The sequence below is a fragment of the Peromyscus leucopus genome, chromosome 8b (genome assembly GCF_004664715.2).
Source record: "Peromyscus leucopus breed LL Stock chromosome 8b, UCI_PerLeu_2.1, whole genome shotgun sequence".
NCBI classification, from domain to species: Eukaryota; Metazoa; Chordata; class Mammalia; order Rodentia; family Cricetidae; genus Peromyscus; species Peromyscus leucopus.
Window position 1 is genome coordinate 25,321,384 of NC_051086.1, and position 72,089 is coordinate 25,393,472.

At 47.9% G+C, this 72,089-nt stretch overlaps 1 protein-coding gene across 1 annotated transcript; it reads right to left on the reverse strand.

The window, feature by feature from the left end:
- Positions 1 to 242: 242 nt before the first annotated feature.
- Positions 243 to 44,394, reverse strand: Emp2 (epithelial membrane protein 2). The gene is made up of 5 exons (XM_028872881.2): positions 44,275 to 44,394; positions 12,819 to 12,984; positions 6,404 to 6,506; positions 3,793 to 3,939; positions 243 to 2,956 (listed from the first exon to the last, which is right to left on the reverse strand). Exons 2-5 carry the CDS (start codon positions 12,894 to 12,896, stop codon positions 2,769 to 2,771), a joined length of 516 nt encoding a protein of 171 aa, XP_028728714.1. The 5' UTR covers positions 12,897 to 12,984; positions 44,275 to 44,394; the 3' UTR covers positions 243 to 2,768.
- Positions 44,395 to 72,089: the final 27,695 nt, after the last annotated feature.

Consider the following 72,089-nt stretch of genomic DNA (forward strand, 5'->3'; position numbering starts at 1 on the left):
GGGAGAAAGGGGGTGGGGGCTGGGTGTAGTGAGTCTACATTTGAGTAGAGTGGGTCAACATTCGGGCTGTCCACATCTAGCTTGAGTTCACAGGGTACGTTCTAGAATGTTAGCCTGTTTACTTGGGTATACGCAGGCCCACAGCCCTTGGCAGAGGGTAGAAAGGAGCAGGAGGCATCTTGCTTTCTTCTGCATGCAGGACTGTGAACACACAACACAAAGAACAACACACAAACATGATCTGAATTCTTTAAACAGAGACCCAAAATAATTTTAATGCAAACGCCAAACATGGGTTAGTCTGTCTCTGTCACATGCCCCACCCCATGAATTACAGTACTTTATAAAAATGTTGTAAGATGCGCAAACTAAAGTTCCTTTAAACACAGTGACGGGTTTGGTCCGAATACATGCTTCTTGGATATCCCAGCTGGCTTTGTCATTGTTCTTTGGTAACTAGTGATAAGCACCAATAGAGAGCTGATCCTACATAAGAGAAAGGTGGATCTGTTTTCCCTCACATCCTCATCTCTTTCTAGCATCCCCAATGCAGGGCCCAGAGCAAGAGAGAGGCACCTCTCATGTCACAGGTGAATGTGGGCACTGAATGTTGGCAGCCAAACAACTCAGGGGACCATTCCCACCCCATCAGATGGTTCACTTCTACAGCCCTGGGTTTTCTGGGGTGGGAGCTCATGCTGGCTTGGGCCCTGCTTTCATGCCTGTGGTTCGGTCTGTTGGTTTCCATCATAACTAGCAGAATGTTATGACAGAAAAGTCGCCAAGGGGAAGGTGCAGAGGACACTTTAGACAGGCCTCCCTCTGTGAGCCTCACAAGACATTGAGCCAACTCTACAATCTAGCCAACAGTGAGCCGAGGGGAGTTCTCCATCAAGGCAAGAGGTGGTCATTTGCCATCTCTGCCCCAGGCCACCTTGGCAGTCTCTCCAAGGGAAGGAAGGAAAGGAGGACAGGAGATGTGGAGGGAGGGAAGCTGGTCTTGTACTGAGGAGGTGTCTGTGGTGGCCCTAAAGCCACTCAGACCCAATACCTCCCTTCCCCGCTTCGCTGGGCCTGAGCTAGTGGTAAATGACCCCTTACAGAAGCATACATGCAAACGTGTTTAAGCAACACAGACTGACACGCCCTGTCCCAGAGTCACCTCTCCAACTTGATGCTCAAAAATGGAAAAGGATACCAAGGGAGAAGGTCGCCATCTTGAATCTTTGGTATGGCACATCACTCCTCCGGTGCTACTGACAACCTTCCCATGGCCACATTTACCAGGACATCTTCAGGACTGACTGGAGTGCGGCTGGATTCTCCTTCGATACCCATCTTGAGAGCCAAGGCTCTGGGAATCCTTTCCTGCTGTCTCACTGGGAAGTGTAGAATCCTCTACACTGTGTGTAGAGAAACCCAGAGGGCACTACCCAACAAATGGCATCTGTTGGAGCTGAATGATACTCTGCTTGGAGCAGTGCAGACACCCCAAGGCACTTAAAGGCAGGCATGCAGAACGTGGGCTTCCTCTCACCCTGGGAGGGTTTGAACCTCTGGTGGCAGTGCTGCTGCTACTCCATCCCAGTTGGTAGTTTTTCTAACTGGTTTCTGGTGTGTGTTCTTCACTAGACTGAGTCTCACAAGGAATTGTTTGGAAAGGTATCTCTTGCACCTGACATGAGGCAAGACCCATCCATATTGAATGATGGGTAGATGAGTCAATGGACGATGGATCTTCTGAGGCTCCAGAAATAGAGCCCCATTGGAAGCACCCACCTCAGAAAGAAGGCAGGAAGAAAAGGGGAGACCTTCCAAGACAGGGCAGGGAGGGGGCTGCCCAGGCCGCCTCCCAGGGATAGGCCTATGGCTTGGGTGTGGGGCACGGGAGTCCAGATAAAAGCAGCTATGGGAGAAGCAGCAGGAGCTGGCGGAGGCCAAGATGTGGCTGGCGGTGGGGCCATCTCGGTGTGATGACTGCTAACACTCACAAGTGTCTGCTCCCTGTTCTAGGACTCTGAACCCCAGCTTTACTGCAGCTAAGCATATTTCAGGGAGCTCATCGGAAGTCAGACATGCAGACCCACCCCTTTGATGAGGGATTCTGAGGGTCTGCGAAGTGGACTTGAGAGCCCGCATAGGACAGATGTGCTGAGGAATTACCTAGGGAGACTCAACGCCTGAACACGACACGTAGGTTGAGGGTCACTGTCCTTAAGGCCAACAGGAGATGGTCAGGAAGTTTGTACGATGACCTAACTCACTGAAGGGGACTGGGACTCTGGATCCCACACAGACAGAAACCAGGCCTCTTCTTACACGACCTAGGGACTAATATCTGAGGACAGAGATCCTTCACTGGGGCCCCTCATCATCCCACCTGTGGTTGTCAGAGTGGAGTAGGCAGGGGAGGGGGCAGGGCAGGAATCTACAGAAAGCCTCTCCCCAAGACAGGCTTTTCCCGCCTTTGTCCACACCCCACCCCAGGTCCATGGGTGAGAAGCATCCTGTGGATTTCCACATTGCTGGATCTTGCTGGGCCTTGCTGAGACTTTCGGTGGGCTTGCATTCTGAATGCCAGCCTTTGTGGTATGGTCTCTGATCCCAAGAATGCCGAAACTTTCTCTCTCTCTTCTCTTCTTTTTTTATAAAAGCTTTTAAAGGAAACAATATGTTTGCTAGAAAAACCACAAAAAAATGATTATATACAAAATGGTTACATGAACGTGTATGCCATACTGTGGGGAGAGTGGCTGGGCTCCTGAAACCTATTTGCGCTTCCTCAGGATCATGTACATGAGGCCGCTGATGAAGGTGAAGGAGAAGGACACCCAGGCTAGAATGAAAGAATAGCCATAGCTGCCTTCCTGCATCAGGTAATAGACCTCGTAGTTCTGTCGGTGAAGGTCTTGGCGCCGGTCTGTATAAATGGAAGCCCCGATCATGACACACAGACCTGTCAGGAACCAAGCCAGGGGTCAGATATATTGCAGACCATGGTGTATCCTGAAACTAGCCTAACACTTGTTAATTGATTGCAGCAGTTTAGGATACAGACCTCAAGTCCCTCCCACAGCTTATGAGACCCCATTTAGCCTGGCTCCTCCTCATTCCGGTTCTCACAGCTCTGGGTTCTTCATCCCAGGACTTCTACCTGGCACACTGTCCCTTCCACTGTGTACCCAGACAACACACTGTAGACTGCATTGTTATTCTCATAAAACCCAAACTTCATGCTTTGAGGATACCTTCCCTTTCTCCCCAACTAAATCCAAACTCGTCCATATTAAGTGTGTGGCCAGCTTCTCCCTTCCGGGTATCCCCTGACTTCCCTCCTGCAGCCATTTTGATGGGAGCACAATGCAGGGCCACAGCATAAGCTCCATAAGAAGAGCATGTCTGAGCTTCCTTCTGTAGGAAGGAATCTGTGTGGACATGCTGCTAATGGGCTGCTTGTTCCGAGTTAACCTTCAATCTAGATGTCATCCAAATTGGTGACTGAGAAGGAATGCAAGACTCTGTGGCCTTGGTGTCTGCAAGAGAGATGACAGGGGAAGGGGGACCCCAGAAACAAGAGCTACCTGGCCAGAGGATATGCCTGACTTTGGAATTGACTTTTTGTCTGCTCCGGCTCTCCACAAGAAGGAGCCCGGGAAAAAGGTCAGGAGACAGGCTTTGCTCTGGCTACCAAGACTGCCAGTTACCCAAATAATGTACGATTTAAAGATTCAGTTCTTTTCTGAGACATTTTGTTTCTGTGGCAGGCAGCAGATGGCTTCCGGTTTCACTTACATGACATGAGCTGAATGATGGCAGTCAGGATGAACCTCTCTCCCTGCTTGAGGCGGAAGAGCTGGAGCAGAAAGATGAGGAAGGAGACGCAGCAGAGGATGGTGGAGAGGATCATGGTGGCCTGCACTGCCTGCATGATGGAGTAATCTGTGGATAGAAGGCGAAGGCATGGCTGAGGACCGAGGAGGCATCACAGAGAGGTCACAGGACTGACTGCCTACAGTCAGGCATGTCCATCCAACCTTTGGACCTGGCAACACAACACTGTCACCTGTAAACTTCACACTGAGATCCTCACAGTCAAGGGAAAACTCACGTCCTAAGCAAATTTACAGCATTGGCCGGGCCCCCTGGACACTAGTTGTGGGCCGCAGGCCACAGATTGGTACACCTGGCCAGCTGACTGCTCGTGCTGCTGTGGATTTTCCAGACCACCTCCCTCTAGTAGCCAGCTAGGCATGTGACCAAAATACCAACGTGGCCAGAAGATATAGCCAGAACTCTGACTTCTTCCTGCTCTGGGCCACAGCTCCAACCTGTTTGGCTCAGGAAGAGGAGACTTTGAAAAGTACAACACCCCAGAGCTCAAGCTGCAGCTCCCAGTCTGCCTGAAACAGGCTGGAGGGAGCGGAGCTCGTAAAGGCTCCTGAGACATTTACAGCGATGGATCCTAATGCACCCCAGCGGCCCATCAGGGGCCCAGCGCCTGGCCCTGCTGCCTTGTTCTTTATGGTGAACAAGCATATTCTCCAACACAGATACATCACCTGACTCCATTCCTCAGAGGCCAGGATCAGGTGGAGAAGATACTGGGGAGAAGTGAGAAATAGTTCTGCCAGGCAAGGTTCCCTGGGGACGAAGGGCCAAAGGACCTTGTGGGGTGTTAGGAATGTTCTCTCTTAGTTTTCAACGGTGGTTTGCCAGGAGTGTATTCAATTGTCAAAACTCATTGAGCCAAGGAGCCCTTGAGAAGTGTGTATTTCCATGTGTGTAAATGACAGCTCTATTCTAAGAAATACTACCAGACTTGACTGAGACAAAACGAACCAGCACACCAGATGCTGAGAACACTCATTTGGGGGCTTCTAGAGTCCCCTGGGGAATTTCAAAGTGGGCCAAGGTTGTGACCCTGTGGCTCTGAACATTACTTATTAAATTTTCCAAGGAGCCATCTAGGATAGCTTTTTTAAGCTGCCATTACTCTGGGGTGGGGACCAAGAATCTGTATTTTTAGCAAGTATCCCAGGTGATTCATGGCTTGTGATGAGGCCAACGTAGAACTGGCTTTGTGAGGGAAATGACTCTGTGCTTTTAGAACAGGGTTTCTTGGCATTGAGTTGCAGAGCGTGCCACCAGCGGCCCATGCTGTCAGCGGTGTGCGTGTGCGTGTGCGTGTGTGTGTGTGTGTGTGTGTGTGTCTGTGTGTCTCTGTGTGTGTGTCTGTGTGTGTGTGTTGGGGTGTTGAGGGGTGGTAGTGGGGGGGGGGAGCCCGGCAAGACACTGAGAGCAGAAACTCAAGAGTGGTGGGAGCCTGTGACTTTGCTGTGTTTCAGCATTCCTGGAGGCCTCATAACACCTGCTAAGATAGTCCTCCATACCCACAGCTTCTGCATTCTTGGACTATTTTTGATGTATGTAGATTGGAGGAGAGCCCAGAAAGCTCCAGAAAGCAAAATTTGAATTTGCTAGGTACCAGACCAGATCCACGCAGATGAAATGACTGTATTTGATGTCATAAGTCATCTAGAACTAAAGCATAGAGGAGGGTGTGCCTAAGTTCCATGTAAATTTGCGCCACTTTACATCCTCGTGGGGTCTCAGAAGCAGTCCCATGCAGCTCCAGAGGAGCGGCTACCACTGCATTTGGGTTGCTTATATTTTGTTTTAACACAAAAAGAATCGGGGAGGGGGCGGGCTGGAGAGACAGCTCCACCACTGCGCTGGACAAGCTGAGGTGGAGAGAGCTCACTCCCACGGGTGGTCCTTTGATGCACAGGGCCAGAGGGAGCCAGTGTGGTCGGACCCCAAAGAGGGTCTCTGGCTTTTCGTCTAGCATTTTCTCCTGCTTTCATGGCACACGATACCAGTTTACCACTGATGGCAGGACTCGAATAAATTAACATAAGGAAATAAATTCACATGTGGAAAAAGTCTGAGCTGTCAGGATTTTTTTTTTTTTTCAGGAAAGAGTCGGACAAATAATTCAGGCTTCTGGTCACATTTCTTCTTTGTTTCTTGCTTTGTTTTGAGAATTTTGTTCCTTTCACAACTCTTACAATGTCAAAACCATTCTTAGTTCATGGGCCATCCCAAACAGGCCTTGGGCTGAGTTTAGCTGGTAGCACACAGCTCCCTGATTTAAAGAGCAATAAGACCGAAATAATCCCACATGGAGAGCAGGGACACAAACAGCAGAGACCCCAAACCACTGCCTCTGGGCACAGCCACTGTCCTGGCTGACCCTGGTTACCGCCACAGCCGACTCTTCCCGGAGCTCACGTCAGCATGACATACAGGGAGCAGGCGGAGCGACCTAGACTTGCTGAGGGGCTCCTGCCTGGGTCTGCTCTGGGGGACACAGGGGCGTGAAGCTCCGCTCACCCACACTCACCTGTATACTCACTGTCGCTCAGGTCACTGATCTCTGTACAGTTTGTGCTGTTGGTGCACACTCTCCAGATGTCCGCTGAGAAGTCTTCTCCTACCCACCAGGCCTGCAAAGGGAACAGGAAGCTGCTGGTTAAGGGCGCAGAGCCTGAGTCCTGCTAGGTTGAGGAATAAATGGGGGCCTACTCGGGACTCACTGCTTCTCAGAGGGCAGACCACAGGTCTGGGGACTTGGTTCAAATGCACACTCAGTTGAGAGGCCTCAGGTCTGTTCTGGGTCTTTACTGAGTCCCATGGGATTCCAGGCTGCAAACCTTTGGAAGGATCTGAGGTGGCCCATGCTCTCATGACCCATGGGGGAAACATACTGAGTTCAGCCATCAGAGTTCTACCAGAACGGCAGGGACAATGTGTAAAAGAAATGATGGCACCAAAGGGACAGCCTGCCACAGTAGCTGGGGAATGAAACCAGCCCAGACGCCGGGACACTAACAATGTGCTACATGCACACAATGGAACTAAGATAAAACGTAACATTTGCAGGAAAATGGGTGACCACACCAGGCTCAGGAAGACAAACGATCATGGTTTCTCTTATATGAAGAACTAGATTCGCAATTGTGTATTTGTGTGTATATTTATGTGTGTGTGCTTATGGGCCATGGGACCAGGCCTGGGATCAGAGCCAGGGAGCAGACTTAAGAGAGGTGGGAAATAGAAGGTAATGGACTTCACGTGGTAAGAGAGCAGGAGACTAACTGGGAAAGGAGCCAGAACCAGCTGGAGGGCAGGGGCTGGGGTGGGGGACCAAGAAGAACGAAGTATGATATCACATGTGTATGACCATTACTCTGCATGTTAACCTAGAAATTAATTTCAGAAAAGTATCCATGGGCTGGCGAGATGACTGGTGAACGAAGAGAGCCTGATGACCTGAATTAGGTCCCAAGACCCACATGGTGGAAGGAGGGAACCAAGTCTAGAAAGTCGTCCTCTGACCTCCACACATGTATCACAGCACCCCACAAAAGGAATGAAAAATACGAATGTTTACGTTTTAAAGTACTCAAACATTAAAAAAAAAATGAAAATGAAAACTAGCAGGGGCGTCCTGTGATGAGCAGAGAGGAGGCTGTCTGCCTTAGTCCAGTGCCTTCATTTTCCTTGAGTTTCTGTCCCTGCCCCTTCCCTTGGTGGCCTACCTTCTGCTTTCCATCTCTCAAACGGCTCCTTCCCACCCACTGGGCCCACAAACACCCTGGTGTTCCCACCTCACATCCAGCCTCAGGCGCAAACTCAATTTCAAGTGCATACAGAACATGGCTGACTCACCGGCTGGCACACCTCCGCCCGCCCGCCCAGTTAGTGCTGTGCTAATACAACACCTGAGTGTGGGAGCGCGGTCCAGCCCCCTAGTCCATCCGCCTAGTTAGTGCTGTGCTAATATAACACGTGAGTGTGGGAGCGCGGTCCAGCCCTGTGTCTGCCCGCCTAGTTAGTGCTGTGCTAATATCCTGAGTGTGGGAGCGCGGTCCAGCCCCCTAGTCCATCTGCCTAGTTAGTGCTGTGCTAATATCCTGAGTGTGGGAGCGCGGTCCAGCCCCCTAGTCCATCCAACCCTTTCAATAAACCTCGGACCTCTCTGGGATCCTAAAGGACCAGATGCAGGAAACACACACACACACACACACACACACACACACACACACACACACACACACCAACTCTAGAAGAACCTTCAGTCCCTTTTTTCCACACTGTGGGCCCTTTCCTTGGAGTCTCCAAATACTTCAATGCAACACTTCTATGTGACCACAGCCTGGGCCACTCAGCAACTCGGCAAGACCCTCTAGAAGGCTAACTGTGCTCATCTCCTCTGGCAAGAGTCTAACCAGGAGCCTCAGGGATGGTTCAAGTCCTGACTCTGCCTCTTACTACAGTGTAGACTCCGGCAAGGGCCAGAACTGACTGGAGGTTCAGTCCCTTCTCCTGGGAACCATCAGAGGCCAGGCCCTGCCTCCCAGATAACCCAAGATGATGCATCCAAGAGGGCTGAATACTGCCAAGGGGATCCCTGGAGTGACAGGTGTAATAATTAATGTTACCACTGTTATGATTAATCAGGAGGTGAAGAAGCAGGCGACACACGGTGGCACCGGGGGCCGTGCGCACAGTGCTCTTGGGCTTCGTGAGTGTGGCTGTCCACCTGGTTAGACTAAGAGATGACCAGGAGAAGCTAAACACACCTCTGTGTGTCCAGGAGGGTGTTTCCAGTGGGGGTGATGTGGGAGAGTGATGGGAGAGGATAACACTCCTCTGAATATGGCAGTACTGTCTACCCAATGAGCTGCTGGCCTGGATGGGAGGACGTTGGAGGAAGGCAGTGTAGTTTGTGTATGCGTCTGTCTGGTGTGTGTGTGTGTGTGTGTGTGTGTGTGTGTGTGTGTCTGTGTGTGTGTGTCTGTGTCTGTCTGTCTGTGTCTGGTGTTTGTGGTGTGTGTGTGTATGTGTGTGTGTCTATCTGTCTGTGTCTGGTGTGTGTGGTGTGCATGTATGTGTGTGATGTGTGTATCTGATGTGTGTGGCGTCACAATGTGTGTGTGTCTGGTGTGTGTGTGATATGTGTGTGTGATGTGTGTATGTGTGTGTGATGTGTGTGTGTGATGTGTGTATGTGTGTGTGATGTGTGTATGTGTGTGTGATGTGTGTGTATGTGTGTGTGATGTGTGTGTATGTATATATGTGTATGTGTGTATGTGTGTGATGTGTGGTGTGTGTATGTGTGTATGTGTGTGATGTGTGTATGTATGTGTGATGTGTGTATGTGTGTGTGATGTGTGGGGGGGTATGTGTGTGATGTGTGTATGTGTGTGTGATGTGTGTATGTGTGTGATATGTGTATGTGTGTGTGATGTGTGTGTGATGTGTGTGTGTGGGGTATGTGTGTGATGTCTGTATGTGTGTGTGATGTGTGTGTATGTGTATATATGTGATGTGTGTGTATGTGTGTGTGATGTGTGTGTATGTGTATATGTGTGATGTGTGTGATGTGTGGTGTGTGTGTGTATGTGTGTGTGTATGTGTGTGATGTGTGTATGTGTGTGTGAGATGTGTGATGTGTGTATGTGTGTGTGTGTGGTGTGTGTGTGTGTATGTGTGTGTGTGTGTGTGCAAGTGCTTTTCTTCCTGGGTGATGCTGTCTATCACTGACACCATCCTTCACTGCCATGGGAACGCAGTGTCTCTGGCCATCCACCATGGACCGAACAGCAGCAGCTCTCCAGGAGTCCTCCAAACTCCAGGGCCAGGCTGGGCCTGCTGAGGCGTTGGGCATCATCTGTGCACTGAACAGCTACGGGTTCTTCACCTCTCTAGTGTGAGAGCTGCTGCTGGACTACTCGGCTCATGTCAGCCATCTAAACCTCACATGCACCACACACACACACACGCACACACACACACAGCAGACAGAGATACAACACACACACCAGACAGACAGATATATACACCACACATATACACACCAGATAGACACACATACACCATACACACCCACACCCACACCCACCGGACAGAGATACAACACACACACACACACACACACACACACACACAGCAGACAGAGATACAACACACACACACACACACACACACAGCAGACAGAGATACAACACACACACCAGACAGACAGATATATACACCACACATATACACACCAGATAGACACACATACACCATACACACCCACACCCACACCCACCGGACAGAGATACAACACACACACACACACACACACACACACACACACACACACACCGGACAGAGATACAACACACACACACACACACAACACACACACACACACAGCAGACAGAGATACACCACACACATCAGACAGATATATACACCACACATATACACACCAGATAGATGCACATACACCATACACACCCACACCCACACACACCGGACAGAGATACAACACACACACACACACACACACACACACACACACACACACAGCAGACAGAGATACAACACACACACCATACAGACAGATATATACACCACACATATACATACCAGATAGACACACATACACCATACACACCCACACACGTGCGTGCACACACCCCCACACACCGGACAGAGATACAACACACACACACACACACACACACACACACACACACACACACACACACACTCCTAGAGATCCCCAACCGATTTGGCCTTCTAAGCAGTTTTCTTCTCCTTAGCGGTCTCTAGTTTGAAATGACCAGAAGAAGCCAGGCCTAGGGGACAGACCAGGTCTCCGTTAGAAGCATCACCTCCTGCCCGGGCCAAGCAGGTATCAAATGCTCTCTTGCTAATGCAGCTCCAGCTGGACCCTGAAGGAGCAAGTTACATGTCAGGTGCCTGTGGAGAGTTTAGACCTCTCCGCTGGTGAGATCTGATGGGTAGTCTGTGAGTGAGCTAGTAACTCGGTGCCTGGCCAGTGACTCGGTGCCTGGCCAGTGAGAAGATGCAGGGCCAGGGAGGAGGTGGCCTCGATGGGTCATTTTGCCCTCTCTAGGACAACTATCAACATCTGGAGAAAACGCCCCTTCAACTTTGGAAGCAAGACTGACACCTAGTGACAAAGGCCAGGGATGAGGCTGGCCCACTGCAAGGTACAAGATGGCCTTTGACACATACGAACTATGTCGTCAGCACCGTGAAGAGAGCAGCAATATCCACGGGGTGCAAGCAGACCTGTGGTCGGATGCAGGGCCTTTGGGACACACCCTCCGGGGTGTATAGTCCAGTCAGACATGCAGCAGCTCCATCTTCAGTTCATGTTTACCTCATTTTAAACGTGAATCAGGACATGTGGATCAGGCCCCACTACGCCACTGTCCAAGCAAATTTGTTCTCGCTGCTTCTCCTCCTCATTTTCCTCCCTCCTCCTGACCTGCCCTTCACCACACCACAGCCTCCTTCTCCTCCCACCTCCCACATATCCCGTCATGGTCCTCCTGACCTCCTTGGAAACTTGGGGGGGGGTTGTTTGTTTTTAAAAATTCCTTGACTATTTCATACATGTATACAATGTATTTGGGGTGCTTAGCCCCCATCTCCCTCCCCTATCACTGTCTCATCCTCTTCCATGCCCACAGAACTCGCCTTCTTTCCAGCAAGTCCCTTCCTACTTTAGTGTCTTTCCCACCGAGTGTAATTGGTGGTGTCTGTGAGCGTGGGTCAGGGTTATTTTCTGGAACACAGGCAACTTGCCAGCGGCTACACCACGGAAGAGGATGTTGTCATTTGTTTTCTTGATGGCAGTCATTCTGATGGAATCTCACAGCACTTTTGATTTGCACTACCCTGACGGCTAAAGATGTTGACACTTTAAAAAATATTTACTGGCTGCCTACATGTATTTCTTTATTTTGAGAACTATCTGTTCAGTTTGTCAGCCATTTATTAATTGGTTTTGTGTGTGTGTGTGTGTGTGTGTGTGTGTGAGTGTGTGAGTGTATGTGTGTGTGTGTGTGTGTGTGTGTGTGTGTGTGTGTGTGTGTAAGTTTTGTAGCTCTCTCTCTCCCTCTTTTGGTTTTTTGAGACAGGGTTTCTTTGTGTAGCCCTAGTTGTTCTGGAACTCACTCTGTAGACCAGGCTGGCCTCTAACTCACAGAGATCACCTGTCTCGGCCTCCTGAGTGTTGGGATTAAAGGCGTGCACCACTGCCTGGCAGGTTTTGCAGGGTTTTTTTTTTTTTTTTTTAATGTATTTAAGATATTAACTCCTTGTCTAAAGCATAAGAGGCAAAACCTTGGAAAACATATTTTGTATTCTTATTTTAAAAATAAAATAGGAGCTGGAGACATGGTTCAGAGGTTAAAAGCATTTGCTGCTCTTGCAGAGGACTCAGGTCTGATTCCCAGCACCCACACTGTGGCTCACAACCACCTGTAACTCTAGTCCCAGGGGTTCAAGGTCCTTTTCTGATCTCTTTGGGCAGCAGGCACTCACAGGTGGTTCACAGACAAGCATGTAGGCAGAACACCCATACACACAAAATAAAGGAAATAAATTTAAAGAATAAAATAAAAACATTCAATAGAAAAAAGAATTATCTAGCTCTGAATGACCATGGTCCTGAGGCTGAGCGCAGAGAGCTGGACTTACCCTCAGGGGCTTCTGGCAGGCAAGCATGGTATCACCTAACCGTGTCTTACCAGACCTCATCCAAACCTGAGCACAGGGTGCTCCCAAAGTTCCAATCCCAGGATGAGAGCACCCAGGCCTGGGCTGGGGAGATGCCTTAGCAAAGAGGACACCCCTGGATCACAATCACACCCTCCCTGTTCTCCACCCTGATCTGAGGTCTCCACTGCCCCATGACTCCCAGGTGGTTGATGAGAACAGGAACGTACATTGTTGATGGCTGAAATGAACAACAGCACCAGAGCGACGATGTGGAAGACAATGATGAAGGCAAGAACGGCCAACATGTTCACAGGGCAGTGAGGGCCGACGGGGCAGCTGGACAGTCCAGAGAGGGATGAGGAGCCAAAGAGGATGGGAGAGACAGATCCAAACCTGTCAACGACAAGACAAAACTCAAATCAACAACTGTGAACAGGATCTCAGAAAATTTAGGACAGCTCTTCCCATCCCCCTGCCTCACAGTCCAGACGCTCTGCCCTGCTGGGTCTAGGTGGAACAGGAGGGTGAAGATCAATTAAAACCTCTAATTCAGAGCTGGGACAGTAGCTTGACTTGTAGAGTGCTCACTTAGCATGCATGAAGTCCTGGGTTCGATTCCCCACCACTGTGTAAGCATGGGGCACATGCTTGTAATCCCAGCACTTGGGAAGTGGATAATTCCATGTACTTAGCAACACAGTGACTTAGAGAGAACCTGCCTTGAATGCAACGAGGGCCAGACACATGGGTCTACAAGTACTTGTCCCGTCGACAATGTCAGCCTGATGACCTGAGTTCAAGCCCTGGAACCCACTTACAGGTGGAAGGAGAGAACAATTCCACAACGTTGTCCCCGACCAACACATGTGTGCTGTGCCATGCACGCCCCCACAGGTCACACATCGTATCGTACACATGTACATTTTGTTTTGTTTTTTTTTTTTGAGTCAGGGTCTCATTATGTAGACCAGGCTAGCCTGAAACTCACAGAGCCCCACTTGCCTCTGCCTCCCAAGTCCTCTGATTTCAGTTTACTTACACATTTGAACAATGTTGGCTCCTGAAAGATGCATACAATGTATGGCAGACAGGTATGATTTCATTTCCTCTCTGATCCCACAGGATGACTACACTCTCAGAATCCCTTGCACTTAAGGTAGGCCAGTGCAGCTAGATGATAAAGCCTCACACCTTGGACTGAGATTATGACTGATAAGACTTTGGATGTTCCACTCCTGAGATTTCTGGGTAATTTTTTAAAACTCTAGTAGGACAATCTGAATAACATAGAACAGGAAGCAACTGCAAAGTGAAATCAAAGCGCTGTGCCACACTCAGGAAAGGCAGGCTTGCTCAAGGGTGAGGAAGACACTCTGGGTGTGAAAACCTGTCCGAGCCGGGCGAGAGAGTAGACACAGGTGCTGTGTGAAGTGGAAAGAAAAAGGTATTCAAAGGGATGATTTGAGTATTTCGGGGTTAAAGGTCGCATGTGGGAAAGCCGATAAAACCTTTGAAGAGTTTTACAAACACGATCATTGTGTTGGTCAACAAAACTCAAATGTCACATGAACATGTCACATTAATGGGGTTGGAAAAGTTCACCCTCCAAATCAATACATGGCTCCTTCTTTCACGTCAATAATTTGCTACCTGATTCTATTACTAAAATCTGTAGGAAATAAAATTAAGTTCTAATCTCATTGTTTAAATACAATGCAGACCAGGCCTTGTTTATGCTGAGATGAAATCTTAGTTTTTAGTGAACTAATACACACGTGTGTATACACATAAGTGTGTGTGCATGTACACTTGCATACACACACTTTCTCTGAAATACTTGAGAGTAAGTTGCTTAAACCCAACCTTTTTATCTAAATACTTCACTGTGTATTTTTGAAAAATGAAGGTATTTCCTTACATAGCCAAAGTGTGATAGTCATAATTAAGAATTTAATACAGGCGCTGAAGAGCTGGTTCTGTGTAAATGTGCTCGCCAGGCAAGTGTGAAGACCTGAGTTCAAATCTCCAGATCCTAATTAGAAGCTGGACGAAGTCACACAGCATCTGTGCTCTTCCCAGGGGATATGAGGCAGAGACAAGGAATTTCTGGAAGCTCAGGAACTAGTTAGCCTGGCAGAAAATCAACCAAGAGACCCAGTCACAAACAAGATGGGAATTGAGGACTGACAGCTGAGGTGGTCCTCTGACCTCAGCATGCATACTGTGGCACACATGAACTCACTTTCACATATACAAAGCCTGCACATGCATGGACTCATCAGCAAATCTACTGTGACACAATGACATCATCGCATTTATCATCCATGTCATACATCTCCAGATAGCCCAGGCACATCTCTGTAAGTTTTTTCTACTCCCAGATGATGGTCTCCATTTTGCTAGTCAATCTCTTCAATCTAGAGTGGCTCCTCATTCTTTTTCATGACAGTGACAGGATTTAAGAGCATTGGCCATTTCTGTAGGACGTCTGCCATGCTGGTTGCTACAGTTTGAATATGAAGTACTTGGCTGCCAGCTGGGAGGCATTTGGGAAGTGACTGGGTTTTAAAAGCTCTGGCCAAAGGAATAGATTCATTCCCCAATGGACTCATAGTAGATGGCATTGGGATATGGAAACTTTAGGAGGCAGGGCCTAGCTGGAGGAGATCTCAGGGGGTGTGTCTTTGGAAGGTTTACCTGTCCCTAGTCCTCTCTCCTCTGTTTCCTGTTTCTGGAAGATCCTCTTCCTCCAGACAATGTTCTGTCTCACCATGGACCCAGAATCAATAGAGCCAGACAGAGGACTACATCCTCTGAAACCGAGCGCTCAAATGAAACCTTCCTCCTTCAAGCTGTTGTCTGGGCATTTGGTTACATGCCTGACAGACACTCCTGATGCTTCTCCAGTTCTTAGTTCCTTTCCCTGTTGCTGTGGTAAAACAACAAAAGCAGGTGACATGGCTCACAGTCACGGTTGTAACCCGTCACACAGGTAAGCCAGAGGCAGGGGCCCCGCGGCAGGGAAGGAGCAGAGAGGGATGGATACCGTCCTTAGCTCACTTTCTTCTTTTCGTGCAGTGGAAGATGCATCCCAGGGAATGGTGCCACCCCAAGTGGACACCTCTTCCCACCCCAATTAACGTAGTCAAGATAAGCCCCACAGGCACTGCCAGAGGCCTGTCTCCCCAGTGATTCTAGATGTCATCAGGGTGATAGAGAAGACTGCTATCACATTCAGGATTCAACCAGGCTGTTTTCTTAGCAGGGATGCTCCGTAGGGGATGTGGCTTCGGTACACTCAACCCGCAGACTCAGAGTGTCAGTTTGTCCTGTGGTTGATGGGGCAGCTGGTGAGCTGGTTATGGCCTGTCACATTCTCTTACTTTTCCTTTGTAACCATAAAGTCCTCTGGGGCTGGAGGTCTAGCTCTGTGGCAGAGTGCTGACCCAGATGTGCCAGACTGAGCGTTAACACTGTGTGTGTATGTGTGTGTGTGTGTGTGTATGTGTGTGTGTGTGTGTGTGTGTGAGAGAGAGAGAGAGAGAGACAGACAGACAGACAGACAGACAGACACAGAGAAACAGTGAGAAAGAGACAGTTATAGAAAGACACAGCAAACAGAAAAGGTGGGTGTGGGGAAGTGCACCTGCTAACTCCCCACCCCCACCCCAGACAATGGGAAGGAGAGGGCCAGATCCTGAGGGCTTCCTGGCCAGCCAGCCTAGCCAAAATGGTGAACTCAAGTGTGGGAAATCCTGTCTTGGAAAATAAGGGGGAGGAAGACAACTGATCCTGACCTCCGGCCAATACATGCGTGCACATACACAGGTGAGTGGGTTCACACACACATGCATAACACACACAGTTATTTTCAGGGAAAGATGCTTTATTGTGTAAACTATGAACAAAATATAATCTGCCCCCGGTGGCATTATGTCTAAACACTGTGTCTTCATTACCACTACTCAGTTCTAGCACGGCCCTTCACTCTAACAGGAAACATGCAGCCATCCCTCCGACTCAACCCCAAGTCTCCTGTGGACACGAGATGATGGAATGGAACAGTCTGTGAGCTTCTGTGTCTGGCTTCTCCCCTTGGCTTTGTATTTTCCACATTATAACGTGGATACAGAGGTATTCAGAGATAAAGTAAGGACCCAACTTTCATGAAGCTTCCACCTCAATAATCCGAGTGCCCACGAGTGGTTATGAAACGGAATTGTTCAAGACTGCACTTTTCTGGCACCAACGTCCTTCTGCCTCCTCGGGGGGGAGGGGGGGGGAGACACGCCTTGGACAAGGCCTCCACCCAGCTCTGCCAGCTCTCCTCTCCTCCATCAGTCCCTCGGGGACTGACCGGGGTCGTGGGCTAACACAGGGGCTTGTCTTTGAGAGCAGAACTCAACACATGAGTCAGGAGTTGTGTGGCCACAGACACATTTGGGGAGGCCCAGGCAGCCATTCTTGAAGCAGCTGGCTCACCAACTCAGAGATTCCTCCGATTCTTTACTAAGGGACAAATTCCTCTTTGTTGAGATCTGCATCATGGCCAGTGCCACCACACACTGCCTCCAGATAACTGCACTTCTGACCTTCCAATAAAAGCTCACTAGCCAGGCTGAATGCCACAGAACTGTAATGCGCCCAAAGGCCCGTTCACCAGGACAAAAACTTGAGACTGTAATGATGTTCTTCAGTGTTCTGCTCACAAACATACATACATACCAAGCTGAAAACTCCTAAAACAGAACGAAAGCTTTAACCTGTATCCTTTCAAACAAACCCATTCAGGTTTTAAAACAACGAATTGAAGAAAATGACGGGTGTTAAGCTTTTCATTCAGGTGAAGGTAGGGGGACCAGGAGTTCAAAACCAGCTCTGGCTGCATAGATAGTGAGTTCAAAGCCAGCCTGGACTACAGGAAAGCCGGTTCAAAAAACAGAAGTGAGGGGGAGGGGGGAGGAGAGAGGGGAGAGAGAAGGGACTGAAGGGGGAGGGGAGGGAGGGAAGGGAAGGGAAGAGAGGGGGAGTGGAGGGGAGGGAGGTGGAGGAGAGGGGAGTAGAATGGAAGGGAGGGGAGGGGAGAGGAGGGAAGGGGAATAGAGGGCAGGAGAGGGGAGGGGAGGGGACTGGAGAGAGGAGGGCAGGGAAGGGGAGTGGAGGAGAGGGAAGGAGAGAGGAGTGGAGGGGAGTGGAGAGCAGGGGAGTGGAGTGGAGGGGAGCGGGAGGGGAGGAGAAGGGAAACTGCTGAACTCTGGGATTACAGCTCCTGACTGGTTTTCCCGTGGATTCTGGGGATTTGAACTCAGGTCCTCATGCTCACAAGGCAAGCTCTTTACCCACCGAGCGGTCTCCTCAGCCCCTTATTAAATCAACTTCCTTTTTAAATGCTTGTTACATTTATTTATTTACTGTAAGTGTGCAAGGCCCCGCCCCCTACACACACCCTTATTAACTTCAAGGCCCCGCCCTCTACACATGATTAACTTCTTGCTTAAAGAAGTGCTCCCCTCTCATCAATTGTCCCCCTCCTCCTGCCACCTAAGTGTCTCTATGTAGGTGACAGTCATCGTTGTCTGGTCATCATGCAAACATTCTGCCCTCTTTCTACCCGAGAATGCTGCCCCCATCTCTCTGTCTCTGTTCCCCATCTCTGTCTCTGTTCCCCATCTCTCTGTCTCTGTACCCCATCTCTCTGTCTCTGTACCCCATCTCTCTGTCTCTGTATCCTCATCTGTCTCTGTACCCCATCTCTGTTCCCCATCTCTGTCTCTGTACCCTATCTCTCTGTCTCTGTACCCTCATCTCTCTGTCTCTGTACCCTCATCTCTCTGTCTCTGTATCCTCATCTGTCTCTGTACCCCATCTCTCTGTCTCTGTATCCTCATCTGTCTCTGTACCCCATCTCTGTTCCCCATCTCTGTCTCTGTACCCTATCTCTCTGTCTCTGTACCCTCATCTCTCTGTCTCTGTACCCTATCTCTCTGTCTCTGTACCCTCATCTCTCTGTCTCTGTACCCTCATCTCTCTGTCTCTGTTCCTCATCTCTCTGTCTCTGTACCCCATCTCTGTCTCTGTACCCTCATCTCTCTGTCTCTGTTCCTCATCTCTCTGTCTCTGTACCCCATCTCTGTCTCTGTACCCCATCTCTGTCTCTGTACCCTCATCTCTCTGTCTCTGTACCCTCATCTCTCTGTCTCTGTTCCCCATCTCTGTCTCTGTACCCTCATCTCTCTGTCTCTGTACCCTCATCTCTCTGTCTCTGTACCCTCATCTCTCTGTCTCTGTACCCTCATCTCTGTCTCTGTACCCCATCTCTCTGTCTCTGTACCCTCATCTCTCTGTCTCTGTACCCCATCTCTCTGTCTCTGTACCCTCATCTCTCTGTCTCTGTACCCCATCTCTCTGTCTCTGTACCCTCATCTCTCTGTCTCTGTACCCTCATCTCTCTGTCTCTGTACCCTTATCTCTCTGTCTCTGTACCCCATCTCTGTCTCTGTTCCTCATCTCTCTGTCTCTGTACCCCATCTCTCTGTCTCTGTACCCTCATCTCTCTGTCTCTGTACCCCATCTCTCTGTCTCTGTACCCTCATCTCTCTGTCTCTGTTCCTCATCTCTCTGTCTCTGTACCCCATCTCTCTGTCTCTGTACCCCATCTCTCTGTCTCTGTTCCCCATCTCTCTGTCTCTGTACCTCATCTCTCTGTCTCTGTACCCCATCTCTCTGTCTCTGTTCCCCATCTCTCTCTGTTCCTTCTATTTTCCATGTCTCTTTCTATGTTCTTCCTACATTTTTTAAAATCACCCCAGGGCCTTGGTTGCAGAGCCCCAGATACAAGTTCCCCCTCGCACAGTGCACTCCCACTCTCCCTGTTCCTCCCCTGGCTCCGCCCTCCCAGGCTCCTGCCGTTTGCAGCCTCAGCAGCTGCCGCCTCAGGCTGAGCCATCCACACATGGCATTCTTCAGGGAAGACCAGCAAACCCCACTGTAGGCGGCTAGAACTCTAAGATCTGTAGGAGGTGGAGCAGATTCCAGGAGATGGGTGCCCAGAGGGCCCACCCCCATGAAAAGCAGACGCTCTGTGATGAAGGGAGATGTGTTTACACAGCGTGTCTTGGTGTCAAGCCTCATGAAGCTAGCTGAGCAAGGGCTCATTATCCCTATTTCACAGATGACAAACTGAGGCTTCTGAAGGCTTCAGAGCAGGACCCAACTCTTGGTTTTCCAATTCTAGGTCCAGGGCATTTTTCTGCCCTTCTGCCTCCTGCTCTTTCACATATTCAGGGACTGGGAAGCATAAAAGGGCTGCTGACTCAGTGGCCCTCCCATGCGCAGACACCACACTCATCTTGCCAAGAATTGTGGGATACTGCTAGCAGGGCTCTGAGGAGGAGGGTTCAGGACTGGCCTATGGGCAGCCTGGGGACCCTCCTGTCCTTCCTTCACATAATCCCCAGGGCAGGAACCCAGGACCTCGGCTTTCGCCAAGAGGAAGTGGCTTTGGCACAGGCCGCATCCGCGCAGAGGAGCCAAAAGTGCAGGGAGATCCTGCTGTTTGGATGGCTGCTCTGTCCATCCAGCTCCATTCTGCCACACCTTCCTATAACTGACCCTGAGGCCTGGGCTAGGACCAGTCCCAGAAGGACAGACACAAGGACAAGCCAGTGGTGTGGGGCCTTCCAGCAGACCTGAGTTACTCAGTCAGGACCCTTCCACCCACAGTCCTGGGCTCTGGCCTAGCTGGGGAGATGCTGGGCCACACTGATTGAGGAAATCTGATACCTGGAGCTGGTGCCTCCACCCATGTCTGCCTAGAACCCAGGCCTCTGCCATTCTCTCAGTACCCAGCCGAAAGTAGCTTTGGCCTCTGTTTTCAGGAAGACCGAGATGAACTCAGCCTCCTGTCTTGGTATTTGGATGCCCGCCAGAAGGGAATACTGAGGCTTCCGGGATGCACTGGGGACAGTGGAAACCCATGCATCCTGGGCAGCCCAGCTTCATGCTCAGGCTTCACTCTGGGGCTCTGGGCTAAAGGCCAGCACTTGGCTGTGTCCGGAAATGGCCACAGGCGGGACACTGGAATTTGGCAGAGCCCCAGAGCAGAGGACATAGAGAATGAATGACTTGTCTGCACCCCTGCAGGTCTTCCAACCCAGGGGCATAATAACCACGACCTCAATGATAAAGGCAGCCAATGTGTATTGCCTAGAGTGTACCAGACTCCCTCAAAGGAGCCATTACCCACTTAGTGAGCACTGATGGAGTACCTGCTGTGTACCAGGCCACTGGGACACATGGATACCTGAGTACAGTGCATCCTAGGAGCATTTGGGTCCAGGAAGTTCAAGGGTGTATAAATACACAGATGTGGCTTGGCAGTGTGTGTAGTGGTATGGCGGGCCTGGATGAAATAAATAACACTCCAGCATGGTCTCCGAGGGGAGCAGCATTCCAGGCAGAAGCAGAGAATGCCCACGATGCCAAGATGTACCCATGCAAGAGGAGCATGTGCCCAACAGGAGCTGAACCTTCTGCTGGCAGAAGCTGAACAGGCCTGAAGAGCTGTGGGGCAGCCACAGGGAGAAAGCTCCAGCCCCAGACAACCTCAGTAGTGAATTCAGCCAAACATTTAAAGGAGAATAACCATAATTCCAGGAACCTGAAGAAGGGTCAACAACCCTCACTACCCACTAGTCAGTCTGTGAGGCCAACGCGACCCTGATCACTAACCAGATAAAAACATTACAAGAACGATCAGCCCTTAAAACATACATATACAAGTAAAACTATATGGGCTGAACAGGTTATATTCAGGAATATATGTATATACATATACAAATACAATAACAATTAGTGAATAAAGAAGCTATGAATTTGAAGGACAGCAGGGAGGGTTTAGAGAAAGTAAATGAAAGAAAGAAATGTTGGAATTAAATTATAATCTCAAAAAAAGGTAACAGGCCAGAATCCCTTACTTGCATGAAGGAAAATGTGAACATTTCTGTTGTGTGATGTGTTGATTTTATTCTGACACTCCAAAGACTGACAAATGAAGCTTCTTTTGAATCAGAGGGCAGAACTAGCTATTAGCTGACCAAAATTAACCATAGAGGTTTTGGAGGACTGAGGACAGACAGAGACTGGAAGTGGTAGGGCGGGACTTAGAGAGGGTCTCAGCCCTTTTGGATGGAAGAATGAGGCGGGGGCGGGGGGGGGGGGAGGTCATGGGTCACTTTCCTGCCACTTTTCTGATATCTGACTCCTGAGTTTTTATTGATAAACACATCATCTGGTGTCCAACTCAGGGCACAAAATCACGAGGTGGCAGTTCACCCCTGACTTGGCAGCCACCAGAGCTGCCACTGTGGCTGGCTTTTTCTCCCTGGCCCCAAGCCCTCTGAGCAAGCCTGGGACTTTCCTGTTGCAGCCTCTCTACAACAGCCCCAGCTGCCACCCAGCCCCAGCCCCAGTCTCCACAGGCCCTCTCCATAGTGCCTGGGCTCCAAATGCTGCTGGAGTTAGCCACCCACCACTGGCTGGCTCTGCCTTCAGGCGGCCCTGTGCTCTCACACATGCTTCTTCCTCGTGTTCCCGTGGCCACTTTTCAGGCGGCTGACTCCCTCTCCCCATGGGTTGAGGGCTTCCCCTGGACCTCCTTGGGCCTCTGCCACACAAGGTTGTCCACCGCAACACCCACTCGGGCTTCTATTGTTACTGTGACGGCCACACACTCTCACCCCCTTGCTGCGTGTGAGCCGCTGCAGCTGTCAGTCAGGCTGTGCACCTCTGTGTTCTCCACCCAGCCATGCTACATAGCCAAACTCACACTTTGCTGTCATCATCAGCATATCCTGTGGGACACCTGGGAATTCTTAAAGGGGGAAATTAGTTTAAAAAAAGAAAAGAAAAAAATTTCCCCAAATTAAGAATGAGAAATAATATGATGCAGGGAGTTAGGTCTCTCTATAGTTCTACAGTGGATGGTTTGAAAATGTAACAATTAAATGAAGGGATAATCAATCTAGCTGAGATTGTCATAGTATCAATTATAATAATTAGCAGTTTTGTAACTCATGTTTTATTTCTAAAAAAGTTGTTTGATATTGGTGCCAAATATGAAAATTGACTGATAAGATACAATCTTTAGAAAGACATACTAATGAAACTAGGAAAAATATTCACACAAGGGCAGAAGAGTTTAGAGCAGAAGCTACCACACCATCACATTATGAAACTGAAAAAGGGAGGCCCAAGGTTATTAGAAAACAACCTTAATTTATCCAGTTACCATTCAAGAATGACCATCAGATGACAGGCACCCAAAAGGCTATTTAGAAGCTAGCTGGAATCCTACAGAAATGTTAGATTTGAAGAGATTTAAGGAAGCAATAGTTTCATATGGTATGCATTCACCTTTTGTAAAGCAGATGTTAAATTCATGGGCCCCCTCAGAACAGAATTATTTCACAAGACTGGAAAGATTAAATTATAGAGGTGTTGGAAGCTGGTCCTCAGTTACAAGGGAAAACATGGTGAAGAGAGGAAGCTAGGATCATAGAACAATGAAGTAGGGCTAGAGGTATAGAAAGTTCCCAAGAACAGCTTCTCAATGAAGGCCAATATGCTGATTTGCAAAGACAGATTACATTTGATAATCACACCTTGGCTCTATGCAATATAGCAGCTTTAATACTTAAGACAGGGTTGAAGAATCAGGAAAGACTGAGTCATTTACTAAAATTATACAAGGCCCAAAAGAAGCCTTCACTGAGTTTTACAAAGATTTGACTTCAGTTGTAAATAGAATGATACTAGATCCAGAAGTTAGACAAATATTAATTGAATCTTTGGTTTTTGAAAATGCTGAGAATGCAAAAGAGTGATTAGGCTTTTAAAGGCAAGATTGACACCAAAAGATGAATGCATTAGAATAAAGCTGACATTGGATCTCATGCTTATGATGATACTTGGATAGGAGAAGTGATTTCTAATTTTTTTTTTTTAAAAATCAAAAGGTTAGATTTTTAATTGTGGTAAACCAGGTCATCTGAAAAGGGATTATAGGCAAGGCATTCCTAGGAACAATGTTTTTTTCTAGAGATAATCTAAACAAAAGCCCCAAGCTTCTGGAATATGCAGAAGGTGTGGCAAAGGCCGGCATTGGACCAATGCATGCAGATCAACATGAGACAGCAAGGTAACCCTTTGCCATTGGGAAACACCTTAGGGGGCCTCTTGAAGGCCCCTGTGTCAAATTTGATTCAATCGTTCCCTGTCAACATTGGGGAAACTCCTCCACAGAGCAATTAAAGACTTAATGACTGTTGTTAAAAACCATACTGCTCTGAATGACAGGATCTTCAGGAGAGACCATAAAACAAGCATTTTGGCAAAATGCTATGAATGATCAAAGACCAAAGTTAAAAATACAAATAAATGGCATTGAAATTGAGGGCTTAGTAGACACAGGGGAAGATGTAACAATAATTTCACCAGAATTTTAGCATCCAGAGTGGCCTCTTCTGGAGGTAAATGTCCAACTTCTAGGAACTGAAACTTTATCTCAGGTAAAACAAAGCACAAGATGGGTTGAGTGTATAGGGCCAGAAGGATTGAGAGAAAAATTAAAGTCATATGTGGCTAACATAGCAATGAATTTATGGGGCCATGTTTTGTTACAGCAATGGAAAACCCAGATTAACATTCCTCCAATCTCAAAAACAAACATAAAATAAAGAATGCTTCTGAGAGGAATACTAAAGGTATTATCAAGAACAGTCACAGGTTGTTCAGGTTGTACATAAATAGGACAAAATAGCTGCTGATCTTTCAAAGGTACCAATAGCCCTACCTAACTGACAAACCTGTACTGACCTTTGACATCATAAAAATTACAGGTATTAGAACAGCTAGTATTAGGAACAGCTAAATGTTCAACATATTGAAGAATCAACCAGTCCTTGCAATTCTCCTATATTTGTCATTAAAAAGAAATCTGGAAAATGTAGAATGGTAACATATCTAAGAGCTTTAATAAGGAGATTCAGTCAATGGTCTCTTTACAGCCTGGAATTCCCTTGCTTTCTCTACTACCTAAAGGATGGTCTATTATAGTGACTGATTAAAAAGACTGCTTTTTTACTATACCTTTACAAAAACAGGATAGAGAAAAATTTGCTTTCATAGTGCCTACTTATAATAATTCCCAGCCTGTTAAAAGATCTCAGTGGAAAATTCTTCCACAAAGGGTGTTAAACAACCCCACCTTATGTCAATATTTTGTATAACAGCCATTGGAAATAATTCATAATCAGTTTCCTCAATCTATAATTTACCATTATATGGATGATATCTTACTAGCTGATTTAGATGCAGATACCTTAGAGAAAATGTTTGAAGAAGTAAAGAAAATTTTGCCTTATTGGGGATTACAAATTGCTCTTGAAAAAAAATACAAAAAAGGATATTCTATTAATTATCTAGGATATAAGATAGGCTTACAAAAAATTCAACCACAGAAAGTACAAATGTGGGGAGATCAATTATGAACTCTTAATGATTTTCAAAAATCCTGAGAGATATTAACTGGCTATGGACCACAATTGGATTTACAACTCAAGAACTAAGCAATTTATTTCAAACCTTACAAGGTAATAAGGACTTAAACAGTCCAAGAAAATTATCAGCTGAGGCTGACAGAGAATTGGCTTTTGGTAGAAAAGAAATTACAGGATGCACATGTGGATCATTTGGATCCAGAGCTTGACTGAACTCTGGTTATTTTACTTTCTAAACATTCTCCTACAGGAATTCTTATTCAGAGGGACTATTCTATTGCCATTAATCTCAATCTCATAATCCTTTGGTTTTAAATTGACTCTTTAAAACTTTTCTTTCTTTCTTTTTTTTTTTTCTTTTTTTTTTTTTTTTTTTTTTGGTTTTTCGAGACAGGGTTTCTCTGTGTAGCTTTGCGCCTTTCCTGGTACTCGCTTTGGAGACCAGGCTGGCCTCGAACTCACAGAGATCCGCCTGCCTCTGCCTCCCGAGTGCTGGAATTAAAGGTGTGCACCACCACTGCCTGGCCTAAAACTTTTCTTAAGGTATAAATATTATCTCAAAATTTATAAGATATATATATATATATATATATATATATATATATATATAAACTTTCTGTTGTAACATTAATGGTTATATAGAGTACTAATTCTAGAAAAAGGCTTAACCTAGCTTCCTGTACATGATTTTGAGCTTCAATCTTTATCAGGTAACTAGGAATTAAGTTTGTGTACTCTGGATGTACTTAACAAATTGTGGTCCTTTAACCACTCTGAGATCTGCTCCATATGACATTTAAAATATTTAAGTTTTCTACAGTGAACCATGACCATTCCTAAGTCTCCAAGAGGATGATGGGGCCCCACAACAACAATTTCACCTGGATTGTGGTTAACACCACTAAGCTGACAACCACCACTCAAAGATCAGCTTCAGACTACACAAACTGCTCGGGACAATTTCAAGGTGGCTAGCTGAAGTGGTTCAGCTTCACAGACTCCTCCAGCCAGGACTTCAGATAAGCCCTGCATTTTCCCATTACACAGAGACTGGCAACAAATGATACAGAAGCTCTCCCAGGACTTGACCATTATCTCAATTTTTTCAGGATCCCCTAGAGATGCCATTGTCCCCAAGGCAGCCGGAAGCAATCTAGAGAACGCAACACCCACATTCCCAAGAGGTAGGGTGTGTGGGTTTTGGTTACTCAATGGGTTATGGATATTTGTCATCATTTAGGGGGGGTTGGTTACAAGTTGTCATTGGTAATGGTTAGGAAAAAAAGCTGAACAAAGGAGATTAGATTCAGGGATCTCATTCTGAAAAGGATACAGAAACAAGGATATAGAAATGATAGGATAAAAGGGTAGATTATTGAATCTACTTTTTTTTTTTTTTTTTTGGTTTTTCGAGACAGGGTTTCTCTGTGTAGCTTTGCGCCTTTCCTGGAGCTCACTTGGTAGCCCAGGCTGGCCTTGAACTCACAAAGATCCGCCTGCCTCTGCCTCCCAAGTGCTGGGATTAAAGGCGTGCGCCACCACGCCCGGCCTGAATCTACTTTTAAACTAAAAAAGCAACTACTAGTCTTAAATATTTCATAATGGTATGGATTTTTATATACTGATACAAATTTAAGGTTGTTTTTGTTATACTGTATATACATTTCTACTCTTGTTTAAGATATTTTTGTATATTGATACAAATTTAAGATTATTTTTGTTAGAACATACTGTATATACACTTCTACTCCCTTTTAAGGTATTGTACCTATGCAGCTCATTTAACAATGAAATGTAAATTTCTAGTCCTTGAAAGTTATTATTACAAACTATTTAGGATAATAAAGAAATGCAGGTTGGTAGTTAGTCACCTATTACAATCAAACTTGTAGTCATGTTAGGTATGTTTTCAAGATCAAACAGATATATTTAAGATAGACAGGTAGTCTTCAAACACTGCAGAGATCTACAGAATATGATATTTAAGATATTTAATAGCATTTAATAACATAAGACTTTTCATGACAATGAGACACATCTGCTCCTGGCAGCAATGATCTACTTCAGATGAGATGATGGGCATTGAAGAACCTCCACATGGAGCTTGCTTTCTGTGGGGCAAAAGTTAAAAGCCAATGGGCAAGAAACTGCCCCTGCCTCAACTGCTGACAGTATGGTGTCCAAATTGGACAAGCAGGGCATAAATGAAAGTAATTGCCAAATGTTGCTAAGACAAGGTAGGACAGTCCTTCAAAATTCCTGCTTCACAGAAAAGTCTGTCAGATATTCTAGGCCTGTAGGCAGAAGATGGATGCCCCAATGTTACAGAGGATCCTTGGGTGACTGTCCAGGCAGCCAGCTGTTTCTGTCATTTCTATAGTTTTGGAAGTTGTTTGCTCTGCACTTCCTGTTTACTCAGATAATATTATATCCTTCTCAGGTCTGTGACAGAGTTGAAGACTAGATAGTTATAGTTATAGCTTTCCTTGTTATCAAATTCAGAAAAGAAACTCACAAAAGGGATGTAATGTGTATAAGGTTAAGAGACATAAAAGTTTAAATTGTTTATCCAAGAAAATGTTTGAGGTATAAAAAAATAGTTTGTGGTTGGTAATACTAGTTAGGTTAGAAAGTAAAGAAGGCACAGCACTTTGGACTCACCAAGACAGGACAGAAAATGGAGTATTTCCTATGAATTTGCCAAATGCAAATGGACTCGACATTGTGAATTTATTCTTACTTGATAATTGTTCTTCTTGTATATAGTTTTTCTGTGTCAGAGTTAAAACCTTCCATTTTTTATTTAGACAAAAAGGTGGAAATATTTTGTGATATTTTTATTGCATTCTGGTGCTCCCGAGACTGCCAATAAAGTTTGTTTTGAATCAGAGGGCACAGCTAGCTATTAGCTGACCAAAATTAACCATAGAGGTTTTGGAGGACTGAGGAGGGCAGGATTTAGAGAGGGTCTCAGCCCTTTTGGATGGAGGAACAAGAGAGGGAGGGTGTCATGGGTCACTCCTCTGCCACTTCTCTGACCAATCAGGTTCTTATCCCAATTACTGACTCCCAAGGTTTTATTGATAAGGAATAATTAGATAAACAAATCACATTTCAGAACACTGGAAGTGTGTTGGAGCTACAGCCTGGCTGCTGGAATGCTTCTTAGCAGTGCACAGAGCTCTGGGTTTAACCCCAGCACTGTATAACTGGATGGGGTGACACCCCTGGAAGCCCAGCACTCGGAAGATGGAAATGGGATAATCAAGTGGCCCTGCCCCCATGAAAAAGGAGCACTATTGATTTTATTAAAATGGCTCTCACAATCCCATATTGCGAACGTTTGGTCTTGAGCTAGGGACATTGTTTAGGTGAGCTGTGGGTGTGTATGTGTGTTTGTTTGTTTATTTATTTAGTGTGTGTGTGTGTGTGTGTGTGTGTGTGTGTGCACATGCATGTGTGTGGTGTTTGCATGTACCACAGTGCATGTGTGGAAATTGGAGAACAACTTTTGAGTCAGCTCTCTCTTTCCATTGTTGGGACCTGGGGACCAAACTCAGGTCACCAGGCTTGGTGGCAAGCGCCTCTACCCCCTATGTCTCCTCGCTGTTCCCAGCTGTGGGATATTTAGAAGGTGGGTCTGGCTAGAAGTAGGTAACGAAGGGTGGACCTTCAAAGGTGAGAGCCTGGCCCCTGGTTCCTCCACTCTGTCTGCTTCCTGGTCCGTTAGGACCGAGGAGGCCCCGCCACAGGCTCCTCCTGCCACGCCCTCCCCACTGCACTGGTTGAAATCGCTCTGACATCATGGGCCGGACCTTCCTCCCCTTAGGTTGTTTCTGTCAGGAATGCAAAAGTAGCTGAGACAGGTGGGATCTTTCCCACCACTGAACCCCCCTGACTGTGTGACTTGTTATATCAACAAAAGGTGACAGAAAGAATGCTGCCCCCATTCTGACTGACAGCTTTGAGCGGTGCATGTGTCCCCACTCCTTGCCCTCTGTGCAGAGACCACATGAACAAGACCAGACTGGCCGGTTCACAGACAGGCTATTCCAGAAAAGACTACCCAGCCTCTATCTGAGCACAGAGACTCAGAAACTGCTCCCTAGCTTTTCCCCTCCCAAGAGACCAGCTGAACACAGTCCAAAGTGGCCACCTGGAGAATCATAAACCGAAGCCATGTTCTGTTGAAGCTGTAAATTCCAGGAAGCTTTGAATACATCAAGGGCTGAGCGATACAGTAGCGACAACGCCGCCTTTTTATAGTCAGATTTCCTCAAGAACAGAAACCACTTCTCATCTCCCCATGTCAAGGTTGCTCAGTAAATACTTGTTGAGCTTATGTGGAAGTTCCAGCAGGGAGCACAGCTACTTTATACTCTTGAGTGAAGGTCAACCTTCCTCCATCAAGGAAGAATGTCTGTTTCTAATATGGGTGAAGCTTCAAGGGGTGGCAGGGAACATGAGGGAAGAAGGGGATCCCCAGCAACCCAGGATGACAAGTATTACAGCCAGATGACCTCACATGCAATACTTGTCAAATGTTCGTGACTCTGCGCAGAATAGCTAATTACTGTTATCCCACCAGTGACTGCTTCCTGCCCCAGACAATGACAGAGCTCATCCCTGGCTGTGATCATCCAAGGGGGCTCCCTGTAATTAACACTACTCAGTAAATCCACCAGACAGCCCAGAGAGGGTGCTTATAGCACACAATGTGGGGAGGGGGCGGGGGAGACTGACTGGGAATGGGTTACTAGGGGTGAGGAAAGTGTCCATGTACCCATTAGCAATATTCTTTTCTTTCTAGAGCATTCTGAATTAGTGACTTGGAAATAATCCCAGAGGAACTCAATTTAATGGCCACTTTCTCTTTCATACGGGACAAGAGCTGTCACTTCTGTAGATGGATTTTTCAGGCAACTCATCCAGGAAACCAAGGTCCCATCCGATTAACTAGTAAGTTAACAGAGGACAGAGCCAGAAAGCAGACTAGGAGCAGGAAATAATTTTGGCAAAAAGAGGTAGGAACACAGGCTGGGCGGGGATTTGGCTCAGGAGGAAGAATGCTTGCCTAACAAGCACAAAGCTCCGGGTTTGATCCTCCACACCACATACAACTGGCCACAGTGGCACACGTCTGTGAACCCAAAACTTGGAAAGGGGAGGCAGGGAGGCAGGAGGCTCAAGAACTCAAGGTCATCCTTGGCTATATAGCAAGTTTGATGCCAGCCTGGGCTACAGGAGGCCTGGCTTTTAAAAAAACAACAACAAAGCCAAAGGCCGAAGCCAAGCAGACTGGCTGGGTCTAGCTGCACAATCGCTGTGCCTTAGTTTCCCCATTCAGAACAGTGAGGATGGCATGAGTACCCACACCTCCTGGGGCTGGGGGATAACAAAAGTGTTTTGACTAGAGCCTGGTACAGTGAGGTGCTATGGGCCTGTGCTCATCACCAGTCAAGGGGTACACCCTTGTGAGCAGAGGTGCCCTGGACAAGGCCACCCCTATGGTAAATGTCCCACAAGGCTGATTGACAAGAGTATCGGGAGTGTAGAGAGGAGGAATGTGGCAGGTCCAGAGCCAAACTACTTTGCTCTGTCTTTAGTCCCCTTAACCATTCATTGCCACCCTCTGTGTTGGATCTAACATCCTGTGACCATCAGATAAATCTTTTGGGGACATATCAGCTTACCAGAGCACTAGCCACCAGGCACACAAGCTGAGACTGTCCCCAACCAGCATTTGAAAGCTCTGGCAGAGATTTTACCCGCCCCCCAGGCACCCACCTGCTGCCCTCACCGGTGTACCTGAAAAACGCCTTGACATTCTGTGACTACAGAAAGCGCACTAACTGCTTCCATGGGGAAACATTTCCTCCAGGGCAGCTAAGTCTGTGTTCCCTGGGCTGTGGCTCTCACTGTTGAAGGCTCCAGGCGCAAGGCCACCTAGTTCTCTGTGTTAGCAAAAAGCCAGGCTTTCTTCTTGAAGGGGCCAAAGGGGAATTGAAAAGGGATTTTGCTTTATCAATGCCATGTACACGGTCCCACCGAAGCGCTTGCTGGTGAGGGGCTGGCGAAAGGACTCAGTGGGTGAGGACACTGGCCCCATGCCTGACCATTCTAGTTCAGTCCTCAGAACCTACACAGGGGTGGAGAAGAGTGACTCCTACAAGTTCTTCTCTGACCTTCACACATGTACCTTGGCAAACATGCACCCATCCACATCCATGCACATCAACAAGTAAACGTAATCAAAGCAATGAAGTAGTCAGTGGGAATTCAGTTTCTGATGTTATTTTGTGGAACTGGGGACAGAATTGACCCTAAGCATGCTAGGCAAGCACTCTACCACTGAATTACACCCTCAGCCTTCCCCACCCCTTAAAAAATTCTGAGATATGGTCTCACTAAACTACTCAAGCTAGTCTTGAACCAAAGCAGTGTGTCCCCTGCTTCAGCCTCCTGAATAGTAGAATTTCAGGCCTGAGCTACCAGGTCTGGCGAGAGCGTGCTGCGGGTCACTCTGGCTGGGTGTTGCTGGGAAGTACTTGGGATGAGACCCATCACATTGGAATCCATGGGCTTTGGAGCAAACAGATGGCCTTTCCTGATGTGTGTGGGTCTCATCCAATCAGCTGAAGGCCTGAGTAGCCCAAAAGGCTGACCTCCTCCAAGAAAGCAGGACATCTGCCAGCACAGAGCTCTCAAAGTCGGACAGCAAAGGCACAGGCTCCTCCCTGGGTCTCCTGCCCGCTGCCCCTCACCCTGCAGACTTACATGCAAGTCCTAACCATCGTGAGCCAGATCCTTAAAGTCAATCTCCGTCTCTCTTTCCATGTACACATACAGTAGACCCGCCCTTACCCATAATCCCACTTCTACTTGCAACTACTCCATCAACCAACCACAGCTTGAAAATATTATGTGGGAAATTCAAGATATAATTCATGTTTTTAAGCGTGGGCTCCCCTCTGAGAGGTTTGCTGAAATCTTAAGCCCTGTGTCCAAAGTGATTCTTCAAATCACCCAGCAGTCATTTGGAAAGCTATTAAAGGAGAACTTCTGTGAGTTCAAGGCTAGCCTAGGCTACAGAGTGAGGCCTTGTCTCCATACCCCCATCCTAATATCACTAAACAGTAAACATCCATTGCTATTTTCTTTTTCATCTTGATCTGTTTCTCCCGGTCCTGTCTCTCTGGCCCAGCAGCTCCCTAAAGGTGACACTCACATCCATCCGTCTGTCCGGTCATTGATGGTTCTCCAGGTCTTCACACACAGCACATAGTCAGGAGCACTCTTCTTCCCACTCAGGCCTCCCATGAGATGCTCCCATGAGATGCTCCCATGAGGTGCTCCCATGAGGCAGCCTCATGGCAAAGGAAGGCACTACTCTAAGAAGCCCATGGCCCGCTGCTGAGACATGCCACGGAGTGCATTTGAACGCCCTCGACCCATGCCTGCACAGGCAGTCAAGCTGCACAGGATGAGGCAGGGAATGGGGCGGGGCTCCAGACAGCACGCCCAGGCCAGTCCACAAATAAGCCTGAGGGGAGAGCAGCCATGGAGGTTCAGGCCAGCCTCCGGCAGGATAGGGCCCTGGGGGCCTGAGATCTGAGTTCCTGTGAGGACAAAGATGAGGCACAGAGAGAGGGCTGGGTTCCATCTGGAGGACCACAGGCTAGACCCATTCACACAGCAAGCAAGGGTCACCATCACCATCACCCTTATTTTATTTTAAGACAGCTGGCCTTAAACTCACAATCCTGCCTTAGCCTCCCAAATGATGAGATTATAGGACTAGAGGCTCTCACCACTAGAGCTGGCTCAAAGGTCTTCTTTTCTTCTTTCTTTTTTCTTGAGCTAAAGTCTTATTACATAGTCTAGGCAGGTTTCCACTCCTCACATTGTGGTACGCCTTCTGCCTCAGTCGCCCAAGATTAGGTTTAAGCCATTGTGCCCAACATCAAAGATTTTTTTTTTTTTAATTCCCATCCTGATGCCTGCCAGGACTGTATGTGGGCTTCTCCTGTGTCTGGCATGAAAATCCAGAAAAACCAAAAGGCAAATGAAGAATGAAAGCTCTAAGGATAGTGTTGAAACTGGAATCTCCTGGGAGTCATTCTCACATGCAGTTCATAGATAAGAAAACGGAGGGGTGTTGTGGATGGGAGTCTGAGGTCAGGCCGGTGTGAGTGGAAGGAAGGGCTGGGACTCTGCAGTTAGGCCCTGAACCCCCACAGGGCTGGGATTCCGCAGCTGTACCCTGGACCCCCACCTCTCCTACAGAAGTGAAAGGACAAAGAGAAAGACTCAGCAAACAGCAAGGCCTGGCCCCCACCAATGTGTGAGCCAATAAGAGTTGTAGAAAAGCCAGGCTGGAGCCAGGTGAGTGCTGCCACCAAGCCTGAAGAACTGAGTTTGGCCCCTAGGAGCTGCACGCTGAAGGAGAAAACTGACTACAGGCTGTCCTCTGACGATACTTAAAAAGCTCATGACATTAATTACCGTGTATGTGTGTGGAGCACACGTGTGGAGGTCAGAGAACAACTTTGTGGAATCACTTCTCTTCTTCCACCTTTACGTCGGATGCAGGGAGTGAACTCAGGTCACCAGGCCTGTTCAGCAAGCGCCTTTACCCACTCGGCCATCTCACTGGCCCTTACGCAGTAATATTTTAATATTGTGAACTTAGGTTGAGTTTAGAATGTGTGTACAAAAATAAACAGAATACATTTCAATACGCTATATATAAAAGAAATCTCACTTTCTAGGCATAGTTTTCTCTTGAGACTCAAGGAAGGAATGCTGCCTTCTGGGAGAGGAAATGGGTTTCTTTGTGCAAGGCAGAGGGTGGAATTCTGGGCCTTACTCTGCTAAGCAGGTCCGTGTCTGCTGAACTGTATCCGTAGCTCGTCCCACTGTTTTACTACATCGCCCAGGCTGGCCAGGAAGTTTCTCTGTAGCCCAGACTGGCCTTGAACTTGCCATCCTCCTTGCCTCAGCCTCTTAACAGCTAGAATTACAAGCTGGTACCACCAGGCTTGGCTTGGTTCATGTTTCTAATACCAAGGCCCATGGATAGGATGGTGCACACCACACCATTAACACTGTCAGGGGAGGCAAGCTCTTTATCTGGCCTTCCCTCGCCTCCTCTTCCCTCCAATCAGCTCTGTCACTGCTAAACTAAGTGGGCCTGGACTCCTCAGCAGAATGAAGGGCTGGAGGCAAGCGGCCTGTCCGCACGGCAGTCCCTGAGAGGCAGCAGAGACTGAGGCCATGGAGGCAGCCTGTGAGATTTTTCTGATGGTGGCTGGCTTTTTGGTGAAAAGTGACAGGAAGTGAGGGAGGAGGGTGGGCTTCCTGGAGATCCACCTTTGCCAACCCTGCAGGGGGCTCCAGGGGTGAGAAACACGGCAGGTTTGTCCTGCCCTGAGACCCGGTGCCTGGGCCTTACCCCTGTGTCCCACAGCGGTTTGTGGAGGATAGACCTGGGTCAGGGAATGACAGTTTCCCAGAGGGAGGATGGGGGGCAGGGAAGCTGTGAGGCACAGCCCTGACCCTGGCTGTCATCTCTTAGGTCTTCCCAGCCATCCCCTGCTCCTGCCTCCCCTCCCATCCCTGCAGGCTGCAGCTTGCAGCTTGCAGCTCCCTGTTCTCCCAGCACACACAGCCTGTCTTCTGAGACTCCTCTCCAGGGACCTGTGATAGCCTGTGATAGCTATCGGGATGCAACTCAGCAGACAAAGAAGGTCCCTGCGCTTGTCATCCCTGGCCACTCTTAAAGCAATGCCCCTGAAAGTGACCGCAGAGGAATGGGTCTGAACTGACCTGGGGAGAAGGGCACCACAAGGACGGCGAGCCTCAGAAGGAGAACACACTGCTCACAGAGAGGAAGGGAAGGAAAGCAAACAGTGGAAGCAATAGGAAGAGGGATCAAGACTTGTGGGAGGGGCTGATTGGACAAAAGGGTGTACTTCGGGGCACACCACAGCTCCCAATGCCACTAGGGCAGATGAAGAAGTACTGGAAAGGCAGGAAAGGAGGATTGAGGTGTTTTTGTTTGTTTTGTTCAATTAATTTGGGGAAGTTCTTTTGGGAGAGGATGATGCCAGGGTGAGGGGCAAATATGGAGGGACTGGGAGGTGAGCAGGATTGGGGTGCATGCGAAATTCCCACATAATCAACAAAGAATTAAATATAAAAGAAACAAGAAAAGAGTTGAAACCTGGTGGTGGTGGCACACACCTTTATTCCCAGCATAAGGGAGGCAGATGCAGGCAGATCTCTGAGTTGGAGGCCAGCCTGGTCTACAGAGCGAGTCCCAGGACAGTAAGGGCTACACAGAGGAACCCTTTTTAAAAAACAAAAAACAAACAAAAATAAAGCCAAAACAAACAAAAAGAGTTGGAGAGCAGGGTGGTGGTGGCACACGCCTTTAATTCCAGCACTCAGGAGGCAGAGGCAGGCAGATCTCTGTGAGTTTGAGGCCAGCCTGGGCTACAGAGCGAGTTCTAGGACAGGCTCCAAAGCTACACAGAGAAAACCTGTCTTGAAAAACAAAACAAAACAAACAAACAAACAAACAAAAGAGTTGGAGAGCCTGCAGGGACCTGTAGGGTCTGGGGATGTGGCTCAGTGGTACAGTCCTTGCCTCATTAGCAATCCCAGGGATAGTGTACATGCTTGTAATCTTAGCACTCCAGAGGTAGAGAGAGGAAGATGATAAGTTCAGGGCCATCTTCAGCTACACTGGAGTTTGAGGTCAGCCTGATCTACAGTTGAATTCCAGAGACCACAGACTACAGGACACCTTAAGAGTTAGACCCTATAGCTTCAGCTCAGGAGGCTAAGGCAGGGGACTGACAGTTAAAAACCAGCCTGGGGAACTTAGATCCATCGTCAATTTTTTTAAAAAGCAGAAAGAGGGCTGGGGATGTAGCTCGGTGACAGAGTCCTTTTCTAGCATTGAGGAGCATTGGGTTGATCCCCAGCATCACCAAAAAGAGTCAAAGGAACCAGGTGAGGCCAGATGGCCAGAGCGAGAAGAAGTTCAAGGGTAAAATGACAATAAAGCTGATGAGTTTGGGGAAGGAAGCAGTCCTGTGCCCAGCCACACTTGGGGGACCTGAAAAACTACCTGTGAATGGCCCCACCCTCCTGCGAGGTTGATGTCATTCTCTCCAGGTGGGGACTGGGAATTGTATTTTATCACGACTCCTTGGGCGGTTCTGATGGGCAGCCAGCCAAGGACCTTGGCGCCAGATCATGCAAAGCCTGAGATGATTTTTTCCTCTATTTTAGGAGCAATTGAAACCACTGAAGAGTCTTTAAGTAGGGTAGGTGAGAGCCATCTAGCTAGTTTGGCTGCTGTCTGATCCTTCTGGATGAATATGGAAAGTGGGTTTCAGGGCCACAGTGGCTGAGGAGACAAAGGTCAAAGAGTCTGGATGGTTATCAATGAAAAAGACCATGGTGGTCTGGGCCAAGATGGCGTCCAGAGCATCTCATCTAATGACATTAAATGTATTCAGACATACATGAAGGAGAGGCTGGGAGATGGCTCAGTTGGTGGAGTGGTTGCTTTGCATAGGAGCACCTGAGTTCAATCTCCAGAATTTGTGAGGTTTTTGTTTTTTGGTTTTTGGTTTTTTTTTTTTTTTTTTTTTTTTTGGCTTGTTTATTTGTTTTAAAAAGCCTCAAATACTGCTGCATGCATGTAATCCCAGTGTTGGGGAGAGAGAAACAGGTGGGTCCCTGGAGCTCTCTGGCCATCCAGTCCAACCTCCTTGGAAGGATCCAATCCAGTTAGAGACCCTGTCTCAGAACCAGTTAGAGATCCTGCCTCAAAACCAGTGAGAAACCCTGGTTCAAAACCAGTGAGAGACCCTGCCTCAAAACCAGTGAGAGACCCTGCCTCAAAACCAGTGAGAGACACTGCTTCAAAACCAGTGAGAGACCCTGCTTCAAAAACAAGGTGGAAAACAGAGAAGCAGCAATAGCAGAGGCTATCTTCTGGCCTCTTGTACATTTCCAACATGAACTCGCACACACTTTCACCCACAGAGTACACTAAGGAGCAGGGGAAAGAGGTGACTCGTGTCATCTTGTCATAGAGGGCCTTGGAGGATTGAGACCACCAGTTTTGGAGGAAGCATATTCAATATCCAGGAAACCCATCAGGACTTCTGGACCAAAAGAACATTCTGGACCCAAAAGACCAGGATTATTTCAAGAAGAAAAAGCATATGTTGAGTTTTGACAAGAAGAACAGAGGGGTTCAGTGTAGCTAATGATGCCCAGGAGTTCCAGAAGCAGATCCTAACTTGCAAGCTGTGAGATTGGAGCATGTTCCTTAACAGGCTCATTTATCTCTGAGAGCAGAGATAATAACAGTTTCTACCTTTAAATGAGTGCAGGGAGGTACTGCACGTGGCTAGCAAACTGCTCCAAAAGCAGCAATGGTAATTACTGTCATTACTGCTGATAACACTGCTAAGTAGGGGCCATTTTCTCCTGCCCTAAGTAATATCAAGCTAATGCATAGTGAAGACTCGGGTCTTCACCCATCTGCTTGAGTTTTCCGCCAATCCCTGGATACCCAATCCTGATGTTATCGCCTGCCTGGATGACAGCCCATGACCATACTAGTTGGTCTTCTCTGAACCACTGCTAGCATAATCCACAGCACCCAGAACAGAACTTATTTTATGCATAGGGCATCCACTATGTGCCATTCCACGGAGATACCCACAGGGCTGGATGACACCTCAGCTCACTGTCCTGTTCCTGGATGTCTGTGACTGCCTGTGGTCCAGCTGATGCCCCAGAGCCATGAGCACCCTCACACCTTCGAAACCCCACAGTTTCCCCAATGAAGGAAAGACAAACTCAATGTTACTGCAGTTCAGACACAGAGGTAACTCATGCATTCATTCCCTGTTATAGATGAGCTGGGAAGTCCTTCACTCATTCAGGCTACACCAGTTCCTTGGCCTCCCCTTTCATCAGTGGTAATCATGTTCATCTAACTGATGCATCCTGTGGCCATTGTTCCTTAAATGACCACAATTCATATGGGGACACAGAGCATGTGATGAGACTGTTGTTTATTTTTATATAAATAATACGTTTTGATATACAGCTTTTTTTTGTTATTTTCTTCGTGTGTGTATGTATGTGTGGTGAGGTGGGTATATGCATGCCACAGCATACATAGGGAGGTCAGAAGTCAACTTTCAGGGTTGGTTCTCTCCTTCCACTGTGTGTTCTCAGTATCCAATTCAGGGTGTCAGGCTTTCACAGCAAGTGCTTCTCCCAGTCAGCCATTGCACAGTCCCTCACATGTAGTTTTGATAATCTGCATGTGTGTATTCATATGTGTACAAGTGCATGTGGCTCATGTACATGTGAAGGTCAGAGGACCTCAAGTGCATTTTACTTCCTTCTCCTCCTCCCTCCCTTCCTTCCTTCCTCCCTTCCCTCTGGGTCTTTCACTAGTCTAGACTCAGCAGTAGCCTAGGCTGGCCCACCAGCAAGCCCCAGGCATCTACTATCGCTGTCTGCCCAGAACTAGGATTGCAAGAACACTCCATTTGGGCTTTTTTAAAAATCATGAGTCTTGGGGGTGAAACTCAAGTCTGTTTTTGTTTTCTTTTGTTTTGTTTGTTTTCTGACCCAGCTATCACTACTACATCCCAATAATTAAAAAAAAAAATTAATAATGCAGGCCAGTGTTAGAGCACCTTTTCCCATGAATCAACTTGACATCCCAAACTTTGTTCTTCTTAATGCTCTAAAATGTTCTGCAGAATGACTGAAGGATATTACAGTTACTTTTCCCAGAAGTGTGGCACTGGAGAACACTTAAGGGCCTTCAAGTCCATGCCCACCCCACAGGCTACAGGCAGCCCTTCCCCACCACACTCCGAGCTTCTCAGAAATGGAGCCCAGCAGTCAGTCCTGGAGCAGGTACATTTGGACTCAGCACCCCTGACTAGATGGTCATCACCTTGGAAGACAGGGACTCCCCCTCCTGGTTGCTCATAGCAGACAGCTGCTTAATAATATTCTCTAAGACAGATGTGGACAAGCCCGTCCTCCTCAGCCTCACACCTCATCAAACAAACCATAAACATCTCAAGATACTTCCTTGGACATCTACAGATCACCTCCTCTGACCCCCAGAGCAACCAGTGAAGATCATGGGACCCTCACTGAAGATGAGGTGACTCTGTCGGGCACTAAGACGGCGGTCCTTGTCTGAAGCTGAGTGTGGGGCTTTGCTGAAGAGGAGAGTGTATGGTAGCTCCTGGGTGTGTGTGGATTAGTTCTCTCATCAAAAGTGTCTCCAAAAATATAAATAAGCAACATAAAAATGTGAAGTGTAAAATGGGGCCGTGGGATGGCTCCCTAAGGGGTAAAAGTGCTCATGGAACAAGCCTGACTTACCTGAGTGTGATCCCCAGAACCTATGATAGAGAGAACCAACTCCCAAAAGTGTTCCTCTGCCACATGCACATGGTGACATGTATGTGCCTTCACACACACACACACATACACACACACACACTAATAATAATAATAATAAATAATAAATTATTTAAAGTGTGAAGTGATCAAAATATAATGTATGCATGTATCAAATTCTCAGAAAATTAATGCAAATGCTATATTAAATATGTGTGAAATGCATCCATTCCAGTCTCCATTGGAAAACACTTTCCTAAAAGGCAGTCACCCTGCTACTAAGATTTTTGCTAAACTTGAAGATCACCTGTGCTTATTGATTATTTTAATTAAAAAAATGTTTAAAGCTTAAAACCATGAAGTTTTATTTGACCCCAGTCAGCAGTATCTGTGAAACTATAGGTTCGTGTGCTGTTTGCAATGTTTTTCAAATGCCAACCAAGGAAAATACATAATTAATCTTTCTTCTTTTTATATCAGGCCATAGACTTTTTATTTTAGAATCAGCCTGGGCACCAACAGAAATGCATAACATTTGGAGGAAAATTTATTAATTCAAATGAACGAGATCATCTCATGCCATATTGACTCGGTGAACTGTTTAAAAATTCTTTCATTTTCAAGAAAGGCAGGGTCACAAGACGAGTTTGTGGCAGCACATCAGAAGGAGCATTGAGGGCCGGCACGGTGGCTCAGTGGGTAAAGCCCTGAGTCCAGTCCCCAGGAGCCGGGGTGGAAGGAGAGAACCGACCTCTGCAAGTTGTCCTCTGACCTCCACACATGTACGTCATGGCATGTGTACATGCCAACACATATATACATACACACAAAATAAACAATAGCGTTTTTAAAAGGAAGAAAAATCTTACTTGAGGGACTCTGCTACCCGGGACATCATCTTAGCCTTTGAGCAGTTTGCAGTGAGGAACCAAGCTGTGCACCTGCATCCTAACAGCTCTTTTGCATCCCAGATTTCTGAGGACAGTATTAATACCAAATGTCACACTGGTGACTCCTCACTCAGCTCTGAACCCGAAGTCCTAGGAAACTTCTAAAAGCTGGTGCTGTCAAGCCTGGCAAGAATGGAGTAGCCAGGCTGGGCAGTGGTGGCACACACCTTTAACCCCAGCACTCGGGAGGCAGAGGCAGGTGGGTCTCCCAACTTGAGGCCAGCCTGGTCTACAGATCAAGTCCCAGGATAGCCAGGGCTACAGAGCAATCCTGTCTCAAATAAAGAAACAAACAAAAAAGAACAGTGCAGCCTTCTCTTCCCTCCAGAGCCCTCAGCCCCCATGAACAGAAGCCTGGCTGCCCAAGGAAATGAGGGCCCAGGAGCTCCGGTCGGCATCTCACGGGTGCTTATTAAGCAATGGGTATCTCATCTGGGAAGAAGAAGGACCATTCACTTGGCTTCTTTCCAGCCTCCTTCCTCCCTACATCCTGCCCCAAGATGAGCCAGCTTCTCTAGAGCCCAGCAGCTAGATCTGAAAGTCCCCAGATGCTCTAGGGAAAGTGACCCGCTCCTTAAGAGTGTCTTGCCCAACGCTCGCTCCTCTGCCAGAATACTAGATACACGACATATGACATACGCTACAAAAGTCCCTCAACCCAGGAGGCTAGAGCCCCACCGACACTTCCTGATCTCCGTCCAGAGAGGCCTCGGCCTGCCACCAGCTTGCTGTACAGCCTTGAACAACTCATGACACCTCTCTAGGTCTGTGCCTAACTCTAAAAAATGGAGCTTTCTAAATTCTTTAGGTTCCGAAATTCTCCAATTTTTGCCCATGCCAGTGAACGCAGAGAGCTCCCGCCCTTTGCAGGCGTCTGTCCCCAGGTTGGCCAGCCTGGAGGAGTCCAAGTGACTCTAGAATCCAGAGGTCCTATGTTGTCATCACCATCTGTCACAGCCACCAGCCTCACTTGGGGTGTCTGGTTACTAGCCATCATTCTGGCTGGGTGGCAGCCCTGCCTCTGATATTTTTAGAGTCCTCCTGGGCCTGGCCCTAACAAGAGTCAGATGTGTTCAATCCCCGACTCTGCCAAAGGCCTGCCTCCATACCACCTAAATCACACTCTCAGGGCATCACCTGCAGGGAGCAAGACAAGAGCTCACCAGTGATGGGGTGAGGAGGGGGGACCTCCTCTTCCCACCCTCTCACAGGTACTCCATCCCTTCGCAGGCCCAGACGCCTGTTCTTTCTAGCACACCGGAGCACGTGTTCCCGCACAGCCTCTCTGACAACCTTTGGCTCACTCTTCTAAGAGAGTTTCACTCCCCAGTCCCAGAACAGGGCCCCACATTTGGGTCTCGAATGCCCAGCCCCCCACTTGAGCCACCCTTGCCTTAAGCACCTGCCCCGCCTAAGCTTTTGAAATGTGTGTCAGAGCCCCCACGGGCAGCAGACATGGGTATCAGCCACACATGGCAACATACACGTATACAATTAGCTGTCTCCTAGGAGGTGACTGGACTCCGTTTCCTAGTCAGCCTCAAGCCATCCCATGTGGCCTGGAGAGGTATTTATATAGTTCTGTCTCGACAGACTTCCTTTCCTGTAGTGTCCCTTGGAGTTAAGTTCACTGTGACAAAGAACTGCCTTCCAGTTGTGCCTTACAGATGAGCAGAGAGGCTGTGGGAAGAGGAGAGGAGATCACGGGCAGCAGAGTATTGGTCTGTACCTGCGCATAAACAAAACACTGGCCCACTGTGCTTAGTACCTACTATGAAGATATGACAAAGGGAGAGAAAGAAATCTAGATGCCATTACCTGTAAGGAGGGTGTGTGAGTGTATGTGTGAGTTTAAGTGTGTATGTGTGTGTCTACGTGTGTGCACATGCACTCCCAAGTGCGTTTGCGGGCTGCTAAATAGACAGCTCTGTATTTACAATTAAATTCTCCCTTGGGGCAGTGTCAGCTTGAGAGGGGCCTCCCCTGTAGGTGGGGCAACACCACCCGAGCTAACGTCTTCTTAGGACTGTTTTGCCCAGCCTTGCCTTCCCTTCCTCCTCCTTGCTGGCTCCCTCCCCAGCTTCCCACACAAACACCCTTGCCCAGATTGCAGGCCAGCCTCAGCTTCTGCATTTGAGGGACAGAGAAGGCTCCGGTCTGTGTGACCTGCTCTTTCTGCCTCCCAGTCAGACTCCTCAGTTCCTGTGGGGGTGGGGGTGCTAAGGATCCAAAACCCCTTGGAGGAAAAACAGGTTGGGCACCTTCTGGCTACCCTAGTGCCTCCCTAGGCTGTGGGCTGGGCATCTATCTGCCCACAGACCTTGGAGGGCACCCACACCTCTCTAAGGGGTCTTGCCCCACTTTCTGCAGCCCACTGAGGTATCTCTTGGTGGGAATGAGGGAGGACACAGGAAGACAGAGAGAAGTTCTGGCCCCACAGCCTTGAGTACCTAACTCTGCCAGATCTCTGGGCCAGGTTTCTCCACCTTCAACAGGTGTGCTGTGCTGGGGGCAGCCCAGGATAAGGCTCCCTGGGAGGAGGGGAGGAGGAGGCGAGGGGAGGAAGAGGCACGTGGAGCCCATGGCATACCCCCACGGGCTTTCCACCTCCTTTTCCCCTGGGTTTCCCCAGTAACCTGCATGGATCTACTTGATGGAACTTCCACCCTTATTTGAAAATGACATTCCAGGGAGAGGTGGGCAGTTTCCATGCCCGGGTTCTGGGATTTCTCTCTGATTCAGAATGACCAAGCAGAGGTGGCTAGAGGTGTCTCCCATACCTCTCATTGTGGTAAAACACACATAGTATTTATCATTTAAACCATTTGTAATTGTACAAGGCCATGGCCCGAAGTGAACCAGCAATATTGAATAACCCTCACCACTATACTCAAAACTTTCCATCATTCTCAACCAAAACTTTACCTGTTAAACATTACCAAATCCCACTCATTTCCATCCCCTGGCAACCACCACTACCGACAAGTCTGTCTTTGAAGCTGCAGATTCAAGGTGCCTCATAAGAGTGGGGACCTCCTGAACTGAGCTAGAAACTTCAGTCCTTCTCCAAGACCGACATGCACGTTCAGGTATACCTCCTCTTCGCGTGGAATCATGGATGGCATGCCTCCTTCCCTTTAAAGTCCTCAGATCTGCCACAGTAGGTAAGGGCAGGCAGAGGGTCGTCCTTGGTGCTTCCCCCAGCCGGTTAAGAACCCAAGGAAGCTGCCCCTCGCCGCTGTGAGGCGCCACGGAGCCCAGGTCCGGAGGAGCGAGCGGCCCACGGGGACCCACGGACCCAGGATCTGTGCGCAGCAGATCTGCTTGCTTAGCACTGCTTGGAGATCTGACGCTGAGTACCACAAGCGACAAGTGGGCTGGCCACCCTGGACTTTCAGAGCGTTGGGCCAGAAGTGGTGGAGAGGGGAGCCGCCCTGACTCTTCCCCAAACTTTTCCCGCCCGCTTGGGTGCAAAAGGCGACGGATGCCACCCAGGAGTGGCACGGTGGCCTTGGGGGTCCGAAAAGGGAGGCCTGCGCCCCAGAGGTCTAGAGAAAGAGCAGCGGGGCTGCCGCACAGACCGCACCCCGGCCCCTCCCTGTCACCCACGAACCCCCGGGCCTGTCCGGGTGCCTAAAGAGGACAGACCGCTCCCCTGTCAACCCAGAACCCCGACATCACTGCTGTCCCCGGACGCGCCCCCAACTCACCGGGCGCGGGCGTCTGGACGCAGTGGCGGGCTGTGCGCGGGGTGAGGCGCCGACTGTTTTGAAGCTCGGGCTGGGACGGCTCGGCCTCCTCCGCCCTCCGGCCGCCAAGCCTCCTCCCCGCCGCCCTCTCCGGAGCCCGCCTCCCGGGCTGTGATGTCAGGAGCCGGCCGATCCAGGGGGCGGGACCGCCGGAGACTGCCAGGGACCCCTAGCCCCTGACGGCCACCCTGCGCCACTCGCAAAGTTCACGGGAGCTGGAAATCTCCTCCTGGAGACATCGCTCTCCTCCTCATCTGTCTCCCTTCTTCTCTGTCAAGGGTTGGGACCCCGTGATTCCCGCTTCCTCCCTAGCACCCCTCTCTGTTTATCTTACTAACTTACCTAGCTGTTTGTTAATGTCTCCTGCCTCAGTTTCCTCTGATGGAAACGGAAGGCACGGTGGGAACTTGTTCTGAGGCCTAAAAGCAATGCTTATGCTTCCCCTGGCTCCTGGAGAGGCTGCGTAGCTGTAACTGAAAAATTAGAGTTCCTCCCCTGAGGTAAGACCATCATCAGGACCAATCTTAAGATTTTTGCCAAGTCGGGCTGGAGAGATGGCTGAGGTTAAGAGCACTGGCTGCTCTTCCAGAGGACCCAGGTTCAGTCCCAGCTGCTGCTCACAACTGTCTGTAACTCCAATTCCAGGGGTTCTGACACCTTCACACGGACACACGTGCAGGCAAAACACCAGTGCACATAATAAAAATAAATAAATCATTAAAAAAAAAAAAAAAAGATTCCTCCAAGTCTGGCCAGGCCTGTAAATCCCAGCTACTGAGAAACAGAGGATCCAAATTCAAGGCCTGTGTGGACCACAAAATGAATTCAAAGCCAGTCCTTGATACTTAGTAACCCTGACTCAAAAATTAAAAAGAAGACCGGGGATGGGATTTCATGGTCCCAGGCTTGCCTGGCACATGGGTTCCACCCCAATGACCCCTCTTCCAATTCCTCTCTGCAACCTCCCCAAATTAATACATGTACATACACCCTCACACAAATCACTCCCAAAGAACTTACTATTCCTGAAAATAACCAAAAGACCTATAACTACCTTTTTTCTTTGCCTTAGTTTCTCATCTGGACAGTCCAGAAGGCTCTTAGGAGGCTCTGTAAATAAACCAGGGGCCTGAGCCCCATTCTATGTGTTGAAGGGGATATTTTAAAATTGAAAACATTCAGATCCAGGGCCCAGATACAGAGTCATTTTAGATGTCTAATTTCACAGGTTTGTGTTCCTTGTACAAACCAAAAATAAAAGGTGTCTTGATTTTGCCTCTGACAACAAACGGGAACTTACACACGGTTGTGTGGTCTCGATTGACACTGTATTCTTTCTTTTTTAACTCATTTTTTTTAAAGGTGTGTGTGTGTGTGTGTGTGTGTGTGTGTGTGTGTGTGTGTGTGCTTACACATATGGAGGACAACTTGTAGAGTTGATTTTCTCCTCTATGTTGTTTCTAGGGGTGGTCAGGCTCAGTGGCAAGTGCCTTTACCTGCTGAGCCATTTTTCTGGTTCACTTATTTTTACCTGTTTCTGATATTTTTTATTACATTTACTCATTTATTTATTCACTTGTGCGTGCGGATCTCACACGTGGAGATCAGAAAGAATACCCATACAGATCCTGGGTATAAAACTCGGGTCCTCACACTTAGTGGCAAGTGCCCTTAGCCTGTTGCTGTGATAAACACCAGGACAAAAAACAACTTGGAGAGGAAAGGGTTGATTTCACTTTATACTTCAGGGACCAGTTCTTCACTGAGGGACACAGGAGTTCAGGGTGGGAACCTGAAGGCAGGAACTGATGCCAAGCTATGGAGGAGCCCTGCTGGCTGGATTGCTCAGCTACCTTTATTTAGCCTAGGCCCACCTGCCCAGGGATGGCACTGCCCACAGTGATGGTCAAGAAAATACACCACCAACATGCCTACAGACCATTCTGATGGAGGCAATTGTCCAGTCGCTATTCCTTCTTCCCAATGTTCTCTGGATTTGTGTCAAGTTGACAGCTGAGCTAACTATGACAGCCATCTTGCCATCCACCTAATTTATTTTATTTGTTTATTATTTTTTGAGACAGGGTCTTGCTATATAGCCCAGGCTGCCCTTAAACTCTCAACCCTCCTGCCTCTCAACCTTCTAAGTGCTAGGGTTACACATGGCAAACACCACCACCCCTACCACCCTAAGCCAGGTTGTTACTTCTCAGTGTTCACAAGTATCATTTTAAAATCTGGTTGCGGAGCTCTGTAGAGGGAAGCTCTCACTGGGTCTAAGTTTAGGGACTCCTTGCAAGACATGAGACCCCACATCCAAAGGGTCACTCCTTTGGGCCTCCAGCTGATACAGTTGGTCTAGGATCTCACTTGCATGGGCAAGGCTAATGAACTCATTCCCAAAGTAAGAGAGTCCCACACAGGGGACAGGAGGCGCTGCTTAGAGCTGAGGCCTCTCTGTCCCACAGTCATCTGGAAAACAGAAAACCCAAAGGTTTTACCAGAAGGGAGAGTTCCCGTGGCTACTATCATTTAATAAGCATTAGCCATGTGTCAAATACTTTACCAACATTAGCTTATTATTGTTGTTATTGAGACAAGGTTTCATGTAGCCCAGGCTGTCCACCAACTTGTTACTATGTAGCCAAGGATGACCTTGAACTTCTGATCTCCCAGCCTTTACCCCAAAATGATGGGTGTGCACCTCATGCTCGGTTTATGTGGTGCTGGGGATGGAACCCAGGGCTTCAGGATATTAGGCAAGCCCTCTACCTGCTGCTCTGTCCCCTGCCTGGCAAACACCAGCTGTAATGCAACCCAACTGCCCTGCAACAGACAGCCTCACTTTATCCAGGAAGCCGAGACTCGGGGAGCTATGGAAGGACCCTGTTCAAAGGCTCTATAGGAATGACAGAGTGTGGATTTGAACCCAGGCGACTGCATCAACCCCCCTTTTACCCTTTCTTTGCCAAATAACATAAACTGTTTATTTGAATATATTGATTTGAAAGGAAACTCCACAGTTGCCAAACAGGAAGTCAGTGGCATCCTCCAAAAATAGAGGAGAAACTTAAAAATATAAACACACCAAAATAAAAGTGTTAGTAAACTGCAGCCAGATGGTGTTGACTGAAGGACTACAAGCCCAGGCTTGGGTCTACTGCAAAGGGCAACAGAACAGTGGCAGCAGGCCAGCCTAGAGCAGACTGCAGCTCAGGCAGTGTTGCTGCAAACGGACCAAGATCTCACCGGGAGAGGGTTGGGTGTTGCCTCCTCCCTGTATCTTCTCCAGGGCCTCCTGCTGATGGGTGTGCCCTGAATTGGGAAGAACCAGAACAGGATGGAAGAAAGGAATGGGCGGGCTGAATCTCTTCGCTTGCTTTTCCGGACCCTCCGAGGAGCCCCACCCACCCGCTCCCTTCACCTGTAGCTTGCTGGCCTTTATTTTCTCTGTAACTACACAGCTCTCTTCAGGGGAGAGGCAGAAGCCTGCCTTATAAAGGCTGTATGCTTGCTCCTGGTATTTCAATAATGAACCTGAGAGCACAACATGGTGTGGGGGAGAAAGTGAAGGTATGTTCCAGAGAGTTCTCACTCCCAACACTGATGATGTAGACACGCCCACTCTCGCTGTCTTAGGTGGGCAGGGCACATTCTTCCACCTGTGACTAGTGCTTGAGCTCCAACTGGACCACGTGATTTACTTCAACCAATGAACAAGTCACTTGGGAAAGCTGGCAAGCCTTTGGGCAGTAGATTGCTCCTGTCACATTTTTGCCATTTTCATGAGCAAAATAGCATTCTGGTACCCAACTGACCCAGAAAAATGAAAGCGGCTTCGAGTATAACTACTCTGGGCAAGCTGCAGGGTCCCCACTGAGGCCCAGAGCTGCAGAGAGGTGGGTGAGATTCACACAGCCATTTCTGTATGCCGCTAAGCTTCTTGGCTATGTGTCAAGAGCTAGTTAATAACAGGATCATCTTGCTTGGAGATAGGGCATCTAAAGATGTGGAAAGCCATGGAGAATGACAGCATGAGGTGTTGGCTCAGAGTTGGGAAAAGAGATAGAGAGGCTACAGGTAAAGCTCAGTGGTAAAGGGCACTTAATCTATAATTATGGGGACTGGGGTTTAGGTCCCAGCACCCATGTAACAAGCTGGGTGTCTCTGGAAACACTTATAACTGCAGCTCAGAGGGTCAGAGACAGGAGGATTGCTGTGGGTTGCTGGCTTCTAACCTAGTGAAAGCTCCAAAGGAATAGTGGAGAAAGATAGAGGAAGACATCTGACAGCCTCTTCTGGCCCCTCTGTGTGTCCTTACACACACGTGCACATGCACATACAGAGATAGATGCACAAACCACACCACACCACACACACACCACACCACACCACACACAACACCACCACCACACACCACACACACCACACACACCACACCACACCACACACACCACACCACATCACACCACATCACACACCACATCACACCACACCACACCACACACAACACCACCACCACATACACCACACACACCACACCACACCACACACACCGCATCACACCACACACACACACACACCACACCACACCACACACACACACACACCACACCACACCACACACACACACACACCACACCACACACACCACCACCACCACCACCACATACACCACACACACATCACACCACACACACCACCACCACCACCACATACACCACACACACACCACACACACCACCACCACCACCACATGCACCACACACACATCACACCAAACCACACCACACATACACATCATACCACACCATACCACACACACACAGCACAGCACACCACACACACACATACACACCACACCACACACACCACACCACACCACAACACACACACCACACACACAACACAACACACATTTTCTTCTTAAATAAGGGACCAGTCGGGCTTGGTGGTTCATGCCTCACATCCCAGCCCTCGAGAGACAGAGGTAGACAGATCTTAAAAACAAAAAATGCCACACCAACTCCAGTGTTGTCTGTGTGACATAAACAATTATGACTATAATAGCGGACAGGAGACACGTGTCCCACGGGACTAAGCTCCCTGGAGGTCCCTGGCAGAGTGCCCGTGTTATGCCTCCTTCTCGAAGGAGACGTGCTTCACAGATCATGAGCTCCCTGGACTATGGATTCTGTATAACTGCTTTTCTGATAATGTTCTAATTAATCTATAAAACACAGCCAAAATTAATGAATGCTTGGGTTGTGAACTATGGAGGAAGGGGAAGCTGGACATGGATCTTAATTAAATATAACACAATGAGCTACGTTTTAAGACCCCAAGCTGCTAGATTAAAAAAAGTATAATAGTTCAGACACTTCTAGGGGATGAACACTCACCCACTAGGAATCCTTTAGGAATCCCAACTAAAGTGATTTATGGCAGAAAACGTTATCTCATAGGAGGCAGATGGTGGGCCCCTCTGTTGAGGAAGTTCATCATGGGAAACTTAAGGACTACAGCAGAACCCCTTCCCCTTACAGGCGTAAAAGTGTAAGAGTCCATATTCCAGCAGGTAAAAAGGTTTTATATTAAAAGAGATATGTGATAAAAATAAATAAATAAATAAAGACTTAGGGAGGATCTACAGCATCCAAATTGGCTAAGTGGGTCATGAGAACCAAAAAAGTAAAAGTACATAATAAACTAGCGAGCGGCTGAGATAAAGATGAAGGACACAGCCGCAACCGCAAAGAAGCCTTCACAAGTCTAAGAACCGTACTAAGTTTAAAAAACACAGACTGCTTTTCAGGTCATAAAGTTCTTGTGAGTTAAGGGATATGTCTAGCGCCAATTAATAATTGTGTGCTTGCTGTTTTTTTTTTTTTAAAGATGATGTAATTAAATTATTGCCAAGCTCTTGTTGTTCCTTGTATGACTTGATAGTTTTTTTTCTGTATATAAACTACTGATTTGCAAAAGTAAAATTACAACAGATTCAAACCACTTCTGAGTGTGTTGTCTGTCTGTCATTCACCGAATCTTTCCCTTCCTGACTACCCAAGCCCTGGTTCTCCTACGGTCGTGGTACCCCCGATGGGCCAGTCTGTGCCAGTCTGATCTACATAATATGTTCCAGGCCAGACAAGTCTACATAGTGAGACACTATCTCACAAGAGAGAAAGAAAGAGAGCTAGAGAGTGCAATGGTCTCTCACTAGTCATGTTCCAGCTGACACATTGAAGAGGCTTGTCAGTTTCTGGTCCATGTTTCTGTTGGCTCTTTTTTACTTTCAAGAGGAACACACAGAGTTATCCACGCCTGGGGCAGATCTGATTATGGCCTTAAACAGCCCATATTAATTACTTGTCTTGTTGCTATGACAATATGTGACATAAACAACTTAAGGAAGAGTTTATTTTGGTTCCCAGTGTGAGGTAATATTACCTAGTAAAACAGGAAGTGCAAACAAGTGACTTCCAAAAAAATGTGAGCTGACAGAAACAGCCAGCTGCCTGGACAGTCACCCGAGGTTTCTCTACACCATTGGGGCATCATGTTCAGCCTATAGGCTTAGCGTATCTGACAGACTCATTTGTGAAGTAGGATGTACACAAGGCCAACAGTTCAACCTCACATTCAGTGTGAATATTCCATGTACCAGATAAACCTGAATTCCACCAATTCCACCAATGTCCTGTCATGATTCAGGATTTTAAATTCTGAAAATTGTTGGTGTTATTGGAATTCGGCTGTTCATTCTTCTTGGCTTGTGGGTGACTTCATCTTTTTTATTAAATGCCAGTCTACCATTGAGAGGTTAGACTCTGTCAGTCTAGTTACTCTTTCAAGAATAACTGTTTCAGCTGCTGTCCCACTGCACACCAGAAGCCATCGGTCCACTGCCTGTTCAGCTGCCTTCGAAGAAAGGGGCACTGTACCTTTTCTGGATTGCAAAGCCACACAGCGATGGTGCCATATTGTCCTGGCCTCAAAGAATGCCTGTTGCTAAAGCCACAACCACACTTGTCTTGGCAAGGATCAGTAGTCCTTTGTTTTGTGTCCTGTCTGTCCATTTTGGATAGCAGACTGTCAGCAATCAATTCAAGGGCACTTTATTGCCCAGTGGCTAACTTTTGCCACAGTGAAAGTTAACTCCATATGCAGTTTCTTCAATGCCCATATCTTCTCTGAAGTAGACTGGTGCTGCCAGGAGCTGACGTGTCTCATAGTCATAAAAAAAGAAAAAAAATCTAAGTTATTAAAACATTTTAAATGTCATATTCTGTAGATCTCTGAAGGGTTTGAAGATGACTTGTCTATCTAAAATATATCTCTGCTTAACCTTGAAAACACCTAATGTGACTACAAGTTCAATTGTAGTGACTAAATACTAACTTTTATTTCCTTATATCCTAATAGTTGGTAATAATAATGTTCAAGGATTAGCAAATTGCATTACGTTGTTAAATGAACTGTCTAAGTACAATATTCTGAACAAGATTAGAAAAAATACATACAGCATTTTCTAACAATATCAATCTCAATATATAATTTGTATACAATACATAAAAATCCAATCCAATGTAAAGTATTTAAAACTAGTAGTTGTCTTTTAAAAATAGATTCAATAATCTACCTTTTTATCTATATCACATCTATATCCTCTCTTTACTTTTCAGAGTAGATTCAACAATCTACCCTCTATTGTATCATTTCTATTTATCTTTTTTTCAAACAAGAACCTTAAATCTAATCTCCATTGTTTAGTCCTTTTCCTAACCCTTGACAACAACAACTTGTAACCAACCCTCCTAAACAATGAAAATTATCCCAAACCCAAAACCCATTGAAAGACCAAAAACCACCCATCCCACCCCACCTCTTTGAGAATGTGGGTGTCATGTTCTTAAAATTGCTTCCTGCTGGTTGTGAGGGTAGGCATCTTTATTCTGAAAAGAAAAATGTTGGGTTAATTGTCAAGTTCTAGAAAAGGTAGCTATATCATTTGTTGTCTAGTCTCTGCATAATGCCAAAGTCCAGGGCTTATCTCAAGTCCTTATTTGAGTAGCCTGTGAAACTGGGTCATCTCAACTAGCCATCTCAACTGCCATGATGGGGAACCATGTCAACAGGAGTGTGAGGCAGCTGGTCACACTGAGCCCACAGTCAGGAAGCAGCGCGAGGTGGACCTGGTGCTCGGTCCCCTTTCTCCTCCGTATTCAGGGTGGGACCTCAGCCCACCAAGAGGTGCTGCCTACATTCAGTGTGGGTTTTCCTGCCTCAGGTAATACAATCTAGAAAGTCCCTGACAGGAATGCCCAGAGCTTTGTGTCCTAGATGGTTCTTGGTGCCATCAAGTTGGTCATGAGTAGGAACCATCACACAGACTCACTAGCAGACTAGGTCTTGGGGAAGACAGCATAGGTCCTTGTCAAAAAGGACAGAGATTTTAAAGTAACTAGGACTTAGGTTCACAATGTCACTAGGGAATAATCAAATATGCGTGTGGGTCAAACACCATGGTTGGGGAGTTGAGTCCTCGCAGATGCCATGCAGGGACCGTTTCTTTGGAACAGTTTGGTGTCTAGGCTGCTATGCTGACCTCTGATCCCAAGGTGCCTGGCATTCATGTCCATATGCATTCATCTTCCCCAACAGCAGACTGGATATTATGACTTAGTTCTAGTGAGCATACTAAATGTGATGGGCATCACTAGGCTAAGTTTCAAAACACTGTGACATCTGTCTCGCCAGTCAGCTCTCTGCTGCCTTCTCTTGCATGCTTCTGAGCTAGCTTGCTAGTGATCCTTCTTGGTAAAGAATGATGGATGCTTCAGCCAACACCCAACCAAGAACAGTTAACCACCCTATCCCCTTTTGTAGTTTTTCAAGACAGGGTTTTTCTGGGTAGCCTGGCTGTCTTGGAACTCACTCTGTAGACCAGGTAATCTCAAACTCACAGAGATCTGCCTGCCTCTGCCTCCCAAGTTCTGGGATTAAAGGCTTGTGCCACCACTGCCAAGCCAGCCCAACCCCCTTAAAGGACCACAATGCCCCAACATCATGTGAGCTTTGGAGTGAATCCTTCCCCCACCTGAAACTTCAGATAAGACCCCAGCTGTGGCCAACATCTCAATGGAACCCTTGTGAGAAACTGAGGTAGAGGGCTCAGCTAAGCCCTGCTCACACACTCAAACTGTGAGGTAATGGACGTGTGTTGCTTGGGGAGTACTAAATTGTGGGGCAATTTGTTACACAGCAATAGATAACTGACACACAAAGACTAGAATAAACCCCGGTGACTCAGATCTGGAGGCTGAGTTCCAGATGTTGCCTTTGCACCCATTGACATAAGCAAGATTGTACATCCCAATCCCCATCGCTCATGAGTGTCCATAACTCCTGCATGTGTCGTGTGTCCCATGTCATGGACTGAATGAGACACATGGTCCATGTCTTCTTTACTTGGGAACAAAGGCTGGTCGTGTCCATCACTTCTCTCTTTGCTGTAACAAGATGTCTGACAGCGCAGCTTAGTGGAGGAAGGATTTATTTGGATCACAGTCTGAGGTACAGTCCGCCATGACTGGGACATACGCCGGCTGCCGGTCACCCTGCATCCAGTCAGGAGTGTGAGAGGGAAATGCTGGCACTCAGCTCCCTTTTCCCTTTTTAATCGGCCCATGGGACAGTGCCACCTATTTTAAGGTGACTCTTCCCACTTCAGTTAACCCAGTCTAGAAGGTCCATCACAGACGTGCTCAGAGGTTGGTCTCCTGGGTGACCCTAGAGTCTGTCAAGTTGACAGCTGTTACCAATTATCACACGATGGAGCCACCTCTCTCTGAAAGCCGCCCAGTCTCAGGGAAGAGGGAAGCAGAGCTGAGGAATCACCCTCTGTACACTCACCTTTCCTCAGCCATGCCTGCACAGGTCTGCCACTAGCTCTGGTCTTTGTTTATTTGTTTTTGCTTTTTTGAGTAGGGACGCATGTAGCCCAGGCTGGCCTCTAACTCCCTCTGTAGCCAGGGATGGTGTTGAGCTTCTGACCCTCCTGACTCCACCTCCCGAGTGCCAGGATTGCAGACAGGCATGAGAATGCCCCGTTCCTGTGGTGCTGGGTATGGAACCAGGGTCCTGTGCCTACTCTAGAGCACTCTACATGCTGCGAGGCATCGTAGACTGGCAGTTTAGGTAACACTCGTGGGAATGGGCGACTGTGGGGTTTGGTTCTGAATGGCTGTCTTGTGATTTCCCTCCCATAAAGTTCAGAAATTCAACCAGGAAGATTAACGGTACGATAGTGCATGCTTGACTTATGACAAAAAGGTTTGATAATTTTCAAAGACAGTGATTGCAGAATTTCCCAGCCCCTGGAGACATAGCCTCAAAGCATGCTGCCTTGGGCTGGCCTGTGTCCTCTAAAGCTATGACAGTAACAGATACAGGACACATGTTTACTGTGAAATACAAGAGGTATCCAGGGCTTCCCTGGTGTCGTTACTGGGCACATGTATCCAAAATACCCGCTGCTCTGACTCTGGCTTCCACATTCATCAGCATCTTTGGCACCATAGGGCCAGACCTTAAGCTTCTCTCTGACTTCAAGTTCTCTGAAGTAGAGAGGATAGCTGGAAGCAGGCAGTGGGCCTGAGGTGGCCTGTCCACCACGGTCAACCTCACCACGACACAAACATCTGGAGACCAGGATGGCTTAGGAGAGGGAGCTCCGGTGTGTCCCTCAGCCCAGTGAGGAGGCTGTTTCTTTGAGAAAGAGCAGTGTGATACTGAAAGTCTTGAAAAAGAGAAAAAAAAACCGAAGCTGGGGATGTGACTCATTAATAGAGTACTTTATCTGCCATGCATGAAGCCCTGGGTTTGAGCCCCACAGCCCATAAACTGTGTGTGATGGTTCATGCCTGTAACCGAATCCCATAAGTTGTGGGGTTTGGTGCATACCTGTAATCACATTCCATAAGCTGTGTGATGGTACGTGCTTATAATTACATCACACAGGCTGTGTTCACATGGTGCATGCCTATAATCTCATCTCATAAGCTGTGTTCACATGATACATGCCTGTAATCTTAGAACTTGGAGGTGGAGGCCTTAGGATGGAAAACAAATGGACCTTTTCTGCTACATAGTGAGTTTGAGTCCAGCCTGGGATCTGGGATACATGAAATTCTGTCCAAAAAAAAAAAAAAAAATGTCCAGGAGTGGGCAGTCTTTGGTACTAGACATCTTAGGTATTATCATGAATATACTTCCTTCAGCCTGTGAGAGTATCCTTTGTGTTCTGTAAATATTCCTAATTTTTCAAAACAAAATACTTCCCTCTATCAGACAATGTCTCAAGGAAATGACATTTTGTCCACAGTCATCCACTAAATGTATACCTAGTGTGACTCCTCTGTGTGTCTCACACTGGGACCACAGTAGTGAATAAAGGCATCCTCACATTTCTTATCTCATGGAACAAGTTAACCAATGCTGGAAAGTTCTACTTGTTACCCTGCTTGTTGCTACATGTGTTTTCTTTCCAAGATCACTGGGGAGCTTTGCATTATCTCTTAGGCTCTAAGGCCATGGAAATCTCCCTCAAACAGCCAACCTCAGGTCCCCTGGGCAAATCTAACTATAAGACCTGGGCTGGACTCATGAGTCCTAATGAAGCTTTGGGTATGTGCAGTGTGCTGGTAAGTTTTAGTTGTCAACTCAACACAACCTAGGAAGAGGGACCCTCAACTAAAGGATTGCCGCAATCAGGTTGGCCAGTGGTTGTGACTGTGAGAGACTGTGTTGACCCATGATTGGTGTGGGAGGGCCCATCCCATGTAGTGCCCTAGGAAGGTGGGTCTGAGATTTATAAGAAAGCGAGTTGAGCATGTGCCATAGAGCATAGTAAGCAGCCTTACTCTGTGCTCCTACCTTGAGTTCTTGCTCCGACTTCCCTGAATGATGGACCTGGAAGTGTAAGCTGAAATAACACTTCTCCCCATCAGCTGCTTTTACCACAGCATTTATAATCAAATCAAAGTAAGAGGCAGGTAGGGAACCCCTCCTTTTCAACAGGAGTCACCCTCCCATCCCACTTGAGAGTTCAAAGGTCACAGCTTTCCAGGGCTAGATGAGATCTATGTGTTCTCAGTTCAACCATTCCCATGTTTCTGAGCAGACAGCTACTGAACCCCTGATGGAGAACTAAACCCTTGATCTGCAAAACATGTCTACGATCCATTCCTAGATGGGATTGAAGTACTTCTGTTTACAGTCTGGATCTATTTGCTTTCTTTCATTCCTTCCTGAAATGCTTTCCTCACCACACCCAGAGGTTAGAGATCCAGAATTAGGTAGCCTTGGCCTCCAGACTCCGGCTTCTGCCTCCAGCAGCTGGCGTATGTAGTGTGCCCATTTAAAGGACTTTTCTTCTCTAAAACTTGAACTCCTCCATTTTTTACAACTGTAACAAAGTACCTGAGGTTGGACAATTTATATTTTTAAAAGGTTTATTTTGCTTGACATTTTGTCAACTACACCTGTATTCATCCATTATTTATAATTTCATGAACCATCTGAGGTTGGGTAATACAATGAAATGGTTTATTTAGCTCACAGTTCTGGAAGTTCAAGGGCAAATACAGGTACCAGCTTCTCATATTGCCACACTGGGGTTAGAACATCTGAGACTTCATCTCTTGAGGGTACAGACCACATCTGAACATGGCAACACTGTTCACAGCCTGTAATTATCTACATGATGCTACACACACACACACACACACACACACACACACACACACACACACACACCGTCTTCACTCCCCAACAGAAAATGCACTTCCTGAGAGCAAAGGCCTTGTTTATCTGACCATTTAGTCATCAACATCTGATGCATGGTGGACGTCAAGGTCCCAGTCATCTTTGGATAAAAGGAGGATGAATGGATGGATGGATGGATGGATGGATGGATGGATGGATGGATGGATGGATCCATGATGGATGATGGACTAATGGTGGATGGATGATGAATAGATGATGGATGGGTAGATGGATGATGGATGAGTAGATGACTGATGGGTGGATAGGTGGATCGACAGACAGAAGGGTGGTTGGTGGGTAAATTTCAAGTCCTTGGGGATATGTGATTATTTTAAAATGTGTCTTCATGTTCTCTGACACTCAACCTATTGATAGGTATGCCATCATTTGGCTTCTGGTCTACCAACAGAATATGGTTGATATGACCATATGACTCTCCAAGACTGAGTCATAGGAGGTGAAGCAGGCTGATCTGGTTCTCTGAAGGATTGTTTACTGGGTACCTTCCTTCTGGCACCAAGCCAAGCCTGGGACTCAGACAGGGATCCCTCTACTGCCTCATAGTTGGACCCTTCATTGGACCACAGGTGTGTATGGAAGTGTCCAGGGAAACTGAAATATGTACTCACCCCAGAGGTAATGAATGATAATCCCTCACCTACACATGAACACACATGACAGTGTGCATTGACAAAAAGGAGCCCAGCAGTTTATAGGATGATGTTAAGAGAATTTCACTCCCTGTGTTAGCTACCTGTCTCACTGCTGTGATAAAATAGCCTGACAAGAACAATTTAAGGAGGAAAGATTTGTTCGGGCTCACAATTGGAGGGGAGTGTCCATCCTGACAGGAATTCATGGAGGCAGGAGCATGAGGCAGCTGGTCACATTGGATCTGTGGTCAAGAAAACAGAAGAATGCTGGCACTCTGCTGGCTTTCTCCTTCTATTCAGCCCTGGACCCCAGCCCACAGAATGGTGCCACCCCCATTAACCCAATCTGGACAGCCGCTCAGAGCCATGCTCACGTTTGTCTCCTAGGTGAGTCTAGATCCTGTCAAATTGACAATCAATATTAGCTGTCAAACCCAACTCTCCATAGAATATTAGGGCTTCCTCAAGGCAGCCGTGCTGGAGGTTAGCTCTGGCATATGAAGGGTATGAAGTGGGAGTTGGTTCAGAACAAGACTGTGGGTGCAAAGGCCCCGTGGGAAAAGGTGTGGTCGATAGACCAGAGGGGACACAGCAAAGACAAGGCTGCAGAGATGATCAAGAGAAGGGAGGGTGAGCACCTTGTCCCAAGTGTGGGGGCGGGGTGAGCCCGGACTCAATGGAAAAATCTAGATGTCTGAAACAATAGTAACCCAGAATTCAAGATCCAGTCACACTTTATTTAGCTTACTGTAGGTTTGGGGTTTTTTGTTTGTTTGTTTGTTTGTTTGTTTGTTTGTTTGTTTTAAGGCAGAGTCTCATGTATTCCAGGCTGGCCTCCTACTCTCTGGGCAGCTGATGATGACTTTAAACTTCTGATCCTGTGCCTCCACTTCCCCGGTGCTAGGATTATAGACAAACATCACCACACCAGGTTTATGTGGTGCTAGGAATTGAACCCAGGGCCTCGTGCAAACCCTGTGCCAGCGGAGCTACATCCCTAGCCCCTATTCACACTTCAGAATGAGTCTGGGTCTGGGAGAAGAATAACACAAAGAGAGTCAAAGTCCTCAGTGACCAGAATGTCTAGGGAAAATCGTATTATTTGCTGGGGGTCAGATGCAATGGACACTTCTCTGGGGCAAATGTGAAGGCATGTCTCTCATTTGGGCGTGTCTGATGGTGTAGGGTGCTTCTTAGATTCAGGTCTCAAGACCCACTGGCTTAGCGGAGGCTGTAGGGAGGTGTGTTTTGCTAGTGGCTTAGCTGACAAAAACACACAGGGTTCAGGGTGTCTCCATGCAACACCTGATCACGTGAGAAGCTCATGCGTTCACTGCTATCTAGACTCCAAAGGGAAGCTTAAGGCAGCTTATGATCAAAAACAGAGGCACAATAGAGTGGACACAAAGGGAACACAACCTGAATAGAAGGGAGGAAAAATATAAGCGCTGCACACCTACAACTGCTCCTATGAGTCACCAGCCATGCAAATTTCTCGAGCCTGTTTCCAAGGATGCTGCTGAACTTTCCAAGAGTCAAGGGTGGAGCTCAGGGATCTGCATATCTTCTCTGCAAAGAGGGATTCTGATGTGGTTGTGCGCTTGAGTGTGTGAGTGTGAGTGTGTGAGTGTGTGTGTCCATGTGTGAACAAGTGTGCACATGGAGGCCAGAGGTCGAGATCTGTGTCTCCCTCAGTCACTCCCCACCTTATTTACAGCATCTCTCGTGACCTGAGCTCACTGGTTCAGCCAGACTGGCTGGAAAGCAAGCTCTGGGAATCTCCTGTCTCACCTCACGCCCCAGCACTGGGATTACAGGCCCATGCCACCCCTGGCCTTGTCTGGGTGCTGGGGGCCCAAACTCTGATGCTCACGCGTGCATCTTCCCAGCCCCTAGGAACCACATTGGGAGGAAACCTCGATTTAGTCCTTCAAACAAATACGAGCGCAGTGATTGAGCATCAAGAGTGACATGAGGAGATTGACACTGGAGCTAGAATCCCAGGGAAAAGGGTTTCTTGGAGGAAGAGGGGTCAGTCACCACACAATCCCACAGAGGTGGGTGATGGGGGACGGGCCGCGTCATCGGCTGTCCAGCTACCTTAAACTTGGGTTGTATTTCATGACTGCTGGGGAGAGCTCTATGAGACCGGTTGGGGGCACGGTGGGGGTGGGAATGGGGGTGGAGGTGGACTGTGTGAAGCAGACGCTGGGCTGTGCACAGTAAGCCTGGCACAGGAATGATGTTAAGTGGGGGGAAGCCAGACGGTCCAGCCCCGGGAACAGTTCGTCTTCCTCCATGCCAGAATGGGAAGCTCCGGAAGGTGGACTGTTAGGCTCAGGTCAGCTTCCAGGACCTCTGTGCTTTGCGCTCCACAGCCTCTCTTGCTACCTGGTTAACTCCATGTGGGTTTCAGTAGCCCATCTCTCGCTTCTGGAAATCCTGAATCTTCTGAGCAGTGAGAAGGGAGAGGAAGTGGTGAGATGGATAGCCAGTTAGGACAAACTTACCAGGTCGCTGGCACTGAAGGTGGGATCTACGGGGGGGGGGGGGGGGGGGGGGGGGGGGGGGGGGGGGGGGGGGGGGGGGGGGGGGGGGGGGGAGACAACGCATTCCTGGGCCCAGTTACGCTGAATCAGAATTTGCTTTTTAATAAAATGTTCAGATGACTAGTGTGCACACAAAATTTTGAGAGATGCTGCAAGTAAGTATTCCTTTATCCAACATCTAGTTAGGGGTCGATGGTCTGTGTGAGTGTGTATGGGTGCCCACAGAAGCCAGAAGAGCGACCGACACTCTGGAGTGGGGGTGACGGGCTGTTGTAAGCTAACTGAAGTGGGTGATGGGAACCGAACCCAGGTCCTCTGGAGGGGCAGAAAGCACTCTTAACGGCTGTCACTTCTCCAGCCCACCAATGCCACTTTTGTTCTGAGACGGGATCTTGGCGGATCTACACCCCTTCCTCCAGACTGGGGTAGAAGACACACAGTGCAGGTGAGGTCACATTTCTGATTCTCCCTCTTCCATTGCTCAGGGGCTGATATTATTGCTGTGAGTTACCACATGCAGTTTTTGTATCACTGGGAATTGAACCCAGCGCTCCCACCAGGTGAGGATTCTACCAACTCACTCACATCCCTAACTGGTTAGTTTTGAGTTGAGGTCTCTGTTTCTCAGGCTGACCTGGAGCTCCCGCTATAGCCCAGATTGACATCAAATTTATGATCCTCCTTGCCTCCACCTTTTGCATGCTGGGATCACAGGTATGTACAACATACCCTACCTAAAAGCAGCTGTTTATTGAGAACCCCTTCAAAGACTCAGCTTTGTTTTAGTGTTAGGGGTACAACGATGAATGAAAACAAGTTCATCTCTGACCCAGTGGAAGGTACAGTCGGGCAAGGGAACTTGGGCAAAATAAGTAGCGAGATAAACATACACTGGCAAGAATAATTTATGATAAAGGTTATATGATAAACAATAGATGTGGGAGAGATTTGTAGTAGACAGAGTAGCTGCAAGGTCAACGGGAAGGAAATGGTTCATGATATTTAGGGAAGTCTTTTCGGCTTGGAAGGTGGATTGCCCTTGATGGAGTGGTCAGAGGATTCTAGAATGGATGCCTTAGTCTTGTCCATGTTGAACTAAAACCTGAAATGACAGGCTCAGGACTCGGATGGAGATCCCTGGAGAGACTACATGGGCTATTCAGCAGTGGTGGTCCATACCTTCCATCTGTACAGAGCAATCCTGTGTCGTACCCACTGCCCCCGTCCGTCATCAGAGTTGACATCTGCTCAGGCTCCCCAAGCCACCCACTCTTGGCTCAAGGGTTCTCAAGGATATGACACAAGGAAACAATGACCCCAGGAAACTGTCAAGCAAGCTTTGAGTTAAAGATAAAAGAAACAGAATATTGCTTGGTTTCCTGAGATGACTTCTAAACACTCTCATTCCCAAGGTTCCTGGTCACTTGTTAAAGCACCTGCCAGAAGTAACTACTTTGTATGTGTCTCTTCCTGTGTGTTCAAGTGCACGTGTATATGCTGGTGTATTTATTTACACATGTGCAGAAGTCAGAGGTAACTTGGAGTCATTTCTTGCATTCCACCACATGGGTCTATTCCCAGGACTAGAACTCGGGTCATCAGGCTTGGCAGTGAGTACCTTTATTTGCTGAGCCATCCTGCCAAGCTGCTGTTGTGGATTTGCTGTTGTTGTTGCTTGTTTGTTTTCTTGTTTTGGTTTTGAGAGACCATCTCTGACACCAAGCAGGTTAGCATGGCTGGACGACAAACCCCATGGAGCCACCTGTCTGCCTCCTCAGAGCTGGGGTACACACTACCACACCCGCCTTTTTATATGTGCTTTACAGGTGGAGTCATCTTCCCAGGCCTGCACTGTTTGCTTTTTGATCCCCATGCTCCAGCACTGGGCAGGAACAGCTCAAGGGAGCAAAGATTCATTTGAGCTCTGAGTCTGAGAGGAGTTTCAGTCCATCATGGATGGAGAGGACATGGTGGAGTTCATGGCAGAGGGAGTGTGTGACAGCGAATCCTCGTGAGCAGAGAAGCCGAGAGTGGCTGGAATAGCGCAGTTCTAACCCTCCGAGGAGGCCCACCTCGTGATCTACTCCCAGCAGGCTCCACTTCTTAGAGGTTCCACAGCCTGGAAAACAAGCACTGTAAACAGGAGCCTGTGGGGACACTCCATCTTCAAACAATAACAGAGGGCATGGCAGGGACCAGGGTACCTGCCGTCTCTTCTCTGCGCTCAGATGGAATCTGGTCCCTCTGCCTAGAGTGACAAGGCATTGGGCAGGAAGCGGCACTCATCACTAAGGGAAAACAGTGAGGCTGGAGGGGTGACAGGTGAGATTCTAGAGACCATAGTGAAGGGTGACCATCTGGTAAGGCTGAGAGGTGGGAGTGGCCAACAGCTCACCTTCCACATCCCAGGACTGCCAAAGGCAGGCTCCAGCAGTTACCATTTTTACACTAGTTCATGGAGCCCCAGGTAGCCCTGTGACCAGATGGACTGGATCAACGTTAACATGGAAGGAACAAGCCCAGAGACGGCTTCACTTGCTCACAGTTGCAGGGCAGGCCCAGGGTGAGAGCCAAGTGCCTCCGTGCTCCCGAGGTGCTCTGGCAGCTTTGAGAGCTGTGCTCTGGAGGAAGGACCCGCCAGCCTCAGCTCAGCGGCTAGCTGGACTGCAGCCTCCAGATGGAATCGAGGCTCATTGTTTTGCTCTGGTTGTATTTACTTTTCTGATTTCCTCCCATTCAGGCTGGATTTCTATGTGGAACCTGACGAAAAGTTTCATGTCAGGGTTGGCAATGCAGCTCAGTGGCAGAGCATGGGCAAGGCCCTGGGTTCCATCTTCAGCACCTTCCATAAAAAAAAGAAAATGGTCCATTTTAAAGGAGAGGTTTTTTTTTTTTTTTTTTTTTTTTTTTTTTTTTTTTTTTTATTTATTTGTGATATATATTTTTTATTTTACAATACCATTCAATTCTACATATCAGCCATGGGTTCCCCTATTCTCCCCCCTTCCACGCCCTCCCCTTACCCCCAGCCCACCCTCCATTCCCACCTCCTCCAGGACAAGTCCTCCCCCGAGGACTGTGATCAACTTGGTAGACTCAGTCCAGGGAGGTCCAGTCCCTTCCGCCCAGACTAAGCCAAGTGTCCCTGCGTAAGTTCCTGGTTTCAAACAGCCAATTCATGCATTGAGCACAGGACTTGGTCCCACTGCCTAGATGCCTCCCAAACTGATCAAGCCAATCAACTGTCTCACCTGTTCAGAGGGCCTGATCCAGGTGGGAGCCCCTCAGCCTTTGGTTCATAGTTCATGTGTTTCTATTCATTTGGCTATTTTTTTTCAATAATTGAGTAAAACTGAAATTTATTATAAGCCACAGTCGTCCTAGGGACCTCCATGCTATATATATATATATAGCCTTTATGGTTCTATGGGTTGTGGTCTGATTGTTCATTTTATATCTAGAATCCACCAATGAGTGAGTACATACCATAACTGTCTTTCTGGGTTTGGGTTACCTCACTCAGGATGATTTTTTCTAGTTCCATCCATTTGCCTGCAAATTTCATGCTTTCATTGTTTTTCTCTGCTGAGTAGTACTCCATTGTGTATATGTACCATATTTTTTTCATCCATTCTTCCGTTGATGGGCATCTAGGCTGTTTCCAGGTTCTGGCTATTACAAATAGTGCTGCTATGAACATAGATGAGCATGTATCTTTATGGTATGTATCAGCATTCTTTGGGTATATGCCCAAGAGTGGTATGGCTGGGTCTTGAGGTAGTTCGATTCCTAATTTTCTGAGAAACCGCCATACTGATTTCCACAGTGGTTGTACAAGTTTACATTCCCACCAACAGTGGAGGAGTGTTCCCTTTGCTCCACATCCTCTCCAACATTGGTTGTCATTGGTGTTTTTGATCTTAGCCATTCTAACAGGTGTAAGGTGGTATCTCAGAGTCGTTTTGATTTGCATTTCTCTGATGATTAAGGATGTTGAGCATTTCTTTAAATGTCTTTCAGCCATTTGTAGTTCTTGTTTTGTGAATTCTCTGTTTAGCTCTTTAGCCCATTTTTTAATTGGACTGTTCAGTGCTTTGATGTCTAGTTTCTTGAGTTCTTTATATATTGTGGAGATCAATCCTCTGTCAGATGTGGGATTGGTGAAGATCTTTTCCCAATCTGTTGGCTGTCTTTTTGTCTTATTGACTGTGTCTTTTGCCCTGCAAAAGCTTCTCAGTTTTGAGAGGTCCCATTTATTAATGGTTGTGCTCAGGGTCTGTGCTGTCGGTGTTTTATTTAGGAAATGGTCTCCAGTGCCAATGCGTTCAAGAGTGCTTCCTATTTTCTTTTCTATTAAGTTTAGTGTAACTGGATTTATGTTTAGGTCTTTGATCCACTTGGACTTGAGTTTTGTGCATGGTGACAGATATGGATCTATTTGTAATCTTTTACATATTGACATCCAGTTATGCCAGCACCATTTGTTGAAGATACTTTCTTTGTTCCATTGTATAGTTTTGGCTCCTTTGTCAAAAACCAGGTGTTCATATGTGCATGGATTAATGTCAGGGTCTTCAATTCGATTCCATTGGTCCGTATGTCTGTTTTTATACCAGTACCAAGCTGTTTTTATTACTATGGCTCTATAGTAGAGTTTGAGGTCCGGGATGGTGATGCCTCCAAGGGTTGCTTTATCATATAGGATTCTTTTAGCTATCCTGGGTCTTTTGTTTTTCCATATAAAGTTGAGTATTTTTCTTTCCAAGTCTGTGAAGAATTGTGTTGGGATTTTGATGGGGATTGCATTGAATCTGTAGATTGCTTTTGGTAAGATTGCCATTTTTACTATGTTAATCCTACCTACCCATGAGCATGGGAGATCTAAAGGAGAGTTTTTTTACATTCAAAGCATACGCTGGGGCTGGAGAGAGGGCTCTGTGGTTAAGAGCCCTTACTGCCCTTGTGTTCCCAGAACCCTTGGGTGGCTCACAACCACCTGTAACTCCACCTCCTTCTGGCCTCTGCAGGCACCTGCATATGATGCAGGTACACATACCTAAAAACAAAATAAAATATTTCAAAAATCATATAAATCCCATGGCCGGGTGCTGCTTTGTTTTGGTTTTCCTTGGTTCAGGGTGGTTTTTTGAGACAGCATCTCATGTGAACCAGGATGGCCTTGAAGTTGGTATGTATCTAAGGATGGCCTTGAACTCTGACTATCCTGCCTCTAACCTTCCATGTGCTGGGATTTTAGTTATGTGTTACCATACTCAACTACCTTGTGTGTGGTTGTTGTTGTTGTTTTGTTTTGTTTTGAGACAAAGTCTTGATATGTAGCCCAGGCTGGCTTTGAACTCTCAGTCTCCTGAGTATGGGAACTACAGAGGGGCTTTTGTTTCTTTGATAAAGTAGAACTAAGCATCAGCTCATTTTTTCTGTAAAGGGCAAAAACATAGCCTTAGCCACAGACAAGCTATAAGGAGTGGGGGAGGTTACAGTCTAATAAAACTCTTTGTAGGGCCTGAGGATGTAGTTCATTTGGTAGAGTGCTTGCTTAGCATACAGGAAGTTATGAGTTCAATCCCCAGCACCACATAAAATCATCTTGGTACACACATAGTTCCATGTCTTCGTTATTTTTTTTATTGCTGTGACACCATCACAAGGCAACTTCTGAAAGAAAGCATTTAATTGGACTTACCATTCCTGAGGGTCAGAGTCCATGATGGTGGAGCAAAATCATGGCAGCAGGGGCAGCTGACAGCTCACACCTTGATCTGCAAGCAGGAGGCCGAGAGTACAGTGGGAATGGCCCAAGTCTTCTGAAACCTCAAAGCCTGCCTGCCTCCTGGGACACACACACCTCCTTCAACAAGGCCACACCTCCTAATCCTTCCCAAACAGTTCTGCCAACTGAAGAACACACATACAAACATACCAACCTTGCCTGCCTCCTGGGACACACACACCTCCTTCAACAAGGCCACACCTCCTAATCCTTCCCAAACAGTTCTGCCAACCGAGGAACACACATACAAACATACCAACCTATGAGGGCCATTCTCATTCAAACCACCACATCCTAACACTAGGGAAAGTGGAAATAGGAGAATCAGGAGTTCAAGGTTATCCTTGGCTATGTAGTGAAGCTAGCCTGGGCTACATGAAACTGTGTCTCAAAAATAAATAGGTAAAAAATAAAAAACCTGAAGCTTTCTTCACAAAAGCAGACATGGGATCAGCTGCAGCCTGGAGGCCAGTTTTGCAGCCCCTGAAATCATCACGGAGGCAGACGGTCCTTGGATGACACTTCCCGCAGCATCTGTTTCCATTCACTTCAGATAGTGACAGTAATGTCAGACCAAAGAAGCCGTTCTCTCCAAGCCCAGCATGGGGAACTAGTGAGCTTGCTAGGGTGACTTGAGCACCACCAGACAGCGCTCTCCAGCGTGGGTAACAGTGCAGAACCTGCATGCAGCTGCACCACCCAAGAGACCCTTTCCTGCTCTTGTTCCTGCTCTTGCGTCCTCAGGGAGAGGGCTGGTGAGTCCTGTGAGTTTCGTGAGCCAGGAGGGATGTTTCAGACCCGAGAAAACAGCTCCATGACAAAAGCGCAGATACAGGGCCAGAGACAGCTCGAGGGGGAGACGGAAGTTGGATCCCCAGCACCCATGTATGGCCTTGCCTGTGATCCTGACACTCCAGAGACCAAAACAGGAGACCCCAGAGCAGCTGGCTAATCGAGCCAAACCACAGATCTGGCTTCAGCAAGACCATATCTCAGTAGATAGGGTAGAAAGTGATCAGGAAGACACCTGACGTGAACTTCTGGCCTCCACATGTATGTATGCATACTTTCACTTGCATCTAAAACATATACACATGGGCTCATACACATGCATATACAGCCGTCCACACACAAACACAGACAGCTCCATGAAGACAGTACTGAGGTGAGCACATTCCAGGACCCCTTCTGGATGCATTATGAGAATCAGGCCAAAACCACAGAAGGAGGCAGGAGCTTTGGGGCCTCTTCCCATACAGAGCCCTGGGGACCTTGTCCCTCTGTGGAGGCTGATGAGTGAGTCATATGATTCCCAAGGGGGTGTTAAGGCTTTAATTCCCATCATTCCTTTTCCAGGGTGTCCAACAGTGCTCCGTCTAATATAACCAAGGCTGAATGAAAGGGCCATCAGGAGAGATGGGGGCTCAGGACGCCCCCTTAACTCAGACTTTCTTCTCACACTGTGGTTCCCTCCTCACTTTTAGCTTCTACAAAAAAAATGTTCCTTTGGCTTCTCAAGCCTTTATTCACTGTTTTGTTGTTTGCAAGGCAGCCATTAATACCTTAAATATTCTCACGGCTTGGCTTTTTTTTTTTTTTTTGAAACAGGATCTCACTGTGTAGCCCTGGCTGGCTTAGAACTCACTGTATAGACCAGGCTAGTCTTGAACTCACAGAGATCCACCTACCTCTGCTTCCCAAGTGCTGGGATTAGAGGCGTGCGCCACCACACCTGGCTGATGGAATTCTCAATCAGCTTTTAAGTAGACGTAACAGATGGGTCTAGAGGGTACTGACTCATCTCTGCATTTCTTCTTTCTCTTTTTCTTTTATTTTGCTAAATTTATCTATTAGAAGGTCAGAGGGCAACCTGCAGAAATAGGCTTTTCCTTCTGCCACGTGGGTCCTGGAGATTGAACTCAGGTCCTTAGGCTTGGTGGTGAGTGTCTTTGTCCACTGAAGCATCTTCCTGGTTCACCATCTGTGCATTTTCTAGAAAAGTGAACCTTAGCAAGGACACGTGGGAGCAATGCAGGCCTCATATTGCCCCTTAGCTCCTCCTTTTTATGAAAAAATATGTGAAGCCCTGTTAGGCACTAAGTACTTTTCATGCCCAGGTTCTTAAATCTGCACAACAGCCCTAGGAAGGAGATCCTATGATCGGACAGAACCAGGAGAGTGAAAGCCAGGCCTTGAAGACTGTGTCCCCTACATTCCTAATGATCACACCCAGCTCTCTCACCAACCCCCTTTGGGGATCTTTGTAGATGTAACCAACGGTCTTATTAAATAAGAAACACAGAACCAATGCAAGGAAGGAAGCCAAGAGGTCAGAGCTAAGAGCTAAAACCTTACCCTTCCTCCTGCGGTGGTCCTACCTCTTCGAACCAGAGCTACTTCCTGTGTTAAAGTCTTTATATAGAGTTTCTGTTCTGCCTTCTCATTGGTTGTAAACCCAACCACATGACCGCCTTGTCATGGCCTGTCTGTATAGACCTCCAGGTTTTCTATGGTTGGTATTGAGATTAAAGGCATGTGTATCCAATACTGGCTGTATCCCTGAACACACAGAGACTTACCTAGCTCTGCCTACCAAGTGCTGGGATTACAAGCGTACGCCACCACTGCCCTGCTTTCCTATGGCTTGCTAATAGCTCTGACCCCTGGGCAACTTTATTTATTAACATATAAATAACATTTTAATACAAATAAAATATCACCATAGATCTTCTTCTAATTGGCCTCCAGGTCCATTTCTCTTGACCCAGCTGCTGCCTGTCTAGCCCTGAATGTCTGACCTCATCCTCCACCAAAAGGGAAGTCCTCGATCTTGTTCCAGGCACCTCCCTGGGCTTGGAAGGATGCCAGGGTTCTATGGGGGCTCTGGAGTGGGTGACCACAAACCCAGAATCAGTACTGACAAGGGCTGGGAGCAGGGCATGAGGCAGGTGTCTATATTGAGGGCCCTCTGTCTCCACAGATCACTGGTTTCTACTCTCACCAGACCACACCCTCTACTCACCCGACCAGTCAGGCCGCACCACCCACATGCCAGCCTGATCCGTTTGGATGGGCACAAGGCATGACCCAGCTTGTCTGACACCCGGGCCAGTTGCCACTCCCTGCCCCCCTCCTCCCAGGCCTCCAGGTTCAGGTCTGCGAGGGCACACTCATCCACTCATGGGGGTGCTCTGGGCACCTCAGAAAGACAGAAGCACAGGCTCCATTCGGAAAGCACTGTGCAGGACAAAGTGTGGCTTCTCAGGGCCTTCCCGGATCCCTGGGTTGCCTTGGCTCACAACATGGGAAGTCACCCCAGAGCCCAAGCACTCTTGCAGCGATGGCGGGGGCGTTAAAGAACTGTCCCACAGGAAGGCAGACCAGTAGGTCTGCTTCTCCACTGCAGGACAGGACAGCGAACTCCCTCGCTGTCACTCTGGCATACCCGGCAGGAAGATTCTCTGAGCACTCCATAGTCATTTATTTACCTCCTGCCCCATATCAGCCAAATGCCAGGAACTCCGCCCAGCCCAGGGAGGCAGCGGAGCAGAAGCAAAGCCCTCAGAGAGGGACTTTCACGGGGTGCATGTCTGTGCTGGATAATGTTACACCAACCTGACACAAGGTAAAGCCATGAGAGGAGGGAACCTCAACTGAGAAGATGCCTCCATAAAATCAGGCTGTAGACAAGCCTGTGGGGCATTTTCTTAATTAGTGATCGTGGGTGGGGCCACCCCTGGGCTTGTGGTCCTGGGTTCTGTACGAAAGCAGGCTGAGCAGCCATGAGGAACAAGCCAGTAAGCAGCACCCTCCACGGCCTCTGCATCAGCCCCTGACCCCAGGCCCCTGCCCTGCTTGAGTTCTGTCCTGACTTCTTCAATGCTGTGGAAGTGTAAGCCAAATCCACCCTTTCCTCCCCAAGTTTTTGGTCATGGTGTTTCATCCCAGCAGTAGGAACCCTGACTAGGACAGTCTCAAACAAGAGGGGTCGGTCACCATAGCCAGTGAGGGGGCTCAGTGGGCAGACGGCCTTGCTGCCAAGCCTGGCGCTCTGAGTTTGACCCACACAGTGCAAAGAACTGACTCCTGGGAATTGTTCTCTGACCTTCACATACAGGCCATGTGTTCACGCCTACACACACAAAAGATTTTTGTTTTTGTTTTTTTGAGACAGGATTTCACTCTGTAGACCAGGCTGGCCTAGAACTTAGAGAGATTGATCTCCTGCCTCTATCTCCTGAGTGCTGAGATTGAAGGTGTGTGCCAGCACACGCAGCCAATAAACAAATTTTTAAATCAGTCAACAAAATAAGCTAAGCTGTTGAATGAAATCCAGCTGAAGGTCACGTGCAACCTACAATGTCAGGAAGCTGCCACAACTGGCGAGAGCAGCAAGTGCAAATGTCCTGGGGTAAGAAATGCCCTGCCTAATACAGAACAGAAACAGAGGGTGGCCCAAAGGGAGCCAGTAATGGGGTCCGTGGGAGGACGTGAGGTCAGCAGAGGACGTGAGGTCAGCGGAGGAAGTGAGGTCAGCAGAGGAAGTGAGGTCAGCAGAGGATGTGAGGTCAGCAGAGGAAGTAGAAAAGGCCTCCACAGACAGAGTGGGCTGCCAGCCCTGCCAGCTGCAGCGCCTGGCTGTCCCGGGAGGGACGTAGGCCCGGTTATGTCCCCCTCTCTGCTGGTCTCCTGGGCCTGTTTGGAGAGTAGTCTGGAGACAGCAGACCCACTGGACAGGTGGCGGGCTGGGCAGGAGGACAGACCCACAGATGGGCACGATGGACCGATGCACTGCCGTGCTCCTGGGCCCACCCCGTTCTGACTCCTGTCTCCGCATCGGAGCCCCACGCTCAGCCAGCGCCCCTCCTCCACCCCACAAACTTCTGTGACATTTTGGTATCACCCGTTTGTCACTCAGCAGAGCCCCAGCCCATCCTGTTACACTGGTAGATGGGGAAACTGAGGCACACTGTGAACCCAGAATTCCCGAGGGACACTTAGTCCTGTCTCCAGCCTTATCGCCTTCGAGTGGGTGTGGCCATGATGTAATACTCTTTTTCTTCTCTTCCAACTCAACTAAGTAGTGAACCTAAGACTGCATTTCCCCACACAGGGAAGCTGCCTGTGCCCAGACTGGATGGGCTGTGTGACCTTGAACCCCTCTGTGCCTTCACTTTCTCACCTGTAAAATGGGAATACTCTTGACTAGCTCACAATTAGGCCCACATCCTTGAGGCATTTAGAATGACCTTTGCCACATATCATGTTGGGAATAGTGACGTATAATTTCTGGACCCCTGCAGGGCCATGCATTTCCATTGTTAAAATGATCTATCCACTTCTTTTGTTCATTCATTCATTCATTAATTCATTTATTCATTCAACAAACACTAACTGAGCTCAGCCAAGCCCAGATGAGGAAAGACCTGAGGTACACAGGAAGGATGTAGGCAAGACACACCAAAATCCTCAGTGGCAGAGTCCTGCTCACCGGCCAGCATCAGCAAGGCTCTGCATAACCCTATGGTTCTGGGCAGATAACTGAAGCCCAAGTTGCCCCACCCGGAACTCCAGGCCAAGACCATCCAGGCTCCACCAGCCCTGCCAGAGCCCAGCCTCAACCCCACGGGCTGGCCCCCTTCCCACCTCCGGGGAGGGCCCAGGACAGAAATCCGGCCCTGCCCACCTGCCTGTGACCTGATAACCCCTGTGAAGGGGAAGCCGGTTGTTTGGAAGGAAACGGTGCAGAATGAGCGCAGCCGAGCATCAGATGGGCTGTGCTGGGGTCACAATGCGGTCCTGGCCTGAGAGCTGCGGAGCCTGACTCCTGACTCGGGCACAGGATGCTTCCCCGCCCCCCGAGTTCAGTGGGGCTTCGGGGTGGGTGTGGGCACAAGCCCTCAGAGCACCAGACCGCACCAGACCATGGTCCTACAAAACCCCTTGTAAAGGAGA

Excerpts from the sequence above, each read along its gene's own strand:
- Emp2 (XM_028872881.2), bottom strand. The coding sequence starts at position 12,896 with ATGTTGGCCGTTCTTGCCTTCATCATTGTCTTCCACATCGTCGCTCTG. Across the intron at positions 6,507-12,818 it reads TCATTTCAGCCATCAACAAT|GCCTGGTGGGTAGGAGAAGA; the intron begins GTACGTTCCTGT and ends TTCCCTTTGCAG. Across the intron at positions 3,940-6,403 it reads GAGCGACAGTGAGTATACAG|ATTACTCCATCATGCAGGCA; the intron begins GTGAGTGTGGGT and ends TTCTATCCACAG.